General features: G+C 39.8%; 1 protein-coding gene across 1 annotated transcript; it reads right to left on the bottom strand.

Annotated features, from left to right (window-relative positions):
- Nucleotides 1–31,646: 31,646 nt before the first annotated feature.
- On the bottom strand, nt 31,647–48,997 carry LOC132136687 (single-minded homolog 2-like). The gene is made up of 10 exons (XM_059547266.1): nt 48,571–48,997; nt 47,246–47,328; nt 47,049–47,138; nt 44,723–44,831; nt 44,539–44,624; nt 39,072–39,271; nt 38,105–38,211; nt 37,500–37,647; nt 36,252–36,622; nt 31,647–32,051 (listed from the first exon to the last, which is right to left on the bottom strand). Exons 1-10 carry the CDS (start codon nt 48,743–48,745, stop codon nt 31,687–31,689), a joined length of 1,734 nt encoding a protein of 577 aa, XP_059403249.1. The 5' UTR covers nt 48,746–48,997; the 3' UTR covers nt 31,647–31,686.
- Between the last annotated feature and the right edge of the window lie 3,503 nt (nt 48,998–52,500).

Genomic DNA, 52,500 nt, shown 5'->3' with positions numbered 1-52,500 from the left:
AGATGTTTCTAACAGTAGAGCAGATACTGATATAAACTGATGTAGATATCACTCTATATCTCCAGTAAAGAGATGAGATGTAAATGATCCGCACATATAACACAGTGATTGAGAGCTGAAGAAATCAAGGCTCCTCAGAAGATGTGAGATGTTCTGGAGGCTTGTGAAGATCATTCCTCCGCTGAGGAACAGTGAAAGTAAAGCTTCTGGAAACAAACGCTCCTCAAAAGATCCTGAGGATCAGATTTGAGACTCTAAAACATGATTGATGGAGAATCAAGTAAAGCTGAGCTGCTTCAGTCCAGAAAGAGTTCATCTGGAGATATTACTGACCTTATTCTGACCTTTACTTGATCACAATCAGACAAGATCTGACACGAGCTGAAGCTGGACACCTGTACAGTTACACTAGAAGAGAATTTACTGGATTAAACACTCTGAACTATCAATCAGAGACAGAAGACATGAGGAGATTGATCGTGTTAATCATTTAGAGACCTTAGAAATTCACTTATCAAATATGATAATAACTGTACATGGTTCCAGTGAGTTGCCTGATAAAGTGATTTTCTTCACTGCTGGAGGTTGAGGTCTCCATGTGAGATTGGTCTTTCAGCTCAAGAAGCAGACGTCCATTTGGCTTCTTATTTTAAGATGTTTATCGTTAGTCACAATCTTTATTTTCAAGCCATTCATCATTTGAAGATTGATGATCAAAAAGCATCACATTTTGTAATTTGTGGAGGAACATGGACTGCTGGAGTTTTCTTGAGGAACGCGAGACCTTCAGAGCGGGTCGGATCTCTTTCTCTTCTCTGCGTGTAATTAACACACACACTGAGGTCGTCCTGTCGTGTAGCAATCAGTGTTTGTTTTAACAGTGAATCCGAAACCCAAACTGACACAGTGTGGAATTAAACGGCACTTCCTGTGAAAACAGCGGCTCTGTGTCACGAGGGGCCGGAGGAACGCTGCCCAGCAGCACAGCATCAGCTCAGAACATGAAGCCAAATTAGTCCCATTGACCTGCGTGCTCCAGCAGCAATTACCTCCAATCACAAGCAGATGCTCGTCACTCTCAGTTCACATTCTCATACATCTGGAGCTCGGCGCTGAGGAGAAGTGTGTGTGAGTGTTGAGGAGCGGAGCGGGTCACGAGCACACCAGATGTGTGTGTGTGTGTGTGTGTGTGTGTGTGTGTGAGAGAGAGAGAGAGAGAGAGAGTGGGGTGGGTGTGTGTGACTGTGTGTGAGAGAGAGTGTCAAAGTCAAAGTCACCTTTATTTATATAGCGCTTTAAACAAAATACATTGCGTCAAAGCAACTGAACAACATTCATTAGGAAAACAGTGTCAATAATGCAAAAATGATAGTTAAAGGCAGTTCATCATTGGATTCAGTGATGTCATCTCTGTTCATTTAAATAGTGTCTGTGCATTTATTTGCAATCAAGTCAACGATATCGCTGTAGATGAAGTGTCCCCAACTAAGCAAGCCAGAGGCGACAGCGGCAAGGAACCGAAACTCCATCGGTGACAGAATGGAGAAAAAAACCTTGGGAGAAACCAGGCTCAGTTGGGGGGCCAGTTCTCCTCTGACCAGACGAAACCAGTAGTTCAATTCCAGGCTGCAGCAAAGTCAGATTGTGCAGAAGAATCATCTGTTTCCTGTGGTCTTGTCCTGGTGCTCCTCTGAGACAAGGTCTTTACAGGGGATCTGTATCTGGGGCTCTAGTTGTCCTGGTCTCCGCTGTCTTTCAGGGATGTAGAGGTCCTTTCTAGGTGCTGATCCAGCATCTGGTCTGGATACGTACTGGATCCGGGTGACTGCAGTGACCCTCTGATCTGGACACAGACTGGATCTGGTGGCCACGGTGACCTCGGAACAAGAGAGAAACAGACTAATATTAGCGTAGATGCCATTCTTCTAATGATGTAGCAAGTACATCGGGTGTTATGGGAAGTGTTTCCGGTTCCGGTTTACCTAATTAATGCAGCCTAAAAATCCTTTAACGGATTTGGATAATAAAAGCATATTAGTATGTTATGTGTATGCCAGGTTAAAGAGATGGGTCTTTAATCTAGATTTAAACTGCAAGAGTGTGTCTGCCTCCCGAACAATGTTAGGTAGGTTATTCCAGAGTTTAGGCGCCAAATAGGAAAAGGATCTGCCGCCTGCAGTTGATTTTGATATTCTAGGTATTATCAAATTGCCTGAGTTTTGAGAACGTAGTGGACGTAGAGGATTATAATGTAAAAGGAGCTCATTCAAATACTGAGGTGCTAAACCATTCAGGGCTTTATAAGTAATAAGCAATATTTTAAAATCTATGCGATGCTTGATAGGGAGCCAGTGCAGTGTTGACAGGACCGGGCTAATATGGTCATACTTCCTGGTTCTAGTAAGAACTCTTGCTGCTGCATTTTGGACTAGCTGTAGTTTGTTTACTAAGCGTGCAGAACAACCACCCAATAAAGCATTACAATAATCTAACCTTGAGGTCATAAATGCATGGATTAACATTTCTGCATTTGACATTGAGAGCATAGGCCGTAATTTAGATATATTTTTGAGATGGAAAAATGCAGTTTTACAAATGCTAGAAACGTGGCTTTCTAAGGAAAGATTGCGTTCAAATAGCACACCTAGCTTCCTAACTGATGATGAAGAATTGACAGAGCAACCATCAAGTCTTAGACAGTGTTCTAGGTTATTACAAGCAGAGTTTTTAGGTCCTATAATTAACACCTCTGTTTTTTCAGAATTTAGCAGTAAGAAATTACTCGTCATCCAGTTTTTTATATCGACTATGCAATCCATTAGTTTTTCAAATTGGTGTGTTTCACCGGGCTGCGAAGAAATATAGAGCTGAGTATCATCAGCATAACAGTGAAAGCTAACACCATGTTTCCTGATGTTATCTCCCAAGGGTAACATATAAAGCGTGAAGAGTAGTGGCCCTAGTACTGAGCCTTGAGGTACTCCATACTGCACTTGTGATCGATAGGATACATCTTCATTCACTGCTACGAACTGATGGCGGTCATATAAGTACGATTTAAACCATGCTAATGCACTTCCACTGATGCCAACAAAGTGTTCAAGTCTATGCAAAAGAATGTTGTGGTCAATTGTGTCAAACGCAGCACTAAGATCCAATAAAACTAATAGAGAGATACACCCACGATCAGATGATAAGAGCAGATCATTTGTAACTCTAAGAAGAGCAGTCTCAGTACTATGATACGGTCTAAATCCTGACTGGAAATCCTCACATATACCATTTTTCTCTAAGAAGGAATATAATTGTGTGGATACCACCTTTTCTAGTATCTTGGACAGAAAAGGGAGATTCGAGATTGGTCTATAATTAACTAGTTCTTTGGGGTCAAGTTGTGGTTTTTTGATGAGAGGCTTAATAACAGCCAGTTTGAAGGTTTTGGGGACATATCCTAATGACAATGAGGAATTAATAATAGTCAGAAGAGGATCTATGACTTCTGGAAGCACCTATTTTAGGAGCTTAGATGGTATAGGGTCTAACATACATGTTGTTGGTTTAGATGATTTAACAAGTTTATACAATTCTTCCTCTCCTATAGTAGAGAATGAGTGGAACTGTTCCTCAGGGGGTCTATAGTGCACTGTCTGATGTGATACTGTAGCTGACGGCTGAATGGTTGCAATTTTATCTCTAATAGTATCGATTTTAGAAGTAAAGTAGTTCATAAAGTCATTACTGCTGTGATGTTGGGAAATGTCAACACTTGTTGAGGCTTTATTTTTCGTTAATTTAGCCACTGTATTGAATAAATACCTGGGGTTATGTTTGTTTTCTTCTAAAAGAGAAGAAAAGTAATCGGATCTAGCAGTTTTTAATGCTTTTCTGTAGGATATGTTACTTTCCCGCCAAGCAATACGAAATACCTCTAGTTTTGTTTTCCTCCAGCTGCGCTCCATTTTTCGGGCTGCTCTCTTTAGGGTGCGAGTATGCTCATTATACCATGGTGTCAAACTGTTTACCTTAACCTTCCTTAAGCGTAAAGGAGCAACTTTATTTAAAGTGCTAGAAAAGAGAGAGTCCATAGTTTCTGTTACATCATCAAGTTGTTCTGAGGTTTTGGATATGCTAAGGAATTTGGATACATCAGGAAGATAACTTAAAAAGCAGTCTTTTGTGTTAGAAGTGATGGTTCTTCCATACTTGTAACAGGAAGTAGAATTTACAATTTTGGCTATATGAAGTTTGCACAGAACTAAATAATGATCTGAGATATCATCACTTGGCTGAATAATTTCAACACCATCAACATCAATTCCATGTGACAGTATTAAATCTAGAGTATGATTTCGACAATGAGTAGGTCCTGAAACGTGTTGTCTAACACCAATAGAGTTCAGAATGTCTATAAATGCTGATCCCAATGCATCGTTTTCATTATCAACATGGATATTAAAATCACCAACTATTAAAACCTTATCTGCAGCCAGAACTAACTCAGATGTAAAATCACCAAACTCTTTAATAAAGTCTGTATGGTGCCCTGGTGGCCTGTATACAGTAGCCAGTACAAACATAACAGGGGATTTATCATTAACATTTGTTTCTTTGGATAATGTTATATGAAGTACCATTACTTCAAACGAGTTATACTTGAAGCGTGCCCTCTGAGAAATCCTGAAAACGTTGTTATAAATTGAAGCAACACCTCCCCCTTTGCCTTTTAGACGCTGCTCATGTTTATAACAGTAATCTTGGGGGGTGGACTCATTTTAAAATAATGTAATTATCAGGTTTAGCCAGGTTTCTGTCAAACAGAGCACATCTATATTATGATCAGTGATCATATTATTTACAAAAAGTGTTTTCGTAGAAAGGGATCAGATTTTCAATAAGCCAAGCTTTATCATTTGTTTATCCATATTGCTTCTGTTTTTTATTTGTTGAAGCTCAATTAAATTGTTAATCTTAACTTGGTTTGGATGTTTTTTGTATTTTCTAGTTCGGGGAACAGACACAGTCTCTATAGTGTGATATCTAGGTGAAAGAGTCTCTATGTGCTGAGAATTAACTGACCTCTGTGACGGGAGGCAGCTAGCAGACGGTCGGTTTAGTGTGTGTGTGTGAGTGTGTGAGAAAGAGAGAGAGAGAGTGTGTGTGTGTGTGTGTGTGACTGTGTGTGTGAGAGAGAGAGAGAGAGTGTGTCTGTGCGTGAGAGAGAGAGTGGGAGAGTGTGTGTGTGTGTTTGTGTGTGTGTGTGTGTGACTGTGTGTGTGAGAGAGAGAGTGTGTGTGTGTGTGTGTGTGTGTGTGAGAGAGAGAGAGAGAGTGTGTGTCTGTGCGTGAGAGAGAGATTGTGTGTGTGTTTGTGTGTGTGTCTGTGTGTTTTACTAACAGCAGAAAGTGATTGATCAGCTGTGTTTCTGTTTGAAGATGGTAATTTCTGCAGCTCCTCCAGGAACAGGATTTTCCCAATTAATCACATTTACAGATTAGACAGCCCTGATCGATCATCACATTTATGCCCCTGACTGATCAATACTAATATACTTATGCTAATTGCTGGAAATCCTGTTTTAGTGCCACACATTGATGTCATATTTCTGCTCTGTATGAGTGTTTCTGTGTCGCTTTAAGAGCTCTTGTTGGATGCAAATGGATCTAATGTGCTGTTGATTCTGTGACGATGGGCGATATAACCAATATTAGCAATATTATTGCAGTATCTTTGCTGACTATACTTAGGAGGGCAGTCAAATTTGCGTGAATTTGTGTTTCCTGTCACTTACAATGGTTTGTGTATGAATGAAAGTCAGTGGAAGGTAAAGTGTGAGTAGATCTGTGCAGTGAGTGAAAAAGCAAACTAAAGCTGCCACTTGTTCTGTTTCTGAGAATTAGTTACACATTGTTGTTGCAACAAGTTATACTCTTCATAAGAGGATTGTAATTTTTTTTGTATTTTTATAATTAATATTTTTATTCATTAATTTAGTAAAAAGCCGTAAGTGGCCACTGTTTTTTTAATTTTTTTATCTAGGTTTGATATTACATTAAACAATTTGCATTGATCTTTGTAACAAGTGTCTTTTTCAAAACAATAAATGTGTACATTTTGGGGGTGCAAATTAGGGTGTGTGATATTGACAAAAAAATTATCTATTTTCTGAAATTTTATTGATACAGATAATCAGACAATATTTTGCTGAGTGTGTGCTGATAAAAATTAATCTTTGCACTGCAGAGGAAACACAGAAGCTTTGTCTGAAAAGGCATTTAGATGTGTTTACAGACCGTTTAATGCAGAACATGAATGCATTTAACCTTCAGTTAAAAATGCATCAATAATGTTAAGACATATTAAACATAAAACTTTGAATAGATACATTAAATGCTAAATTGTTCCCGGTTCCAGATGTCCCAATTACTGCAGCCTAACAATTCTTTTTAATTCTTGCATATGATGCGATTTCAAGTTTTCCTTTCTCTTTGGAGTGTTACAAGCTTTTAGTGCAAAAAGAAGATCTGTTATGTTGCAAATATTAAAGTCTCAAATCCAAAGAGATATTCTTTATAAAATTTAAGAGACAACCACAACTACCTAAATTGGCTCATTCTAACACGTTCCCCTTTGTCTATGTCATGATGTGGGAAGATTTGCATAACACTGCCCAAGTTTTCATGCACAGAACGGAGACATAACTTTTATTCTCGTAGTAGTATTGTTGTTGCTGCACAGCCATGTTTTGCAGATGCTGTGTGTTTTGTTCTGAAAGCAAAAATACTTTGTTTGGTCTTCCAAATGAGGATGATATCTGCTTCATCATGCCTACATTTGATCGTGCTGGTCACTGTGGAAATACATCAACTTTGCATTTTTTGTGAATTGGCGTTCACTGTCATCACATGTCCTTCGTCGAATCCGCTGACTGGGAAGTTCTCAAGCCCCCCGTGTTCAATTCAATTCAAGTTTTTTTTTGTATAACGCTTTTTACAATACAATCATTGCAAAGCAACTTTACAGAAAATTAAGCTTCTACAATATTTAGTAGTAGCTTATCAGTGGTGACTGTCAGTTTATGCGCATATGGCAGAAATTTCTAGACAAATTTATACAAGACGTAGTCAACCAGACGATTAACACTATTAACAGCAATTATTATATAATGCAATATTTGTTAGTTCTGTATGTTGATTCAGGGTAAGACTGGAGCTTATGTAAATCCTGTAGCAAAACAGAGAAACAAATAGAGACATAATTAGCATATCTGCTGTTCCAACCGAGTAAAATTAAATGTGAATGTGGGCAGACGTGGTCTAACGATTAGAGTGTTGGACTTGCAATCCAAGGGTTGCAAGTTCGAGTCTCGGGCCGGCAGGAATTGTAGGTGGGGGGAGTGAATGTAAAGCGCTCTCTCCACCCTCAATACCACGACTGAGGAGCCCTTGAGCAAGGCACCGAACCCCCAACTGCTCCCCGGGCATGCTTCGTGAAAGAGATGTGTTTTTAATCTAGATTTAAACAGAGAGAGTGTGTCTGAACCCCGAACATTATCAGGAAGGCTATTCCAGAGTTTGGGAGCCAAATGTGAGAAAGCTCTACCTCCTTTAGTGGACTTTGCTATCCTAGGAACTACCAAAAGTCCAGCGTTTTGTGACCTTAGGGTGCGTGATGGATTGTAGCGTGGTAGAAGGCTAGTTAGGTATGCAGGAGCTAAACCATTTAGGGCCTTATAGGTAAGTAATGAATGCAAGAATGCATGAACTACCTTTTTTCCATCAGAAACAGATAACATGTTTCGTAGCTTGGCAATGTTTCTAAGATGGAAGAATGCTGTTTTTGTAACACGGGAAATATGGTTTTCAAAAGACAAGTTGCTGTCTAATATAACACCCAGATTTTTGACTGTAGAGGAAGTAACAGTACATCTGTCTAGTAGTATATTTACAAGATTCTATATACTGTTTTTGGTCCAATAATTAATATCTCTGTCTTATCCCAATTTAATAGGAGAAAATTATTGGTCATCCAATCTTTTACATATTTAACACACTCTGTTAGCTTAGATAATTTAGATATTTAATCTGTTCTCATTGAGATATATAGCTGAGTTCCACCAGCATAACAGTGGAAACTACTCCCGTATTTTCTAATAATATTACTAAGGGGCAACATGTATATTGAAAATAGGACCTAGGACAGATCCTTGTGGCACTCCATATTTTAACTGGTGATAAATGAGATGACACCCCATTTAAGTAAACAAAATGGTAGCGATCGGACAGGTAGGATCTAAACCATCTTAGAGCCTGCCCTTGAATACCTGTATAGTTTTGTAATATATCTATGAGTATGTCATGATCTATGGTGTCGAACGCAGCACTAAGATCAAGTAAAACTAGGAATGAGATGCAGCCTTGATCTGACGCAAGAAGCAAGACATTTGTAATTTTAATTGTAACTTAATGAGTTTGTGGATATGCTCGGCCCTGGCAGTTTTTAGGGCCTGCCTGTAGCTGGACATACTGTTTTTCCACGCAACTCTAAAAACTTGCAAGTTAGTTTTTCTCCATTTGCGTTCAAGACTCCGAGTTTCTTTCTTGAGAGTGAGTATTACTGTTATACTCAATCTGACTTTGCTGCAGTCTGGAATTGAACTACTGGTTTCGTCTGGTCAGAGGAGAACTGGCCCCCCAACTGAGCCTGGTTTCTCCCAAGGTTTTTTTCTCCATTCTGTCACCGATGGAGTTTCGGTTCCTTGCCGCTGTCGCCTCTGGCTTGCTTAGTTGGGGTCACTTCATCTACAGCGATATCGTTGACTTGATTGCAAATAAATGCACAGACACTATTTAACTGAACAGAGATGACATCACTGAATTCAATGATGAACTGCCTTTAACTATCATTTTTGCATTATTGACACTGTTTTCCTAATGAATGTTGTTCAGTTGCTTTGACGCAATGTATTTTGTTTAAAGCGCTATATAAATAAAGGTGACATTGACATTGACATTATACCATGGCACAGTACGTTTTTCTCTAACCTTTTTCAATTTGATGGGGGCAACAGCTTCTACTGTATTAGAAAAGATAGTGCCCATGATAGTGCCAGTTATTTCGTCTAGTTTGTGTATTTTTGGGTACACATAGCAGTTAGGGTTAGGGTAACACACACACTCTCTCTCTCTGGGTTGTGGCGTCTGTGCTCTGGTCATCTGGTCACTCTCTGGTTATCAGACACTCACTAGTTCTGCAGGACTGATGTAGTGGAGCATGTCTCATTGATTGTGGTTAATAACTGAGTAAAAACACTGAACTTGTGCACTTCATCAGACTGTTTAATCCTGTTTGATTCTCTGCAGTGTGAGAGACTGAAATTCGTCCATTGTTTGTGTCTTAATTACTAATGGCTTGTCTTTTCTTCTTTCACTCTTTTCAGGCTGCTACTGAGGTTTGTTCCTAATGCGGCTGCAGACGAGCTGCTTTCACGATGAGATTAACTGACCCTCAACACACTCACACACACACACACCTCATTGAGCCGCTAAGAGCATTACTGTGTGTGTGATCCATGGCTGATCTCATATTTGTGTGGTTGAAATTAATTTGATGCCTCTTCACATGTTAATCTGAGAGAGATTGATTTCTGCTGAACAAAGACGAGAGAGAGACAGAGCTAGAGCTTGAGGAGTTTGTCGGAGTTTTTTTGTCACATTCGTTCAGGGTTTGTGCGTCGTTCTCGGGGAGTTTCAACATTTCTCTCTTCAGCAGAATCTTTGATCTCGGTTCTAAAATATATATATATATATATATATATATTTATTTATTTATTTTACCGCTGGCACTGAACCTGCGATTTTGTTGCTAGCTCTGTGTTCCAGGTGAGCTTCAGGAAAACACAACACAGATGTTAAATTCATTTTTGTGATTCTAGTTTTAGTGATCATTAGTGTCGAGACCTTTGTAAAAAAAAATATATAATAATAAATAAATAAGAGTGATACTAAGCTAAATTTATACTTTCCTTTCTCACAAAAGATCATTTAAATGAAGCCACACACACAGCGTCTCTCTTTGCAGCGTTAGCAGCTGATGTTCTTATTAAAAGCTGATTTGTGCTGCTGAAGGACTGCAGATCTCCGTCTGTGCTCACAGCTGCTGATGCACTCGTCTGCACCGCTGCTGCACAGCTGTGAACACTCTCAATCACCACACAACTCTCTCTGAGCATCTGGCTAACCTTAGGTCTGTGTGTGTGTGTGTGTGTGTGTGTGTGTGATTTGCACATTTGATCATTGCTTCTGCGCTTCTCATTCTGCTGGTGTTTGTAATAGTTCTGTGTCTATGTTTGATGCGTCAGACCGCCGGGGTTTTTGTTTTTGCAGTTTTTTTTCCATTTCTTGCTCTTGCAAGTACGTCCAGTTCAATTAAAACTCTTTGAGAAAACAAATTCCTCCGTCTGCAAATTAGCATGTGTGGTGAGCTCAGTGTCACTCTAGAAAACACTCTTGCTTTCAGCGCTTCACAACACTGACGATCAACACACACAGACTGGTCTGCTGTGAAAACACTGGAAACTCTGTTTCTCTGCTGGAGTTTCCACTGATAGGGGGCTCTATCTGAACACGGTGTCCCATGATGCAGTGCTTCAATAGATGTATTGTAGCAGAGCTGCTCTGAGTCTCTGTGTGTGATGCTCTGAGTGGCTCCGCAGGCTGAAGAAGCTCTTCTGTTAACCTGTTTGCTCTAAATGACACGGATCCAAGATTCCCACGCCTGCAGCGTGAAGAGAAACAGTTGTCCATCCGCGTGTTGAGCTTCTTTGACTGATTTCAGAAGTGAAACGAGGCTGTGGAGCATGATTGGTGTGTGACAGGATCAAACAGCATGGAAGTGACTTCTGCAGGAGCACTGGAGTGTTTCTGTGAGAATGATGCGTCCAGCGGGACTCGGGTCAAGTGGACGGAGGTTTGCTTTAGTGGGGGGGTTGGGCGGGGGGGGTTTGAAGGGGCTGCTGGGATAGGAAGCCTGTGATGGGGTCAAAGGTCAATTACAGTCCAACGAGAAGCTAGAAGAGTCCTGGTGAAATTGATCAGTGCACATGCATCAATGCCTAATTCTTTTAAATTTTGCATCAATAAATCTGTTATTTTCCTGTTTATTACTATTATTATTATTCCCACCAGCGCTTGACATCAACTTTTTTTGCTCAACAGTCAGTGTGGCTAGTGGTTATTCTAAATTACTAGCCACTCAGCATCTCCACCAGGCACAATTTTGTTGTTGGGAAATAACATTTTTATATGATTAAAGTTACTGCATACTATAATGTATTTATATTGATTTGCAGGTCCTTTTTGCCTATTTAAATGTAGGGACAATAAAGCTGGACAATAATTAAATATCAATATGTATTGTGATTTAACTTTTTTAAACACCAGTGTTTCACAATACATTGATTTATTTGTGCCTTTTGACTAATGACTAAACATAAGCACTGCACGTTTCAAAATCAGAACACGTCGCGGGTGTTTTATATGCATGTAACTCTGAAGGAAAAGGACTGTCTTCAGAAGAGTTTCGAAAGCCTTCATGAGCATTTGTGTACCGCCGTTACCAGGGAAACGGATCTCTCCACTGCAGATAAAGTGGCATCTGTGCATTCACACAGACAGCTTAATGCGACAAGTGCGTTCCTTCACTGTATGAATCAAACTATTAAAATACGTTTAGAAGGATCACAAATTCACAAAAAATGCATTTCGACCCCCCCCCCTCCCAAAAAAATACTATGATTACTAATTGATTCTGATATTGAACAGTTCAATAAATAAGTTAAGAGAATTGTTTTAGATGCTATATTTCCACATGTCAACAAAAGTAATTCCAAACACAGCCACACAATGTAAAAATCAATTTAAACTGAAAAGATTAAACCAGCACACATTCAGCAGTCTTTAATATATCAGAACAATAACACACGCAGCAAAATACAGTCTAATTATTGTTATTGATAAAAACACACATTTTAACATGTTATCGAGATATAATTTTTGGCCAGTATCGCACAGCCCTACTCTGTTACTGTAGACTATCTGTAATTCAAGCCTCCAGAGTGTCCAGTGGGAGACTGTAATGGTGTGTAATTACTGAAGTTGCTTTGAAACGATCTGTACTGTATGAAGATGTCAATGTCAATGTCAAAGTCACCTTTATTTATATAGCGCTTTAAACAAAATACATTGCGTCAAAGCAACTGAACAACATTCATTAGGAAAACAGTGTCAATAATGCAAAATGATAGTTAAAGGCAGTTCATCATTGAATTCAGTGATGTCATCTCTGTTCAGTTAAATAGTGTCTGTGCATTTATTTGCAATCAAGTCAACGATATCGCTGTAGATGAAGTGTCCCCAACTAAGCAAGCCAGAGGCGACAGCGGCAAGGAACCGAAACTCCATCGGTGGCAGAATGGAGAAAAAAAACCTTGGGAGAAACCAGGCTCAGTTGGGGGGCCAGTTCTCCTCTGACCAGACGAAACCAGTAGTTCAATTCCAGGCTGCAGCAAAGTCAGATTGTGCAGAAGAATCATCTGTTTCCTGTGGTCTTGTCCTGGTGCTCCTCTGAGACAAGGTCTTTACAGGGGATCTGTATCTGGGGCTCTAGTTGTCCTGGTCTCCGCTGTCTTTCAGGGATGTAGAGGTCCTTTCTAGGTGCTGATCCAGCATCTGGTCTGGATACGTACTGGATCCGGGTGACTGCAGTGACCCTCTGATCTGGACACAGACTGGATCTGGTGGCCACGGTGACCTCGGAACAAGAGAGAAACAGACAAATATTAGCGTAGATGCCATTCTTCTAATGATGTAGCAAGTACATAGGGTGTTATGGGAAGTGTTTCCGGTTCCGGTTTACCTAATTAATGCAGCCTAAAAATCCTTTACCGGATTTGGATAATAAAAGCATATTAGTATGTTATGTGTATGCCAGGTTAAAGAGATGGGTCTTTAATCTAGATTTAAACTGCAAGAGTGTGTCTGCCTCCCGAACAATGTTAGGTAGGTTATTCCAGAGTTTAGGCGCCAAATAGGAAAAGGATCTGCCGCCTGCAGTTGATTTTGATATTCTAGGTATTATCAAATTGCCTGAGTTTTGAGAACGTAGCGGACGTAGAGGATTATAATGTAAAAGGAGCTCATTCAAATACTGAGGTGCTAAACCATTCAGGGCTTTATAAGTAATAAGCAATATTTTAAAATCTATGCGATGCTTGATAGGGAGCCAGTGCAGTGTTGACAGGACCGGGCTAATATGGTCATACTTCCTGGTTCTAGTAAGAACTCTTGCTGCTGCATTTTGGACTAGCTGTAGTTTGTTTACTAAGCGTGCAGAACAACCACCCAATAAAGCATTACAATAATCTAACCTTGAGGTCATAAATGCATGGATTAACATTTCTGCATTTGACATTGAGAGCATAGGCCGTAATTTAGATATATTTTTGAGATGGAAAAATGCAGTTTTACAAATGCTAGAAACGTGGCTTTCTAAGGAAAGATTGCGATCAAATAGCACACCTAGGTTCCTAACTGATGACGAAGAATTGACAGAGCAACCATCAAGTCTTAGACAGTGTTCTAGGTTATTACAAGCAGAGTTTTTAGGTCCTATAATTAACACCTCTGTTTTTTCAGAATTTAGCAGTAAGAAATTACTCGTCATCCAGTTTTTTATATCGACTAAGCAATCCATTAGTTTTTCAAATTGGTGTGTTTCACCGGGCTGCGAAGAAATATAGAGCTGAGTATCATCAGCATAACAGTGAAAGCTAACACCATGTTTCTTGATGATATCTCCCAAGGGTAACATATAAAGTGTGAAGAGTAGCGGCCCTAGTACTGAGCCTTGAGGTACTCCATACTGCACTTGTGATCGATAGGATACATCTTCATTCACTGCTACGAACTGATGGCGGTCATATAAGTACGATTTAAACCATGCTAATGCACTTCCACTGATGTCAACAAAGTGTTCAAGTCTATGCAAAAGAATGTTGTGGTCAATTGTGTCAAACGCAGCACTAAGATCCAATAAAACTAATAGAGAGATACACCCACGATCAGATGATAAGAGCAGATCATTTGTAACTCTAAGAAGAGCAGTCTCAGTACTATGATACGGTCTAAATCCTGACTGGAAATCCTCACATATACCATTTTTCTCTAAGAAGGAATATAATTGTGTGGATACCACCTTTTCTAGTATCTTGGACAGAAAAGAGAGATTCGAGATTGGTCTATAATTAACTAGTTCTTTGGGGTCAAGTTGTGGTTTTTTGATGAGAGGCTTAATAACAGCCAGTTTGAAGGTTTTGGGGACATATCCTAATGACAATGAGGAATTAATAATAGTCAGAAGAGGATCTATGACTTCTGGAAGCACCTCTTTTAGGAGCTTAGATGGTATAGGATCTAACATACATGTTGTTGGTTTAGATGATTTAACAAGTTTATACAATTCTTCCTCTCCTATGGTAGAGAATGAGTGGAACTGTTCCTCAGGGGGTCTATAGTGCACTGTCTGATGTGATACTGTAGCTGACGGCTGAATGGTTGCAATTTTATCTCTAATAGTATCGATTTTAGAAGTAAAGTAGTTCATAAAGTCATTACTGCTGTGAAGATGAAGATGACAGAAGACTGCTGGAGTGGAGGAGTGGTTCTACTGTCGTCTGAAGCGTCTGATCTCTCTGTTCCTCTGCAGGTTGATGTCGCCGCAGGAAACAGGGTTAATCACCATACTTCAGACGCAGGGCAAAAGTCAGCAGGTTTCCATCAGCTCTCTCTCACGCAGCCACATTACCTCTGGTTTAAGGAGTAAATGAGTGTGTCATTCATTAATACTGTGCTGCAGGCCGGGGGGGGGGGCCTGGCTGAGTCTGCTGGGATGTGTCATGTTCACTCTCCACCTGCAGCTTCTTGTGAACTCACGGCTTGGACAGAGAATCCCCTTCCTGTAGCACCTCGCCGCCCTCACTGTGGTGCAGTCTGTGCTCACGCTGCCCGGATATGAGGTGCATTTACACACACACTCACACACAAACATACACACACACTCACACACATATCTGGTCCTGCTCCACTGAAGTTTCTGTGGGATGTAGAGAAAGTGAATTGAATGAATTCCAGGACTCTCTCTCTTAATCGACTGTGATTCAGCAGGCAGGAAATTAGTTTAAATGCATCTCTTGTGTTTCTCATGTTGGTGTGTCAGTAATAACTGGGAAGTTATCCCTTAAGCACATATCAGAGTTTGTGTGACTAGAATAAATCTTTAAAAGTAGCTTTTGCCCTCGTTGTACATGAGCATGGTTTTTCATTAGGGATGAAACGATTCACTCAAGTTACGTTTCTATTCGATTCATGATTTTGATTTCACAATTAGTTTTTCTCAGGATTAGTTTTTTTTACAAAATGAGATTGAAGACATTATACAGTAAATGAAAAGGTGTAATTTTATTAGGCTATTGCAGCATGTTTCTTTGTGAAATTTAATTATTAAAACAGGAAAGGTCTGACTAGTTTTGTGAAACTTTTCTACATAAAACATCTGAATGAGACACAGATCACTCTCTGACTGCAGGTGGCGCTCATGAACAGCAATGAAACAGTGTTTCCTTGGTTACCACTGTAAACAAAGCAGAGCTGCTTGTGAACACTACTGTAATATGCATCATTCAGAGGCAAGATGAAAATAAATGCCATCTAAATGTTTCTACAGGCAGTCAGTTCCCCTCAGAGATACATTCATATCAACTCTGCTCCAATTGTATCACGATTTGTTTAGAATCTCAAATTATTTGAATCGTCGATCGCCTTGCGGTTCATTGTTACAGCCCTATTTTTCAGGGAGCTTTGCAGCTAGGGTTAGTAAAGCAGAAATGCGCAAAAAATGTTTGCGGTGCTGGAGACATTTTTGCATTTGCAGACATATTTGTCTAATGTATGTCGGTTTTGTGTTAATATTTACTGGACATGTGTTCAAATATTATTGTCTTCATCAGACATTTTTATCTGGTAAATACTGGATATTCTTTTTATATATTCCTCTTTTTTTCTGCATTTCAGCCAGCTGTAATTTATACCTTAAATATTGTGTGCTATGAAGAATGTTGCTCTTTTGGCAGAGTGCTTTTGATTTTCTGTGAATAAAAGTGCCTACTTAAAGTGAAAAAAATGAAGATTTGTTGTTAATTCAAACACACTCAGGTCATCCTCGACGTAGGGTGCATTTGTTCTTCAGTAGATTTGTAAAGAAGATTATTAGCTGAATCTGTGCAAGTGTTGTATGTGCAATTTATAAAGAGTCAAAAAAGCATATCATACACAATCAGATTACTTTCTTCAAGTAACTATTAAAGTAATGCATTACTTTTTCATTTAGAAGGAAATATCCGAGTTACAATTTCAAATAATTAACAGCAGTTACTTTGTTGTCCATCTATTAACTCTCCTGATCATTCCTCATGTCCAGTAGCGCTTGATGTCGTGAGGGATGAGATGACATCTACAATAGTGTGCTTGATGGAGTTAGCATGATGCTGGCGGCTTTTCTGCTTCCTTCCCGGGTTTCGGCACCATTGTAACAAAGTCAGTGATCGGTAGGAAGGAAGAGGACGGGGTCAGAGGGACTGCTTCTGGTGAACTTTATTAGGTACTCAATAAACAAACAAAACTTTGTGCTACCAGCGCTCAATATAGCACAATTTGTATGCAACAATTTCACAGGGCTCTCCAGAGCAGGCACCATCTTCCCAGCAGATAGCAGTCCATCTCTCTCTCTCCTGGGCTCTTAAGTGGTCTCTCCACGCCAATTACTGGAATCAGACACAGGTGTTTGTCATTTGCATTTGACCCACTTACTGACCGCTCGTCTCCCAACTCTCTCTCACGCTGCAAACCTCGCTGAACCACACCTCCCTCGCCACAGCATTACTTTTAAAAGTAATTAAACTTTCCCCCAACACTGCCCATGACTCCTGACAGTACATTGAGGTCTTATGAAGTGAAACGGTCAGTCAGCATTATTACCTGTGAACGCTCCTGTTAAATGAATCAAATATTTATGCAGGATGTGGACTTGCAGCTGAAGCAGCCCAATGACATCCACTACAGTAACCTGATGAAGCTCGGCAGGGTTCTGGTCGAACCTTCAGCTTTCCGATTGGTAACGCCTCGCTGCATCAGCAGGTTAGTCTGTTTGCAGTGTCTCAGTGTGACGTCTGTGGTATTTCCTGCAGGCTGTGTCTTCAATGTTAGGAACAGCAACCCTGAGCGTCTGCATCGTAGACAGGATCAGCTCATCGTATGCTCCGTCACGCTTCTGGAGCTCACCTGTCCGTGTTCCAGCTGCACTCCGCTTTACTACATCAGATGGATGCGCAGGTGAGTCTGACACTCCTCAGTGTTAGCGCTGTGCCATATACATCGTCTGCCGTTATATCCTAGATGTTATAACAATGTGCGATTATTTGACATCATCGAATATACCGCAAAAACCTAACAAAATGTGATGAATGTGCATTTACAGTGTGTTCTTTCACTGCATGAAAGTTGATCAAAAAAACATTTTTAAAAAAAATCACACGACAGACAGAGCCATAAAAATTAAAAGACAAGTTACAAGTTATTAAAAGCAATTGAATAAAAGTGTGTTTTCAAGCGTGACTTGAAAACTGACAAGTCAGAAGCTATTCCATAGTGTCGGGCCCGCAATGGCTAAGGCACGATAACCTCTGTGTTTTAACCTGTACCGTGGTATAGATCAAAGTTTCTGTGTACCTGACCTAAGATCTCTGGAAGGATTGTAATGAACCTAACAGTTCCATAAACAGGAAGTTAATATTAAAAGACTTGCATTATAAACACTATATTGCCTGTTTTTGCAAAACAAAAAATAATTCCAAACACTGCCACAACTTATTAACAGCCACCAACTGCCAGCTTTAATTTCACATTTAAAGTATCTTTAATTTAAATTTTTTTTATAATTTAAGATATCAGTATTCAACATTTTGTTTAAAATATCTTAACATTATTTATACATTCATGTCCTGCATTAAACGATGTGTAAACGCATCTAAAAGCGTCTTCAGATGCAGCTTCTGTGTTTCCTCTGCAGTGCAAAGATGCATTTTATTGATCCTGATATCATATGTTTGGTACCAGGCCAAATGTCTTATTATTCTAATTCACAGATTAAATGTAAGAATTTGACTCAAAAGATGATGCACACTTTTATAAAGAATGACTTTATAAATGTAAAAATGCCCATAAAAGGTAAAAATCAATTTAAACTTATTGGGACGTATTATTTTATATCACTGCTTGAACTGACCATCACACAGAATATGAAGTTTTAGAGAGTGCACCTCTCTCACCTTTTTGGATTAAGTTCTCACAGGACTTTTCTTATTTGTTGGTTACTGAGATATGTTTGTGTAACCCAGACTAATTCAGTATTATAAAATATATTTTTGTAAATGAATGGGTTCACAAAAACGTAAATAATTAAAGATTGGTGATGTCAACAAACCTTTTTCGTTGAATAAATTATGTGGGAAAAATAATTTGTAATATTTAGGGTTATTGGTTCAGCCAATCAGAATACTGTTGATGTGATCCGCCCACAGAGCAGATGCGCGAGACCGGAGAGTGGAGAAGTCTGAGAGAAATTCGTCTAGTTTAGTCATAAAGAGAATTGAGAAATAATTAAGTAAAACTATAAAAATAGTCTTTACATCTCTTCAGGATTGTTAAAAGAGGACGATATTGAGTGGATTCTGTAGTTGTTTTACTCCTGTGACGATCGATGGGTTAATTACATCGTCGTATTGCTGGAAAGTGAATATCTGGATGTGGTGAGTTCATTTATGTGTGTATGCTGAATTTAATGTTTAAATAAGAAACACAACACTACTTTTGTGAGAAAAACAGAAGTTTATTTCATTTGTTATGTTCATAAGATTTATGTTGTATTTTTGGAGTATTTTTATTTATTGTACAATTTCATTGTGCTGAGTGAGTTCAGTCATTTTCACTTGGAGTCAAATTGCTTCACGTGCATGTCTCGTGCGCGTGCCTGAAAAGAGAAATGTTTATTAGCAATGTAATATTGTAAAAGGTACAATATTGTAAAACACTGATTACTTTTATTTGTATGGTTAAATGTTAATTTACTCTGATGATGAGATACTTACCTTATGTGATGCCATTGTTGACTAAATGCGGTGGTGCATTTCTGGCCTTTTGAACAGGTCAGGTTTTTTTTCTGAGTGGAGTTGATTCTCATGGATGGCGAGCCAACCTAATCGGATACTGGACGAAAAAAGAAGAAAATTCATCTTAAAGGACCAAGAGAGTATCTTGATTTCATATTTTGTTTTTCCCTGCTCAAGGTAAAACTTTTCCTGCACAGAGACTGTTTTTTCCTTCTCCATACGGGACTGAGAACTGAGATATCTAATAGAAAAGACTGATATCAGTGATTGAGTATTTGGAAATTGAACCTATCGTCGACGTGAGTGTGATATTACAAAATTGTGGTTGAGTCTGAACAGGTTTTGTCAATTTGCTGTTGGGTACATTATTAATGTATTTCTAGTGTAAAACTGACAGTGATTTGTTCAGTGACTTATTCTATTTCTTTTCATTGAATTTAAGTGATTCACTTCTAATTGTTTATTTATTTTATTTTATTGTGTTTACTTTAAAAGGGGAAAGGCCTGTGTGTTCAAACAAACATTTATAAAAGTTATATACTTACCTTAACAGTGGTGTCCTGTCATCCCTCAGCAATAACTCTCCATCTCCGTAGTCGAACATAACAATCTTCTGATCTCCTAATTGGTTCATAAAGTGAAGTCCAAATTTATAAGTAATAACCCGTTACATAACATTGGCGAGCCAGCCAGGAGATGGCGATGTGTTGCTGAGGACAGGCAGCTGAAATTTAAACCCATTTTAGTGCTCAGACAAATCAACCAGTTCACTGTCAAAATGGATGTAATTGATCAAGAAGGTATCAAAATCCCAAATGCTGTAATAGTTAGTGGGGTAACTGGAACAACAGAGGATGACGAACTGATAAAACTTCTGCAAGAACATGGTTCTATTGATAGGTCAGTGAAAATTCAGGACCCTGAATCTGAGTTTTATCATGACTTAATTATTGAGTTTGACAGTGGCAGTGCTTTACAGTCGTTAGAGCCCATGCTGCCATTTACTTACCAGCTAACCAGTGATCCAAATGTCACTTACATAGTCAGATCATTATCTAGTGTTTACACCCGACAATTGGGGGGTAGTGCTACTAGATCTTACCTCAAAGGGTTAAAAGAAATTGCAAAACTCAGTGGGGCAAATTTTGAAGTGATGCTAAGTGAAATGCTGACAGAAATGAGTTCTGTGGTTCTCCCAGCAAGCACTACATCTGAAGCTGCTGACAAAGACCCGATTAGACTATCTGGTCAAGAACCGCTTGAAGGCAAAGCAACTCCATTCACCGCTCAGCCTTACAAAGGAGGAACCCAGCAGACCCAACCTGCTGCTTCTTACGTGGCTGACACCTCAGTTCTTACCTCTCCCACAATACTTAACCCACCTGAAGTCCAGAGGTTGGTTGTTGAACACGTGGTGAGGAATGGAGAAGCTATTACTCAGGTGCACGCGCCTATGCGACTCAGATTATTTTCTGGGAGAAAACCTAGACCTGCCAATGAAACGGATTATGACTCATGGCGTTCTAGTGTTGATCTTGTTCTGAAAGATCCTGCAATATCTGATCTTCATACGTCAAGAAAGATCCTGGACAGTCTTTTGTCTCCAGCTGCTGATGTTATTAAACACTTGAGCCCTGATTCTTCTCCAGCAGCTTACCTGCAGTTACTGGATTCTGCTTTCGGCACAGTAGAAGACGGTGACGAGCTCTTTGCTAGATTTATGAATACCTTGCAGGATGCAGGGGAGAGACCTTCAGCTTACCTGTCTAGGCTTCAGGCAGCCTTGGGTGTAACAATTAAGCGTGGTGGTGTTTCACCCAGTGAAGCAGACCGGCATCTCTTGAAGCAGTTCTGCCGGGGCTGCTGGGATGATGGCTTGATTACTGATCTGCGACTGGCACAAAAACGTGATGATCCTCCACCCTTTGCACAGTTGTTGTTGATGCTACGGACTGAGGAAGATAAACATGCTGCAAAAACCATGCGTATGAAACAACATCTAGGTGGTACTAAGCAGCGCGCACTGATGCATACCCAAAGAACCTGGGTGTCTGATGAAACTGACCCAACTTCATCCACCAATGTGCTGTCGTTGGCTACAGAAGCTAAAGAGCTAAGAAAACAGATAGCGACTCTCCAGAGCCAACTAGCAAAACTTACCTCTAAAGCTGATGCCCCAAAGAAATCTTCATCGCAAGCAGTGGATCGGAAAACTTTTTCCACAGAGAAAAGATCAAGCAAACAGAGTGCTGTAGCCACAATACCTGTGAATCATAAACAAACTGACAAACCCAGGCCGTGGTATTGCTTTAAATGTGGGGAGGATGGCCACATTGCCTCCTCCTGTGAGTCAGAGTCCAACCCAACCCTGGTGGCTGAAAAGCGGAAACTTTTGAGGGAGAAACAATCCCAGTGGGAAATTCAAAACAACATCACAAAAGGCACTTTAAACTAGAATCAGTTCCTGTTGTGGGACAACCAGGGACTGAAATATTGAACTGTCCCCTTCAAACCAAAGTTTCCACACAAAACCATTGCTCCAAGATGAACATTTCCAGATTGCCCAAGGGTTTGATTGGCGAAAAATGTATAGCACAAGTTACTATTTCAGGGCAGGAATGCAATTGTTTGATAGACACTGGCTCACAAGTTACCACTATTCCTTTGTCTTTTTATGAGCAATGTCTTTCAGAATATCCTATCAATTCCCTCTCTGATTTGTTGGAGGTTGAAGGTGCGAATGGTCTTTCTGTACCCTACATTGGGTACATAGAATTGATTGTGACCTTCCCGGCAGACTTCATTGGTACAAGTGTTGATGTACCCACCGTTGCTTTGGTGGTTCCAGATCCAAAGTCCCACACCATGCCTTTAGTCCTGATTGGGACAAATACTTTGGACACCCTTTATGAGGAACACTTGAAAGTGAGTTCTACCACATTCCAACCTTCATTGTTTGGCTACAGGTCTGTTCTGAATACCCTCAGATTGCGGCATGAATATGGCACAACTGGTGTTCTCGGTCATGTTGGGTTGAGGGGTAGGGTGCCTGAAGTCATGGCTGCTGGCCAAACTGTCGTTTTAGAAGGGATTGCCCATGTGAGTGGAGTTTCAACTGATAAGTGGGTTGTAGTGGAACACCCCTCCATATCTTCCCTACCTGGAGGAGTTGTTGTAAAAAACTGCTTACTTACCCTTCCTTCTAAGAAATCCTGCCATCTTCCTGTAGTTCTTACAAATGAAACCGATCATGACATCACTATCCCGCAGAGGTGTGTTATTGCAGAAATCCATGCGTTGGAGTCGGTACTTTCTTCTGACAGTGCTGTGTCTAAGTTAGCTTCTCAAAGTAATGAGCACACGGCGGTCAAAGAGGAAATGTTCACTTTGAATTTTGGTGATTCTCCACTATCACAGGAGTGGAAGGACCGAATCACCAAAAAGCTATGTGAGATGCCAGAAGTCTTTGCTCAACACAATCTGGACTTTGGACATACACAGAAAGTGAAACATTCCATCAAATTACATGATGAGACCCCGTTTAAACATCGCGCTAGACCAATCCATCCACGAGACCTTGGAGCAGTAAGAAAACACCTTCAGGAGCTTTTGTCAAGCAGAGTCATACGTGAGTCGGAATCCCCTTTCTCATCGCCAATAGTGGTGGTCAGGAAGAAAAATGGCGATGTACGACTCTGTATAGATTATCGGAAGTTAAATCTTCAAACAGTCAAGGACGCTTATGCCTTACCGAACCTTGAAGAAACATTTTCAGCTTTAAATGGTTCGAAGTGGTTTACTGTTTTAGACTTGAAATCTGGGTATTACCAGATTGAAGTTGCAGAAGTGGACAAGCCCAAAACTGCTTTTGTGTGTCCGTTGGGGTTTTGGGAATTTAATCGGATGCCACAGGGGGTAACCAATGCACCAAGCACTTTCCAAAGGCTGATGGAAAAGTGTATGGGAGACATCAATCTAAAAGAAGTGCTTGTGTTTTTGGATGACTTGATTGTGTTCTCCAAAACCCTAGAGGAACAAGAGAGGCGGCTGCTGCAAGTCTTAGCTCGCCTGAAGGAATACGGGCTCAAACTTTCGCCAGAGAAGTGCCGTTTTTTCCAGACTTCTGTCAGATACTTAGGGCATGTGGTATCCGAGCGTGGGGTGGAAACGGATCCTGAAAAGATTGAGGCTATAAAAACCTGGCCATGTCCAAGAAACCTTAAGGAGTTAAGGTCGTTTCTTGGTTTTTCAGGCTACTATCGTAGGTTTATTAAAGCCTACTCACAAATAGTAAAACCCCTGAATGACCTGACTTCTGGTTATCCACCACTGAGGAAAAGTTGTAAGAAGGCTGATAAAGAACGTCAGTATTACGATCCCAAAGAGCCTTTTGGTGGTCGTTGGACGACTGCTTGCCAAGAAGCATTCAAGACCCTCATTGAAAAGCTTTCCACCGCTCCTGTCTTGGGTTTTGCGGACCCCAAACTTCCTTATGTTGTTCATACAGATGCCAGCACCACAGGACTGGGGGCTGCACTGTACCAAGAGCAGGATGGGAAACAACGTGTGATTTCATTTGCCAGCAGAGGTTTATCGCGAAGCGAGTCCCGTTACCCAGCTCATAAACTTGAGTTTCTTGCCCTTAAATGGGCTGTAACGGAGAAGTTTCATGACTATCTTTATGGCAGCACATTTACTGCCGTAACAGATAGTAACCCATTGACTTATCTTCTGACAACCGCTAAGCTTGATGCTACTAGCTACCGGTGGCTCGCTGCACTTTCCACATTCTCATTTAAGCTGCAGTACCGGGCTGGTAAACAAAACATTGATGCAGACAGCTTGTCAAGGCGACCACACAAAGAGCAGTCAGAGGATCAATTGTCGTCAAAAGAGTATGAGAGGATCCAGAAGTTTGTGCAGTACCATACAACGGGTGCTGAAACCTTACAGAGTACTGATAATGATGCAATCAGAGCCATCTGCGATAAACATTCTATCCAACAGGCTGATGATTCTGGTGTTACCTTGGTTGAGTCCCTTGCGTTTCATCCTGAAGCAGTGCCTGAGTGTTTTGAGCAAGAAAATAACTTAAGTGGGTTACCTGCTTTACCTGATTTGACGAAGGGAGAATTAATAGAAAAGCAGAGATCTGATCCAATCATTCATGAGGTGATAATGTGTCTGGAATCAGGTGAAAAACCTCCACCTGCATTAAGAAAGGAATATCCAGATTTTCCCTTTTACTTACGAGAATGGGACCGTCTTGAGTTGATGGACGGAGTTCTGTATAGGCGGCGACGAGATGGGGACTCTGTCAGTCATCCATTGGTTTTGCCAGAAGATCTCAGAAGTTTTGCTATGAGCAGTTTGCATGATCAAATGGGTCATATGGGAATGGAAAGGACGCTGGATCTGGTCCGCTCCAGATTCTATTGGCCAAGGATGGGAGCTGAAGTAGAGCAAAAAGTTAAGACCTGCAATCGTTGTGTCCGCAGGAAAACTTTGCCACAAAAAAGTGCACCTTTGGTAAACATCCAAGCCACAAGACCCTTACAGCTTGTCTGTATGGATTTTCTTTCTCTTGAACCAGACAAGAGCAACACTCGTGATATCTTGGTGATTACTGATTTTTTTACCAAGTATGCTGTGGCTGTACCAACACCAAATCAAAGAGCAAGAACCGTTGCAAAGTGCCTATGGGATCAATTCATTGTGCATTACGGTTTCCCTGAGAGGTTACATAGTGACCAAGGACGAGACTTTGAGTCACATACCATCAAGGAACTTTGTGCAATTGCTGGGATCCAAAAAATCAGAACAACACCATATCATCCTAGGGGGAATCCTGTGGAACGATTTAACCGGACTTTGTTAAACATGCTCGGAACATTGGAAGAAAAGGATAAAAGCCATTGGAAGGATTTTGTTAAACCTTTGGTCCATGCATATAATTGCACCAAGCATGAAGCCACAGGATTTTCCCCGTATGAACTGATGTTTGGCCGTCAACCTCGGTTGCCACTTGATATTGCTTTGGGATTACCTGGTAAAGACAGTTCACAAGTATCTCATTCACAGTATGTTCAACATCTTAAGTCTCACTTAAAAGAGAGTTATGAGGTTGCTTCACGAAATGCACAGAAAATTGCTGAAAAGAACAAAATTCGATTTGACAAAAATGTGACCAATTCTTCTTTGGAAGTTGGAGATCGTGTGTTAGTCAGGAATGTCCGTATCCGCGGGAAGCACAAGTTAGCAGACAGATGGGAATCTGAAGTCTACGTCGTTGTGAAACGCGTTTCTGACTTACCAGTTTACACGGTTCGTCCAGAGACAAAGGATGGTCCGCTTCGCACTCTTCATAGAGATCTTTTGCTTCCTTGCGGGTTCCTACCTGTTTCTGAAACCTTAGAACCAGCTGTGAGTAAACCTACCACAAGGCGCAGGACTCGGCTGAATCCTGATTCACAAGGCCCTGATGGTCTGGATTCTGCTCTCGAGACAGATGATGAAATTCCTGATCCTGTACAAAGTATATATCCAGTCAATGAAACAAGGTTTACTACTGTTCATAAAGTTCTTAAGCCGAACAATCTGAAGGAAGATTCTCCTAATCTTGAGGTTGTCCATTCATCCTCAGCAGATGATGCAGCTCTGAAGGTTCAGAGTAGTGACTCACCTGTAGATGTTCAAGAGCAAGCTTCACCTACTGGAGCTGTAGGGGAACACTTACCTGTTGAAGTTCCAGTGGAATACTTACCTGATGCATGAACATTTTCGAGACCGGAGAGTGGAGAAGTCTGAGAGAAATTCGTCTAGTTTAGTCATAAAGAGAATTGAGAAATAATTAAGTAAAACTATAAAAATAGTCTTTACATCTCTTCAGGATTGTTAAAAGAGGACGATATTGAGTGGATTCTGTAGTTGTTTTACTCCTGTGACGATCGATGGGTTAATTACATCGTCGTATTGCTGGAAAGTGAATATCTGGATGTGGTGAGTTCATTTATGTGTGTTTGCTGAATTTAATGTTTAAATAAGAAACACAACACTACTTTTGTGAGAAAAACAGAAGTTTATTTCATTTGTTATGTTCATAAGATTTATGTTGTATTTTTGGAGTATTTTTATTTATTGTACAATTTCATTGTGCTGAGTGAGTTCAGTCATTTTCACTTGGAGTCAAATTGCTTCACGTGCATGTCTCGTGCGCGTGCCTGAAAAGAGAAATGTTTATTAGCAATGTAATATTGTAAAAGGTACAATATTGTAAAACACTGATTACTTTTATTTGTATGGTTATATGTTAATTTACTCTGATGATGAGATACTTACCTTATGTGATGCCATTGTTGACTAAATGCGGTGGTGCATTTCTGGCCTTTTGAACAGGTCAGGTTTTTTTTCTGAGTGGAGTTGATTCTCATGGATGGCGAGCCAACCTAATCGGATACTGGACGAAAAAAGAAGAAAATTCATCTTAAAGGACCAAGAGAGTATCTTGATTTCATATTTTGTTTTTCCCTGCTCAAGGTAAAACTTTTCCTGCACAGAGACTGTTTTTTCCTTCTCCATACGGGACTGAGAACTGAGATATCTAATAGAAAAGACTGATATCAGTGATTGAGTATTTGGAAATTGAACCTATCGTCGACGTGAGTGTGATATTACAAAATTGTGGTTGAGTCTGAACAGGTTTTGTCAATTTGCTGTTGGGTACATTATTAATGTATTTCTAGTGTAAAACTGACAGTGATTTGTTCAGTGACTTATTCTATTTCTTTTCATTGAATTTAAGTGATTCACTTCTAATTGTTTATTTATTTTATTTTATTGTGTTTACTTTAAAAGGGGAAAGGCCTGTGTGTTCAAACAAACATTTATAAAAGTTATATACTTACCTTAACAGTGGTGTCCTGTCATCCCTCAGCAATAACTCTCCATCTCCGTAGTCGAACATAACAATCTTCTGATCTCCTAATTGGTTCATAAAGTGAAGTCCAAATTTATAAGTAATAACCCGTTACATTTGACTCTATGTTATTTTTTAGTGAATGACTTTTGGGACCTCACCTTGTCTGTCCAACAAACATGTTTACTGTTAGCTGATCTCACAGCAGCAAAAAAGTTACTATTCCACTGATAGAATCCTCCTCACACAATGGACAAACGAACCTAGGGGTGGTGTTGGCGCAGTGGATAAGACACATGCCTTTGGTGTGAGAGACCCAGGTTCGAATCCACTGTGAGACACCAATGTGTCCCTGAGCAAGACACTTAACCCTTAGTTGCTCCAGAGGCATGTGACCTCTGACATATATATATAGCAATTGTAAGTCGCTTTGGATAAAAGCATCAGCTAAATGAAGAAATGTGTAACCTGACTGTGTATTTATTGGACATTATCTCGATGGAACTCTCAACTTCTCGAATAAATGGATCTAATGTAAAAACTGTACATTTATGGCTTTCAGCTTTTAACGTTGTGTCATCTTGTCTAAAATCTTTGTAAGAGTTATTATATTGTTATTTATGTATTAATATTCCTTAATTTATTTGTATTATTATTGTTTATTATATTTATTTATTTAGTTCTTAAGTCTACCAGGGGGTGGGATGGGTTGGGTTCTAAACTTGCACAGCTGCTTTTTGTTTTATATGTTCAAAATAAACTGTTGAAAAAAGAAGAAGATAAAGGCAGCTGGGAGAAGGTTTGTTTCTCATTGTCCTATCCATTTAGCATTCTGTTCTCTTTACGTAGGCTAGATTTCAAGTATTTTAGTTCGTACAATAGTACATTTATTTCAGTACTCTGTTGGAAAAAAAATTAAGCATCACATAATTTGCAATGGTTTTACTGGTTATAATGAAAATTTTATTTTAATGGAAACCAATGGTGCCTGTTGGACTCTACTGGTATTTGTTCACAGTCTAATCATGGCTTTTGTTAAAGCTTCTAAATCCTAATGTAATATGTCCCAAAACATACTACAGGAAATTATTATTTAATGATTTTAATGGTTAAAAGTTGATAATTTGTAAAGTTTATAGTGGTATTTGTAGTGGAAATCATTCAAATTTCTGTGATGGTTTCTATTGTTTTTGACAGCAGGGTCACCTTGTCATTTGTGATGTTTTCTGCCATAAATGCAGTAGTATTGCTGTAATATTGTGAGATAGTAGCAACCGTCTGTAGTTGTGGTGGGCCGATCTGGGAGACACTTCAGGACAACAGATTGGTTTTAGAGTAAAGGTGTGGAGTAAGTGTAGAGAGGTAACTGTGATCTGTCGTGGATTACGGTTTATTAACCCAACACTGGCCTCATTCTCAGTGAACTGAAACTTGTGCTCTTGTCTGTAATTCTAGTTTGGTTGCATACTTGTTTTGAGGTGATTTTGTATATTCATATAAATATCACTGAATATGTTCTAATGATTCGTGGTTTATAAACTGATAAAGAAGATTGCTTTTAAAGAAGACATTCCCAAATTGTAGAAAATTAAATTAAACTATTGACACTGATCTGTTGTCACATGCACAGGTGTGTGTGTGAGATTGAGAGTTTGTGTGTGAGTGAGTGAATGTGTGTGTGTGCGTGCGCGTGTTTGTGTGTGTGTGTTTGTGTGTGTGTGTTTGTGTGTGCGTGTTTGTCTGTGTGTGTGTGTGCGCGCGCGTTTGTGTGTCTGTGTTTGCGTGTTTGTGTGTGTGTGCGCGCGTGCGCGTTTGTGTGTGTGTGCGTGCGCGCGTGTATGTGTGCGCGTGCGCGTTTGTGCGTGTGTGTGTGTCTGGGGTTTCCTGGCAGTGTCATATTCATCAGTCGTCTGTAAGCAGCAGCTCATCTGTCATCTGCACCTTGTGCTTTAGGCTCGTCTTGATGAGGTGAAAATATTCCTCGGAGCTTCACTAAACGGTCTGAGATCTTTCACCTCATTACAAACCCATTCATCGCCTCCCACTTCCTCAGATTCAAGCACCTTCGGTCTTATTAAATCCCCGATACGGTTCTCCAGGTGGTCCGGTACTTGGCGGGACGTGTTCACCCATAAAAGCATTTTTAAACTGATGACGCCGAGTAAACGAGAGGACAACCTTTAGAAATCATTAAGCAAATAGCTCACCTCCGATCCATAAACGCCACATCCACAATATCCTGTTAAACAATTTCAGCTGGAGGTTCCCTGAAGGTCAAACCAAATCTATCATCTCTAATATCAGCTGCATAATACCAGACTCCAGTCTTCTGTCCCTGGAGACGCTGGCTCTTCTTCTAAATCATAAAAAGCTGCAGTCTTCACCAGCAAACAAACACAGCGAGTATTACCCCTCTGCAGGAGCAGTATTAGATCTCCACACGCTTCTTCAATCCGTCATGTGCCAGCTTCTCTCAGACAGAATGGGAAAGTTCCTGCTCCAATAATAACTTTAATAACAGCCTAGAAAGTTTTGAAAATCAGTACTTCTGTTCAATATTTTGTTTCTGAGAGTCACGACACAACACGCTCATGTGTGTCATCTCATGTTTATTGAGATTCTAATCAAACTAGTCATTCTACGTAGTAATATCCACTGCATCTGTTAGACTCTTGGTTTGCACCATAAATAATCAATGGTGGAGCAGTTTAAATGTGCTCATTATAGCAGCTTAATATGAAGAGAGTGACCGGTTAGAAACCTGCAAGATTGGTTGTTAAACAGAAAACCAGACCATAAATGACTGTTTTTCCAAAAATGTTCATGCGGTTTAAGGTTCAAAACACATTATTTTCCACATACTGTACATTATTATGTGGGTGATATAAATCAGTTTAGTCGCATAGATTTACACACTTCTCCTTTAAAGGTACAATAAGTAGGTGTTCGACTTGAATCAGCGCTGCACAGAACGAAAAACAGAGAAGTACCGTTGTAATTCAAAATGGTATGTGATCCAATTGCTTACACCAGTCGGTCTGTGCAGTGCTTCCAGTCGAACACTAGTGTAAAGTGGTTTCTGAGAAAGCTGTTCATATTTGAAAACACACACTTTTGCTGCTGCCAGGATTCTGACTAGAGCCAGAGAATCTGAGCATATCACAGCAGTCCTCAGGTCCTTACACTGGCTTCCAGTTACATTTACGATTGATTTTAAAGTACTTTTACTCGTATATAAATCACTCAGTGGCCTAGGACCGAAATATATAACACATATGTTAACTGAATATAAACCTAACAGATCACTCAGATCTTTAGGATCAAGTCAGTTAGAAAACAAACTATGGGGAATCAGCTTTCAGAAGAGATCAGATGATTTAAAACACTAGCCTCATTCAAATGCAGTTTAAAATGCATTTAAATAAACCCAAAACTCATTTGTGTAGCCGTGCATTTATTGAATGAGCACTGTCCGAACTGATTGCACTGTATTTTATGTATAATCCTTTTTCTATTCTTAGCTCTTTTAATTCATTTTAAATAAAATTTTCAATTTAAAGTTGTAAAAATCCTTGCTTTTATTGTTGTGATTATATATAAGATTATTTTAATTTCTTTTATGTAAAGCACTTGAAATGTGCCATATATATATATATATATATAAACCTGCCATGCCCCTCCCCCTTCATGAATTGACACGCCCCTTTCTGCTGATTGGCTACAGATGTGTGTTGGCGCTCTGTCTGATCCACTTTCACCCTTTCTCAGATATCACTTACTGCACCTTTACATTTTGATATTTTTACAGAAGTCCTGCTGAAACATTTCCTTTTTTTGCCATAGCTAAATTAGATTAAATATTTTAGTTTTGTAAATGTTGGCACAAAAGCATGTTTCAAAAACTGTGGATGATTATATCTTGCATATCTGAGTTTAGTGAACAATGATACACAGCAAATATGTGTCCCTGCAGCACAGAAGCAGTCATCAGTGTCACAGACGTATATTTGTAGAAATACACAACAATACACTGTATGAGGCACAATTATACATTTCTCTTTTATGACAAAAATCATTAGGATATTAAGTAAACATCATGTTCAATGAAGAAACCTAATAGTAAATATATCAAAACTTAATTTTTGATTAGTAATATGCATCATTAAGAACTTCATTTGAACAACTTTAAAGATGATTTTCTTAATATTTAGATTTCAGATTTTCAAATAGTTGTATCTCCGACAGATATTGTCCTCCTAACAAACCACACATCACTGGAGAGATGATTTATTCAGCTTTCAGATTATGTATCTCAAACATTTACCCTTACGACTGGTTTTGTGGTCCAGGGTCACATATAAGGTTCATCTGGAGGCTTTAATGACTGAACCGTGTCCTCCTCTGAACTCCGGATGTCATGGCTGTAGAATCCTGTGTCAGTCTTGCTGCTGCGCTTGTGAACAGATGCTCTGTGGTTCTGCAGAAATGCAGCGGGTCACCTCTCGTTGCTGATGATGACGGAGGTGCTGATGTAATGAGGGCCAGCGGTGCTCTGGGTCCGGTGCACCTCCTCGGCCCGGTACCCATCCGTTAAGTGGCTGAGAGTGTAGGGTCCTGGTGGGACGTGTTTGGCCCAGACGTGCTGGAGGTTGAGAGAGACTCGGCTCTGGGTCACCAGGAGTCTCTTGTCCTCTGTGTGGCTCTGGTCTGAGAGTCTGCATCTCTGCGTCTGCTGGCCGAAGCCCTGGAGCGCCTGATGCTCTCTGCTGCTGCGGTTCTGACCCGACTCCTCTTTAAACGCCCCGTCGGGTCTGTAGCCGCTCTGCAGCAGCTGGGCTGTGAATGCGTCACCCGCCGAACCTGACAGACAGAGTCGCTGCCATTAGACTTGCCGTCTAGTAATGCAGGTAATCAAACATTTACATTTATGCAATTGGCAGTCGCTTTTATCCGCTTGTTGCACATTAGATCATTCTTGCTTTCTTTATACTCTTTTGGCTTATTTCAGTTAATGTAGCCGTGCTGACAGTGTCGTGTAAACATGACTGAACACGTAAAGAGCAGAGGAACAGACAAACCAATTCAATTGAGGGAGTCATTTAAGCTCAAGCTAAGTTTGTTTTTCTTGTTTCCAGCCAAAATAACAAACAATTATTAAATCAAAAAGTAAAAACTGAAAAAAAGTCAAAATTAAGTGAGTTTTTGCTTGAAACAATAAAAAATGATCTGCCAGTGGGGTAAGTAAAATAATCTTGTTTTCTGTTTGAAACCTCTCAAAATGATTTAGACTTGTTACTTTGATCATTAAATTTAGGCGATTCACTAGCAAAAAACAGATCAAAATAGCCATTAATTTTTTAATTTCAATATTGCTTGTCATGATTTTAAAAAAGCATGTAGTGCTGGTGAAACTGAGCTTTTCGAATCAGTTTAACCCAGTGGCGGCTCGTCAATATTAAATAAGCCACATGTTAACAATAAGTTAAATATATATTGCAAAATAATCAGGAAATTGCATAATTTATATTCCTACTATTCAACTGGCAGTCCTGTTTGCACCTACTGTATTAAAAAAAAAAAAAAACACTGTAGAACGTTTGTTTTGTGTGTGCGAGGCGCTGGACAGATGGGTGTCTTTAAGATCCCTAAACTTTTGTAATGCATGTGACTTGAGGCTGAGCTCTGATTGGATCGTTTCAGATTGTCCTCAAGGTGCAGAGCACTGCGTCCCAGACCCTCCCACTTTTGATTTTAGACATCAGTATTGTTTTTATCTTTTATCAAGGCATTCAAATGAAGAAGAGGAAGAAGAAGAAGAAAAAAATACAGATCACGGAGCTTGGAAGGAGTTGGCAAGTCATGCCTTTTATTGGTTTCCCTGTTTGTTATTTCAAAGTCCTGTCACCGAAGCATTGTGTCACAGTGACAGAAGAAAACTGAAACAATGCAGTTAAACATGAGGCGATCATCGCAAGATCTTAAAGGATTTGATGTCCTGTGCCTCTCTCGTGTGGACTTTAGTATTATGGCCTTCATCTCTGAGTCACATTAATATAAATGGCTGATATTTTTGAACTATTACATGTTTAATGGTTACTTTACTGATAATACACCCACATTAAACTTAATTTAACTGATTCATGGTATCTTATTTTATGCTTTAGCAGCTGAAGTTTCAACTTCCATTTTTTTAGCTAAGCAGTAATGATACACTGTCACTGTATTAACATTGTGTTTCTGTTTGTTTGTACCCCCCAAAATATTTTAGCACCTGGGGCCCGTTTCACAAAGGAGGTTAAGTGAAAACTCTGAGTATGTTAACCCTGAAATGAGGGAAACTCTAGGTTTTCTGTTTCAGAATGGGAGGTTTGTCAAACCTGAGAAAGCAGGGTAAGTCAAGCTCGTTTCTGAAAGAGAGGTAACTTATACTCTGAGTCAGTTACCATGGTAACTTACTCTATGAACCTAACCTGGTAAGGAGCAGGTTTTCTTCGATAAACCCAGAGTTTCTTTCGTTCTCCTCCCCCTTTTTAAACACTTCATTGATGCACGCTGGAAAAATGCTCTTCTGTACTTTTCGGACTATAAGTCACACCTGAGTATAAGTCGCATCAGTCCAAAAATATGTCATGACGAGGAAAAAAACATATATAAGTCACACTGGACTATAAGTCGCATTTGTTTAGAACCAAGAACCAAGAGAAAACATTACCGTCTCCAGCCGCGAGAGGGCGCTATATGTCTTCAGTGTAGACTACAGGAGCACTGAGCAGTATAGAGCGCCCTCTCGCGGCTGGAGACGGTAATGATTTCTCTTGGTTCATGTTAAATTAATTTTGATAAATAAGTTGCATCTAAGTCGCAGGACCAGCCAAACTATGAAAAAAAGTGCAACTTATAGTCCAGAAGATACGGTAAGTGTTTTTTTTTCTTCTCCCCCCCTCCCCCAAGTACAAATATAAAAAATAAATAAGTAAAGTAAAATTAAGTAAAATTATATGCCAGTGTGATAATAAAAATAATCTTAATGCAAATAGAAAACAAGATTATTCAGATTATTCCAGTCTCTTACTAAGTGCAAATCTACTGTAGCTCCGCCCTCCATCCACACATAAGGTTAAATACGACACATGTAAATAACGGCTTCAGTGGTGTAGGCAGTAATGTTTTGGGCACGGAAACTAGCTTGTTACGCGATTGATTGGGTTAGAGTCTGGCTTTTGCCGAACTCGTTCTTCTCACTTTTCCCATCACATGTCACATTAGAATTTATTTTCAATAAAAATGAACAACATTTTCTAAAAGTGGAAGTAAAGTACCTAACGAGTGTTTAGTAATGATACAACTATGTATAATTTGAATAAATATAATAATTTACAATCTGATATTATTGCGTCCTGTTAATGTATAACAATACTGAGGTGCAAATGTATCTGCCAGTATAAAGTATAACTAGCATCTAATTATTATTTACACTTAGCCTGTTGCATAGGGCTGCTACTTTTATATGGTAAATTGTAATAAATTGGAATTATAATGTCGGCGCTCCATTGATAATGTCTTTTTATAGTTGTGGTGCACGCGCTTAACTCAGAGTCAGACAATTTAGAGTTGATTAAACCAACTAATTTCAGCTGTTCTGTAACCGAAAACTCAGAGTTTCCCATCTCAGGGTAAGTCAACTCAGAGTTTAAGTTTAGATTTGTTTGAACCTCCTTAGTGAAACGGGTCCCAGCAGCCGCTGGTTAAACCATTGCATCTCGTATCCCTCCAATCAGATCCTGAATCATTTGATTCAGGTCAGAACTTCGGTGAGGGTTTGTGAATCTTTTGAGCCAATTTGTGACTTTGAGCAGGTTTGCGAATCACTTGATTAAGATTGTAACTTTAAAGCTGGTACCTTCGATCTTTAGAGCGTTATCTCAACTATTGGCCAAAACATATCATTTCATATCATTCATGCATATGAAACTGCAGAATTACTGCATCCAGAAAATGTTTAAAGAGTTAATCGTTACACCCCTACTATCTGTCCATCTGTCACTCAGGGTTTCGGCAGGATTTCTGAAAGTAAAATTTAAGTAGTTTTAAAGACCTTTCTTAGACCAAGTAAAGAAAATGGCATATATTGAAATCAACAAAATATGTCAATATGTTCTCTAAATGTGTGGGAGCACAGAGCGGGTTGTATTAGCAACAGTTTGAAAATACATCTTATTTCTAATTTTAGTTTTAATACATTTTACAGAACATAAATACAAAAATTACTAAACTATATTATGTAAATAATTTTTCTTTCTGTCCGTTCCAGTAGTGTGCACTGAACTGGGAAAAAAGAAATGGAATAATCTACAAAATAAGCTGAAGTTTAGGGAGCTGGTCTTATTGGAGGTTTTTGACGTGATTTTAAATGATTTGGAGGGAGAAACATCGGGTTTTAGATGCTTTGTTTGATTTAGTTATGTATTGGTTCTTTTTGTTGTTTTATTTCTGTTTGATAGATGTTACTTGCTAGATCCATGTGAATTTTGTGTAACTGACAGTGTTGGTCATGACGCTCTTGTAGAAGAGATTTTATCTCAGTGTGATTTTATCTGATAAAATAAAGGTAAAAAATGTCTAAATATACATTAGTCAAGATACACTGGAAAAACAAAATACCAGGAGATAGGGAATCTTGTTTTATAAAAAAAACAATAAAAATGAAGTGAGTTTAAGATTAAAACAAGAATATCTGTCAGTGGAGTCAGAAAATCTACTTAATTCAAAGAGAAACAAGTTTACATTCCCTGATGACAGATATTTGTTCACTTAATTTTGTTAAAATTCGCAGAAAACAAGTCTTCTTCATTCAATATCTTCATTTGAATCTCCAGTAAACGTGTCTTGATTTAAGGATGTTTAGATATTTGTACTGGAAAACAAGACAGAAATACTGAGGAAGAGATTTATTTAGCAGTTCATGCAACATTTAATGCCACGACTTTATGAATGTAAAAGTCTGCTCTGATTTAAGAGCAGCAGAAAGTGTCTGTGGTTCTGGTGTGTGTGGGCTGTTACCTGAGTATACGCAGCTCCAGGGTGTTTCCCTGCGGGACAGGTGTGTCTGCGCAGGTGTGTGTGTGTAGGACGGCTCGGGGACGTGCATCTGCTGCTGACAGGATGGCAGGCTGCAGGGACTCGACTTCCACGAAGGACACTCCGCTTCATCAGCATGCAGAGAGGTCTGGAAACCGTTCCCGGGTGAGCCTGTGAGCGCTCTTACCTGCGGATACGGGGGAGCTTTGGGTTTGCTTTGGATTTTGGCTGCTTTGGCTTTCAGCTGTTTGCGTGAGTCCTGAGGAACCGCCAGACTCGAGGTCTTATATGAGAGAGACGGTCTGGATCTGCTCTGGTCCCGAGAGAGCTGCATCTGTTTATATTCCACATGGCTGCAGAGATACACAGCATTCGTGAACACAGGGTTTCTGCGGGTCTGAACAAGTCTTAATTCACCCTTCCATAAATTAAGGTCTGAAATAAGAGCAGAAAGTCTTCAATTCATGTAGTTGTGGTATTAAATATCACAAGAACTGCTAAATCTCTAAATCTCTTCCTCTGTAGTTCTGTCTTGTTTTCCAGTAAAATATCTAAACATCCTTAAATCAAGATGAATTTACTGGAGATGCAAAATGAAGAGTCTTCTGTGAAACTTTGATTAATAACAAATATCTGTCAGTGAGGAATGAAAACTTGTTTCCCTTTGAACTAAGTTGATTTTTCAGACTACATTGGCAGATATTTTTTCATTTTAATTATAAACTCACTTCATTTCTATCTTTTTTTTCTTTTTCATAAAACAAGACTTCTTATCTGCTGTCATGTTGCATCCCGTGTCTTGATTTAAGGATTTTTAAATGTTTGTACTGGAAAAGAAGACAGAAATACAGAGGAAGATTTTCTTTTGTTTGCAGTGTGATCAGAAAATAGAGTAAAAGTTATTATACAGTAAAAGCCTGAGGTAAGCAGTTTTATGTTTTAACGCAACGTGGCGTTGATGTTGATTTCATGTCACAATTTTTAGTGGTTGGACAGTAAATGTGGATCGTAACAGCAAACACACTGTGCAAACATCATGCTGTATCGTAGGCTATCTTTGAACCTCTTTCACTGTATGACATAAGAGCGCCGATTAGGAACCACGATTGGTTCACGATGCGTGTCTGGGACAGCCGGAAACCGTGTAGTGTGTTTTGGGCTTTAAAGAGTCATATATTTCCCTTCATGAGTCCTACAGAAGTGCTGTGAGGGAAGTGAAAGGTCACTCACGTGAGGACATAGTTGACGCTGACGATGCAGTGTGGACGAGATGAGCGGCTGTTGTGAACGATGGTGGCGCAGCTCTGCACCCAAACCCAGCCGCCATGTTTGGCCAGCATTCGGTAGTACTTGGTGGTGACCTGCCCCTTCACCAGCACTGACACACACACACACACACACACACACATACGACTGAATGACAGGGTTGGTGGTAATGGAATACAAGTTACGCAAGTTAAGTAATCGGAATACTTTGAGTAACCAGTAATTAATTACTTTTTAATTTAGAAGGAAATAATAGTTATTTTTCAGATCAGTAATGCCTGTTTCTCATGTGTTGAGTGACAGCTCTGGTGTTGCCATGGAGACAGAGATCAGGAGTCAGCTCAGTGTTGAGTGTGAACATGATCTCACTGTAGTTCTAGACTCAATATATATCAACATGTGTTTACTCAAAAACACATTCAGTGTTCCTCGAAATCAGTAAAAACTGTGAAATACAAACTCAGAATATTATACAAACTGGCAATAATTGTAGAATAAGAGAAATATGTGTCGGTGGAGCTCGAGGAACATGGCTGAGAAGCACAGAGGAACCGCATGCGGCGACTCACGTAAATGATGCGCGTGTCGCAGCTGGAAGACGTCGCAGCCGTGGACGTGATGGTAGAGAGTCTTCTCAATCAAATCCTGCGGCTCGTAACCCGTTAACTCAGCCACCCTGAGACACAAACAAGACTGCATTTACCCTCCTGTAACAATGTTTCCATTCACCGCTCCTCCCTGTAGAAATGATCTTCAATCTCATGCTGTCTGGTCCATTTTCAAGAAGCATTTGAGCACTTAACTACAACCCACTCAAAAATATCATCATCTGTGCATTTATATCCTGGTTTATATCGTACTGATCTAGACAATGTTTGAAATTTTCTACTGTTGGCACTTCTTATGTTGCTTTGGACAAATGCATCTGCTTAAATGAATAAATGTAAATGTGTAACTGTGTTCACGAAAGAAGCTCCTTGTGTTCAGATCGCTGTACGATGTTCACCTCAGACGTCCATCGTGTTTTAATATCTGAGCACACATGAGCTGCACTCTTCTTTGTTATATAGCATTGCCCATAAATACTTAATGGATGAAAATCACAGCTAAGTTTTTTTTTTTTATAAAGTAATGGAGATCTGTTGTAAGCTGTATTTTCCAAATTTAAGACATTTGCATTAAGACACAGTGGTTCCCAACCACGTTCCTGGAGGCCCCCCAACACTGCACATTTTGCATATCTCCTTTGTCTGACAGGGTTAGGTCTCTACTAATGAGATCATGATCTGAATCAGGTGTGTTTGATTAAGGTGACATGGAAAACATAAAGTGTTGGGGGGCCTCCAGGAACGTGGTTGGGAACCACTGCATTAAGAGACTGTACTGACATATTGTGTTCCCTTTATTTTAGTCTTTACATTTTCTTTACTTGCTCAGAAAAATACTTAAATTTGCCTTCATGAATCCTTCAGAACCCCTGGTCACACTAAGCACATTGCATTGTGGGATACTGTAGTGTGTAGGAGTGAAGCTCACCTGCTGTCCAGGAAGATGAGTTTGAGGTCCAGACTAGCGCGGAACATGAACATGTTGCTGTGGAGTTTGATCTCGGTGACGCCGCTGGGAGGAAGAGACTGACCGACCGCCACCAGCCCCACGATCTGATAGCACGACTCAAACAGAGGCATGTCCATCAGCAGCTGACGGAGCTTCAGATAACCGCTGCAGTGGATCACCTGCAAACACACACGCATTTTTTATCGCTTTTTTCTCGACAAGTGATGAATTTAAGATGCGGAAAAGCCATATTTCTTTGCATCCACATCAAACTGGTGACTTTCAGATGTGCACTTTAACTTCACATCGAAGAAAACTGCTAACTGTACATGCGTGTATATGCGATTTATAGAACGTTTCTCAAAGGCACTTAATAGATTATTCTGCAAATTGAAATCAAATAAGGCACAATCTGATATGTATTTTTTTTTTTATTTGTAATTTAATGCACAAGTAAGCAGAGTGCACTTTATTTGTAACTAGAGTAATAGCCATTGCCCAAGAAGGAGCTTTTGTTATTCATATTGCTCCGTTCCTGCACTTAGTTTAGATTTGAGCAGTTGCCCTGCTATAGACTTTTGGGTATGCTAATTTAACAAGGCGGCCATAGCTGTTTTCTCTGAAGTGTTGGGTGGCTGTGTATTTGTTTGCTGTCTGTCAGCGGAAGTGTTCAGGCTCCTCGTGTGAAGACCTATGAGTGTAAAGACCTGCGACTTTACCTGTGCAACTTTAACTGAGCAACGAAACCAGGCGACGCACTTAAGTACTCTTTTGCACACTCCTTTCTGAACTCTCCCTTCCACCTCTATCATGTGTTTTCAGTACATTCCGGTTGTCTCGCAACAACACTCTAACATCTCTTATAGTTAATTGAAAGAAATATTTTGAGTTCTGCACAAAAAAAGGGAGAAAAGCCGAATCCTTAACTAAGCTAGGGTTAAAACGCCACCACCTTGTCCGTTGTGGGACTCCCTGAACTAATAAGTCTAAATATACAGCGGCGTGATCTGATATCAAAATGTTACCCAACTCACAGCAACTGACCGATTATTAATTAGAAAAAAGTCAATTCTTGTATGACATTTGTGTGGGGCAGAATAGAAGGTAAAGTCCCTTTGTGTGGGGTTTAAAGTTCGCCAAACATCCAAATAGTAGTTCTCGCAGATAGCTACTAGTGCCTTTGACTGCTTAGAATCAAAGGGATTTCTAACAGGCCATTTGTCCATCAAAGGGTTAAGGCAGTTAAAATCCCCTCTGATTATAAACATTCCAAGTACATATTCTTAATTTACTACCCAGCATTAATGCATAGAGCAAATTTTTATGTATAGAGCAAATACAGAGATATGGAACTACTCCTCCCTTTATATAAAGTAACAAATTAAGTACTCAAATGAAAAAGAGCCTGCCCGAGCTTCAACATTGACCATTATAACAAGTAATATAAAAAAAAAACAAGGATAAAAAAAGAAAACCGTGAACCATACATATACAAGGGGTATTTCCCACATAACAAGGGGAACGATGCGCACCAACAAAGCGCTGTTCAGTGCAAAAGGCTCTTGCTCATCTGCTGGCATCCACAACCCTCTGCTTATCCTGAAAGTTGTGGAAGCAAACAATAAGCGGATGAGGCCTACCCCTGGCGTCGGCTTTCGGCATAAAAATGAGATGAGATCTCTTCAGTTTAAGCATCCCCGTATTTGTCTCAATGCCGAGGAACTCTGGGATCCAAGTCTGAAGATATGTGGTCGGATTAGTTCCTTCAGCATTTTCAACAAGGCCAATGATGCGTAAATTTTCTCCTTGGACCTCGATTTTCTATATCATCCAGGTGTTCGGCGAGCGACCCCCCCCATCTGCTGCTTTTAACACTGTCAATCATCTGATCCTCTTGTATGCCCTCTCATCACTGGGCATCACAGTGATTTTACTCCACTGGATTGAATCCTATCTCACTGATAGGTCTTTCAGGGTGGCTTGAGGAGGGGAGGTATACAGAATCATCAATTGGTCACTGGGGTTCCTCGGGGATCAGTTCTTGGACCCCTCCTCTTCTCCATATACACGACATCACTGGGTCCCATCATACAGGCACATGGTTTCTCCTACCATTGCTATGCTGATGACACACAGCTCTATCTTTCATTTCAACCAGATGATCCAACGGTAGCTGCATGGATCTCAGGCTGCCTGGTGGACATCTCAGCATGGATGAAAGAATATCACCTACAGCTCAACCTGGCAAAGACTGAGCTTCTTGTTTTCCCCGCCACTCCAACTGTACAGTATGATTTCACCATCCAACTAGGTTCTTTTACAACAACTTCGGTCGGAAATCTTGGTGTAACCTTTGAGGACCAGCTGACTTACAGCTTGCATTAAGTTCAAAACATTTATGCTTGCATATAGAACAGCCACAGACTCAGCACCCCTCTACTTCTGCTCACTACTATGAATCTACATCCCCTTCAGTAGTCTGAGATCTGCTAGTAAGCAATGTTTCGTGGTGGCTCAAAATCACTTTCCAGAACATTGTCCTTCACTGTTCCTGGCTGGTGGAATGATCTTCCCATCCCTATCCGGAATGCTGAATCCCTGACAATCTTCAAGTGACTGCTGAAAACTCACCTCTTTTGACGCTAATTGACTTAGAATTCTAGCTCTGTCTAGCTTGTACTTATTTGGACAATGCTTGAAACTTGGTGTTACAAGCATCTCCTGTGTCTATTTGCCTCTTTAAGATGAATAGCTTGATGTATTCCACAGTTGTAAATTGCTTTGGATAAAAGTTCCTGCTAAATATATAAATCTGAATGTATACTAGAACATGAGCACTAGTTATTATTTATTTATTTATTTTTAATTTGTAAAGTACAAATGAAAATGAAAATTTAAATGCATAAAATTATGAGGTTCCATTTGTGCCAAAATTATGTCGACATGTTGTCTGTCTATGCTATGTGTTGTCTCAACTTACTCCTGTCACCTTTCCTTGTCATTTGACTGTGTCATCTTGCGTGTCAATGCTGCATGTGTCATGACTATGTGTTGTTTCCCTCTGTCGTTACTATGTCGTCTTCCATGTCTATGCTATGCGTCGTTACTATGTGTCGTTTCCCTCTGTTGTTTCTATGTGTAAGGTGTACATTTTAGGACATCCTCAGACCTCAGTCTAAATGAAAAGGCGTCATGCCTCAGACTAAAAGGCTTCAATCATCAAACAAAATGGCATCGCGCCTTGGACTGAAAAGTGTCAGGTCTCAGGAAAAACGACGTCAGGTGTCAGGTCTCATACAATTAGGCATCAGACGAAACGGACTCAGGTGGAGTATCGCGTTCCCCCGCCCCATGTGACGTCACACGCACGCCGTTCAGAGGAAGTGCTGTATAATGGTTGATTGATGGCAAAAGGAGGTAAGCAGTGTCTGATATATTATATTTTAACAGTTTTATTCAAATGTTACACTAATTAAGTTATATAGGGAAGAGAACATGCATTTCGAGAGTCATGTATGCACGTTTAAAAAGTTAGTTAACCATATTGCAACCAGCGAGCTTTTATTTTGGCAAAGTAGTAAAATTACCGTCTGAGGATGTCCTAAAATGTACACCGTACTCATAGTAACGACAGAGGGAAACGGTGCATAGCAACGACATGGAAGACGACACATAGTAACAACAGAGGGAAACGACGCATATCATAGACATGCAAGACAACACATAAGGTGCGTTCCATTCGACCGTAAAGGCCCGTTCACACCAAGAACGATAACTGTAAAGATAACTATAAAGATAACGATATTAGCATCCACACCATCGAACGATATTGTCTGTGTATTCTAGACTGTATTCTATTCTAGTATTGGACGCGCGTCTGCTGCTTTAAATTCTGGAGCTCATTACAGCAGGATTGATTCTGATTGGTTGGCAATGTTTTATTGTTCATCAGGAAAAAAAAATCATTCTGAAAGTGATTCCAACGATATCGTTTCTCTGTGCCTTTATCGTTATAGTTGTGGTGTGGACTCTGCTATTCTTTAATATTGAGAAAGATTTTTAGAACTATATCTTTATCGTTATCTTTATAGTTATCGTGCTAGGTGTGAACGGGCCTTAAGTGTACTGCGAAGTGGACTTCACAGGGTATTTCGCCATCTTAAGTGAGATTCCAATCCGAAGGGAGCGAACATGTTCAGTTCGAAGGGCACTGCGCACAGCACAGGGAATAAGGGAACATCGATACATCACTTCACAGGAAGTGGAGAGCGATTATCCCCCAACTGTCATTGCGCGCAGCACGTCATCGCCAGTCAGAACGGGCAACTAACAATGTAAAAGCTAATTCTTGCTAAAGCTAAGTCCACTTCAACTGATATACCGTGCTCAGGGAGTAGGGAGCAGTGAACACTGTGTAGGGACCCTGTCGAATGGAACGCACCTATAGTAACGACAGAGGGAAACGATGCATAGCAGCGACTAGGAAAGGTGACAGGAGTAAGTTGAGACGACACATAGCATAGACAGACAGCATGTCGACATAATTTTGGCACAAATGGAATCTCATATAAAATAACTTATTTTACATTCTGGCATGTGATTTTTTCACATTGTTATCACTATCTACATATCTCATCTATGAGTATGCAATGATGGAGAACAAGCTTTTGGGGGTTTTGAGAACCAGAACCTAGCTGACTGAGCAATAAAGTGAGCCCCTTTATCAAAATACCTGGAGGTCAGGAATAATACAAAAATGTCATATTCACTCAGTATTATTTGATCTAATTCACAAATATCTCAATTACAAATAAGTAGAAATTTATTGTATATTCAGTTGTGATTTAGGCACTAAAACAGTCCAGAACTTTATGTACTAGAAACATCCTGGTTCCCCTACTGCTTGTAAGGACATTTGGTCCCCACAATGTAGCATAAACAAGTACACACACACACACACACACCACACATTTCTTTGTCCTGTTGACCCGCCTCTGAATCCAGAGCCAGATTTATTCTCTAAGTAACATAAACCACTTGTTTATTACCAAGGTAAATTTTAAACAAATCTCCAAAGCCTGATTGATGAAGCGGGTGGAGACGCACGGTAAAAATGTCATCGGTTCATGACGTATTCAAATACGCGGTTCGCGTTCAAACGAGTCTTTGCTACATTTAATCAGATCAGCTTAGAGGGTCAGTTCATGCTGCACAGTGTCGACAGTGAAATGGCAGCGATTCAGGCTCTAAAGTGGCTCTCCATGTGAACTCGAGCTCTTGAGAAATGTTTTGACTTGATGACATTTGCAATTCAAATCTCGGCTTTGAGATGAGCTCGCAGAAAATAACGCCCGCGGGAAAGTAACCCTGAGAATATAATTTTACTGTCTGTCATCTGCTTTATTTTCAATGGTTTATTAGTACAGATGAAGAGAGACGATCTCACCTTATAACCGCCGCTCGTGAGTCCCGCGTTGCGCTTCGCCAGAACACACTTCATGCGCAGGAAGAACGAGCGCTCGAGCTCCAGCTCTGCAACACATCAGCTTTGTGATGAACATGAATTTAATACTCGCGCGCGCGCGTGTGTGTGTGTGTGTGTGTGTGTGTGTGTGTGTGTGTGTGTGTACCCTGTAGGAAGTGTGGCTGCAGCGGCTGGTGTGCGCTCAGCACGGCGCTCATCTCGTCGTGGTCTGATGGATGAATGTACTCAAAGATGCTGTTACCGGTCAGTTCCACCTAAAACACACACATCACATTCTGAACCATCATTCAGTCATGCTGCTTTGCCTTTTTCCAGATAATTGCTAGGCGGCCTAAAGAGAAATCAGTCAAATAGCTCCAAAGTGGGCAAAACCCAGCTGAGATCAAGATGAGAATCTGTGTCATTTAAGAAGATTACATCAACTCACAAAAATGGCTTTTGTGTGTATGTGTGAAGCTAAGCTCCTGTTTGTCTGAAATTGATCTGCGTCCATCTCAAAGACACAGTCGGATTCCCGCTGCAAAGAGTTCGTGTATAAAAACATGATTTGCATGTGAAAACAAAAGCGGATTCTGTGCTGGACTTTGATCCATTTTTGTGTGTAAATTAGCAGGGCACACCAGACACAGGAAAGGTCACTCCACAGCACTTCAGCGACAAATGAGTTTCTGCGCAGCTGCGACGCGGCGCGTTAATCTGCTCTTTGTAGCGGCGCGGCGCGATCGTGCAGGAATGCGCACTTTACTGAAAGTGTTAGCTTCGATTTTACTCTCACTGTGTGCTCCGCTTCATCTCTGCACAGAGTCTCGGTCTCAGCCGTTCACGCTGTCGTTCTGCAGTGACCAGCGCATTTGAATGCTCAGTCGTCGGCAAACACAGGTGTCCCGCACTGACAGCATCATCTGCGATCGGCCGCTGCTGCTTTGACTATAAAAAACAGCGTTTTCCTTTCAGCTCACCCGTGGAGATCTTCAGGAGCACGAATATAGATTCTGGGCCTACAAACTAGACTTAGTTTATCTTTTCTATAAAGCAAGGGAACACGTGATAATGCTCCTCAACTAAATGTTGGACACCATCTCTTGACTCTAAGAAACGCATTTTTTTCCGTTTTAATGTTAGTTTAGAGTGACTGAATTACTGTTCTAATAAAGACTTTTTGTTTGTTTGTTTTTGGATCGGTTTTTAGTTCAAATCAAATTCAGGAATCCCTCAACCCAAATCCACACATCTCTGGGATTACATGCCGAACACTGATTTCCATATATTTGTTTCTTCTGTCTGCTGTAGTCCATCTCTTTTCCTATTTTGTGAACTGGTGGAAAAGCAAGAACAAAAATAGAGTTTCCCATTATAGACATTGTTTTTCCTGCAATGGTTTATTTCCGCATATGAAAAGAGTCCACTGAAATATTCAGCTGTGGTTTCATCTCATGCTTTCTGCAGGACTTGTTCCCTTTCTTCTGAGGTGTCAGATGTTCCTGAAGGCCAGCAGCAGCGGATTCTTCTCTTCACTGCTCAGATGAAGCTGTTGGAGAAGTTTCTGAAGGGTCTGTTCCTCAAAGAGACTGATTGTCCTGCTCGTCGTCTCCAGTCTGATGCAGTTTGCTGTCTTTAGGACACTAGAGCATGCGTCTCTCATCAGATGAAGGGGTGTGTTGTGTTTGCTCATTTTTAGAAGCAAAATGAAATTTGGAAAGTGTAAAGTGCACAAGGCCCGAACACTTTATGAAGCTATGCTAATATTACTAAAGTACTGAATCAGCACAGACACATTTCATAAAGGAATAATTCACCCAGAATATGAGAATTTCCACACTTTAATTTGCTTCCAAACCAAATTTTGAGAAGTGTGGGTGTTTCTTGACTATGAAGTGGAAGTCAACAGGCACTAGAGTTGTTTGTTTATCAAAGTTCTTTTGTTTTCAACAGAAGAAAGAAACTCAAACAATTTCAGAAGAATGTGAGAGAGAATATATAAATAATAAATTACTTTGAGAGAACTATCTCAGTTAGAGTCTATGCAGGGCTTTCTTATATTGCAGTAAAAGTCGATGAATAAATGTCATCACAGTTAAAAAAATTATTAAAAATTAAATCTAAACATAACACTATAACAGTTTTAATTAGTTTTATTAGTATAAGTATTAAGTATTATCCATTAATTCAATTCTACATTGGTTTTCTTAAAATAAACACACAATTTGAATGTGTTTGGTTTCTTTACATTCCCAGATACAAAATTTAAACTTATTAAACAAGCAGAAGCCCAGTGTTTTTTTTTCAGACTTCAGACTAGACTGAATTTCTCAAGAGAAGCATAAATGAAGATAAGGAGCAAACAAAAGTGTGCATGAATTCACTTCACATTCCCCAGATAGAATTATAACGTAATGTCTCAGTTATGTGTGTATTGAAGTGTGTTATCACTGTGGCCCTGAACTGACCCTGGTTTCATGTTAAACTCTCACCTGTGACAAACCCAGATGTACCGAAGCTGTTTCTGAAATGTACATGATTTTACCATCAGGCGCGACGACAAACACAAACCCGTCCAGCGTCTGAAATATAAAACCAGAGCATAATAACAAACATTTAATTCGCATTATCATCCGACGCGGTTCAAGAAATAAGCGTCAAAGTATAAAGTTGTTTTAAAGGCTCGCACCTGCAGCAGGTGAGATCCCAGATCTTTGGCCATGATGTCCAGAAGACTGACCCTCGCTGAATGACCCCAGGCCTCTCCGAGCCCTCACACACAAACACAACACAAACACACTCAAATACTGACCTACACACGGAGCGACGTCCTGGGAAAACCTTCATTACACATCACACAAACAGAGTTCTGTCACATTGATACAGTGTGGCTTGGGAAGAATTCATTCAGATTTTGCTTACAAAAATATCAAAGACTGACCAAAATCTTTATCACATGTTAATTACATTTATCTGTCAAGTTCGCGTTGTGAATCTGGGGGAAATTATTTAGGCCTAACATTGTCCTGTAGCCGCAATCATAATTATATAGGCTAATATATATTATAAATATGTAATATTTACCATTCCGAGCTTGTCGATTTAATGTCAGATTAATTGTTAAAAGGTCATTTTAAAAAGTCTTTTACAGAAACATTTTTAAAAGGCTAAACAAAATACTAAAATGTATGATTATTACGTATTTTATATTATTGCGTGTTATCAAGTCCATCAGAGACAAACTGACAATATAATAATTTACTCTTTACAACAGCACATTATATTTAACTGTATACAGCATTATTTAATATTGTTATCTAAACTTCCACGTAGCCGAAAACGGAAATCAAAGAAATCAATTGGATGAGTTTAATTAGAATTTAGCAAAGGTAATTCAGGCAAAGAAGAAACATTAATTCGTCCTAATTTGATAGACTCTATAGCGTCTATGTAATCCGATATATATTCTTTTTTCCTTCAATTTATGAGATATTTATCCATTTTACAATTTGAGATCTGTTATGACACATTTTAAATATATCTGTTGACTCAGAAAAAAAAAGGTTTTCATTTCTGCGATGATTTTAAATGTGTGCTGATTATTTTCGGCTATAAATGATTTTCTAGACCTCAGGTCATTTACAGCTTTATTATTGTATTTTCAGATGGTTTCCCTCGAATCGTAACCAGTTTCATTTCATCACGCAGAGCACATCTGATCAAAACGAATTCAGATATTATATTCATTTTCATTATTAGGCCTATTATTTTTTAAGCATTTTTATTTTAAATTTATAGACTTCGTGTTAAGTTAATTAAACTAATTAACTTAACCGAAATGATGGTTTTAAAATGTTTTATGGTAAATTCGATTAAATTGTCCGGCCTTTTAAAAATTAATAACTGAAACATCATAAAATAAAAATAAGAAGATAAACTGCAGATCAGTGTGCTCAAAGTAGATTTGGGTGAAGTGTCTGCTTTAAATCGGTCTGAAATCGGATCGTAACTCACCGTCTGGAAACACGGCTCTCATCTTCAGGTAGCTTGTGGTCAGTCTGATGATGGACGCTTTGTCCAGCTGAGATGTGATGGCCGAGGGCAGCGGCAACAGTTTGGCCAGTTCATAAAATTCTCCATTTTCTTTTTCTCTTCGTGTCTTCGCAGCATTCTTGGACTTTTCCTTCATTTCTGACACATGGAGAAGACACGGCTAGTCTCGAACAGAACGCGACGCGATGATCATGGTCGCTCGCTAGAACGCTAAACTCGGTTTATGATTAGTTTTTCTGCGTGTTTTCTGTTTCTGTTGAACTGAAAGATCGGCTACTGATGCCTTTGTTCGGCACGAAGAGTCCTGGGCTTTATTGTGAATTAAAATGAATGAATTAATTGAAACGACTGGATATCTCCTGTAACACTGGTTCTTCACACGCTGAAAGTCCTTCAATAATCAGCCAGTCCTGTCGCTTTAGATTTCGATTCCGATCACTGTTTATAAACTTTAGAAAGGGAATTGAACTTGAGCATTGCATTTCAGCGCCACGTTCGCCTTTGAATTCGACGCGCTATGGCGTTTTGATTTAAACGCAAATTACAGTGTTAAAATAATCCTAACATCTATTAAATCCATGACGATCAGCATAAAAGTAAAAAATAGTAAAGAGGAGTTTACGGTGATCGTCTATTCAGTGCGTCCATGTTCTCCAGTCCTCTATTTCTTAAGCCCGTGTTTATTTCCTGAAATCTTTAATTGTCATTTTTAGTCCTTTGAATATTCCTCTCAGAGTCCGTAGATTCCGTGCAGCCATTCAATTATTCAGGCGCTGTGATCGCCAATGAGAGAGAGAGAGAGAGACTGAGAGAGAGAGAGAGAGAGAGAGAGACTGAGAGAGAGAGAGAGAGAGAGAGAGAGAGACTGAGAGAGAGAGAGAGAGAGAGAGAGAGAGAGAGAGAGCGAGACAGAGCGAGAGGGAGAGAGAGACCTTGCGGTCAAAAATTTAAATTACATATTTGAAAAATCAGCAAAACAATCCAAATTGAAAACAAAATCTGGAAAAAATCTAATACCCAAAAATGACAAAAATTGGTTTGATCAGGACTGCCAAACTACTCGCAAAAAACTGAGAACACTGTCAAATCAGAAACACAGAGATCCAAATAATACAGAGATCCTCCTTCTTTACTGTGCAACACTAAAACAATACAAACATACACTCAGAACCAAAAAAGCACAATACACCCAAAACCAAGTCACAATAATTGAGAAGTCAGTGAACACAAACCAATTTTGGAATAACTGGAACAATCTGAAAAAAACTGATCATGAAGAATTGGCAATCCAAAATGGAGAAATATGGGAAAGTCATTTCCAAACACTGTTTAATAAAGTACAAACAGAGTGGGAAAACTAGAATTAGCAATCAAAGATAACCAAAACCAAAATGGGATATTAAATGAAATGATAAAACACACAAGCAGTAAATTTCAATTGGCCATTCTAAAACTATTCAATGAGATTCTAAGTGTAGTTCACTTCCCTGACATCTGGAAACGGAGATAAATTTGATCCTAACAACTACAGAGGCATCTGTGTGAGCAGCAACCTGGGAAAGTTATTCTGTAGCATAATAAATGCTCGACTACTAGACTTCATCACCACACACAAGGTACTGAGTAGAAGTCAAATTGGATTTTTACCAAATTACCGTACATCTGACCACATCTATACATTACATACTCTAATTGAAAAACATGTCAACCAAGGAAAAGGTAAAATATATGCATGCTTTATTGACTTTAAAAAAGCTTTTGACTCAATTTGGCACCAAGGACTGTTTTACAAACTTATTGAAAGCGGCACAGGAGGTAAAACCTATGACCTTATCAAATCAATGTACACTGAAAGTAAATGTGGCGTAAAAATCGGCACCCAACGTACGGTATCTTTCCCAAGAGCGTGGTGTGAGACAGGGCTGCTGCTTAAGCCCAACATTATTTAACATCTACATCAATGAACTGGCGAGCAGTCTGGAGCGATCCGCAGCCCCTGGCCTCACACTGCACACCTCACACATCAGATGATCTGGTTCTGCTGTCTCCCACTCAACAAGGGCTACAGCAGAACCTGGACCTGCTAGAACAATACTGCCAGACCTGGGCCCTGACAGTCAACCTGAAGAAAACCACAATCATGATCTTCCAGAAAAGATCCAGATCCCAGGGAACACAACACACATTTACATTAGGCACTGACCAGATAACACACACACCACACTACAACTACCTGGGTTTGAAAATCACATCCACAGGAAACTTTAATCATGCTGTGAATGAACTGAGAGATAAAGCACGCAGGGCCTTCTACGCCATAAAACGGCAGTGTCCTATAGAAATCCCTATTAGAATTTGGCTGAAAATATTAGAATCAGTAATTGAGCCCATTGCACTCTCTGGCAGTGAGGTGTGGGGTCCACTGACCAATCCAAATCAAGATCTCACCAAATGGGAAAAACATCCAATTGAGACCCTGCATGCAGAACTGTGTAAAAATATATTACACGTGCACCGGCATACAACAAAAACGCATGCAGGGCAGAATTAGGCAAATATCAATTCAATTCAATTTCATTCCCATCTATACAAAAACGTAAATCTCAGAAATATTGTTTGCTGTAATGTAGATATGGAGTGTGTAACATTCTCACTCAGTGAGAACAGTAGAGTATCATTCTTGTTTGTGAAAACATTGTGTAATGCAGCAGTTATTAGTGTTTATGGATCATAAAGTGTGAAGAATGAGTTGATTTGAAAATGTATAAAGTGCTTTATTAAGTAGTTTTATAAATGTGCTGCTGTGCCAAGATGAAAGCTGCTTGTAAAGAGCTTTGATAAAAACCGTTATGCATTTGCTCATTTGCTCATGTGATCTGGAAGTCGGACTGGAACACATTTGGTGCAGTTTGCACATTTTATGTCATCATTTGACACTGTGTGTTGAGTATTTCCTGCGGACAGCAGCGTGCCTTTATAAATGGCGTGAGTGTGCAGGCCCGCGCAAGAGCACAGTCCCTACATTTATTTGTGTTGGAGGTTTGGCTGTGATACTGGGCTATCGCTTTCTCTCTGCCTGTCACCACTGATGGATGAACTTCACCGGCTCTGGATGGAAAATGCAGGAGGAGACCAAAACCAGCCTGCCTCAATAGCATGTAGAAATCCACAGACACCGCCGTCCTGTTTCAGATCAGCAGGGAGAAGCTAGGAAGCGTTGCTTGCGAGGACTGTAAGACAGACAGGGTTAGAGAGAGAAGGACTCTTATTAACCTCTTACTTACCTCATTATCATCTCTCACTGTCAGGCGTTCAGCTCTTCTTCAGACTCACGGTACAAATCCAGCCCTGCAGGGTTCTCCTCAGTGGGTCTCAGGTCACATGCAACTTAGAATGACATTTAGAGGAAACTCTGTGACAAAAAGGGAGGGAAAGCTCTCAGATGGGGTGTTTTAATAATATGAGCTTGTTCGCATGTTGCACTTACTGCATTTCTAATAAACGGCAGCCTTCATGGCTGACAGCAGATAATGAGGCTTTGCAGGCACAGCTTGAACTGATTGAACAGACAGAAGTGCTGTACATGAGTCTGTGTGCCTCCCACATTATGAAGAGAGCAAATTTGCCAGGTGTCAGCCTCTGATGATTAATGAGAAGAGGAGTGTATTTAACAGCTAAATTACCCTCCGGCCAGATTCAGTGTTTTATTGTGGTGCGTTTGAGAGGATGCAGATATCAGACGTCTTTAAAATCATGTCCAGACTCTGAGTGTGTATTAAGTCTGTGTCAGAACTTTAGGGAGTAATAAGTGTTGTTGGAGAAAAAACTAACATTATTATCAGTGTTTTTATTGAGTGAAATCATTTGCATTTAATGATTTTATAGGGAATG

This window comes from Carassius carassius, unplaced genomic scaffold (assembly GCF_963082965.1).
Source record: "Carassius carassius unplaced genomic scaffold, fCarCar2.1 SCAFFOLD_100, whole genome shotgun sequence".
Lineage (NCBI taxonomy): Eukaryota > Metazoa > Chordata > Actinopteri > Cypriniformes > Cyprinidae > Carassius > Carassius carassius.
Note: the sequence above shows the minus strand (reverse complement) of the source record. Positions and strands in the feature narration are given on the sequence as shown.

What these genes read in the sequence shown, in the direction of transcription:
- LOC132136687 (XM_059547266.1), bottom strand. Translation starts at nt 48,745, where the DNA reads ATGAAGGAAAAGTCCAAGAATGCTGCGAAGACACGAAGAGAAAAAGAA. An exon ending in GAGAGCCGTGTTTCCAGACG is followed by an intron (nt 47,329 to 48,570) that starts GTGAGTTACGAT and finishes TTTGTGTGTGAG; the next exon opens with GGCTCGGAGAGGCCTGGGGT. An exon ending in CTCATCTTCCTGGACAGCAG is followed by an intron (nt 38,212 to 39,071) that starts GTGAGCTTCACT and finishes TTTGTGTCTCAG; the next exon opens with GGTGGCTGAGTTAACGGGTT.